General features: G+C 46.4%; 1 long non-coding RNA gene across 1 annotated transcript; it reads right to left on the reverse strand.

Moving 5' to 3' along the window:
* Window positions 1–11,718: 11,718 nt before the first annotated feature.
* On the reverse strand, window positions 11,719–21,239 carry LOC128314548 (uncharacterized). Its single transcript, XR_008296322.1, has 2 exons — window positions 20,812–21,239; window positions 11,719–13,972 (listed from the first exon to the last, which is right to left on the reverse strand). It is a non-coding gene; the product is annotated as an uncharacterized LOC128314548 (long non-coding RNA).
* Between the last annotated feature and the right edge of the window lie 50,698 nt (window positions 21,240–71,937).

The raw sequence follows: 71,937 nt of genomic DNA on the forward strand, positions 1-71,937 counted from the left end.
TGATTAGAATATACGAAAAGGAGGGGTACGTGCGTGGCTTAGGGGGTTGAACGCCAGACGCTTGGTTTCTGCTCAGATCCTGATCTCGAGGTTGGTGAGTCTGAGCCCCAAGTCGGGCTCTGTACTGATGGCACAGAGCCTGCTTGGGATTCTCTCTCTCTCTCTTTCTCTATTTCTCTCTGCCCTCCCCCACTCTCACTTGCGTGCACCCTCTCTCTCTCTCTCTCTCAAAATCAATAAACTTACAAAGAATCTAGAATATACCAAAAGGAAATTTAAAATAATCCTCAGCCTCATTATTACCCATCACTTGAGTTCAATAGCGGAGTTAGCACTTGCGCTGCAGACCAAGTCCTACTTGCTAAATAAATAATGCCTCCAGTCAAAGCTGCTGTGAGACCGGTTTTGCCTGTGGCCCAGGCCGCGGCTGCCTCTTCCAGTGCCAGTTGCACACCATCATTATGTGAAGCTAATTTGACAAGTTCTGGTCCTGATTTTGCACTCATTCTGGCAAAGCCAGTCCCTGTGGCACTTTAATAGTACCATTGTCCATCAGTCTGTCATAGTGACTGCCTTTAGGGCTCTCTGCTGTGCGCCATGTCCCCCAGGCACTGGCAGAACCACCAAAGAATAGAGGCCATTTATGGCTCCATTGAGGGTACATCAAACTCAGAGGAAAGACTCAGGGAGAAGGGCTTCTCACAGCACAGACGCTTTAAACATGCTCTCCTTCAGTTGTAATGAAAAAAAAAAAAAAAGCACTTAGCCTCAAGGCTTTTCCCCCAAAGGAGTGATGCACACTGAAAGATAATACACAGGTCTGAAGAGTGAGTTTTGAGGGGTAAGGGAACTCTCCAGCCCTGTACTTGTCTTTCTGCTGATAATTTGTAGGGTATTGCTGGATGGGGGGAATGGACTTTGAGGTGGGGAGGCGGAGGAGGTGTTGACTTCTTTTACTTCCTCGCACTGCGATTTGAAATGGAACAAATGAGCCGGATCTTTTTTTTTTTTTTTTTTTTTTGCAATGAGGCAAGTATACATTAAAGAAAAAAAAAAAAGGAACCTGGAGTTCTTGAAAACAAGGAAACATTAGAAGGAAATGAGGCAGGGAGAACATAATAGAAAAGTGGTGACACCTTTTCCTTTAGGGTAACCGCGAGGGCCACTGGAAATGCAGATTGTACAGGCAAGGCCGCGTGACTCCGCGTCCGCAATTGACACGTTAAGACACAGACGAGTGCGGGAAGTCAGGGAAGCCGGTAAGTGCATCTATGTGGTTCCTGGACACTTTCATCTTGCCGTCCTCCGCATCCCTGCTCTCTGAAAAAGCCTCTTGACTGTCTGCTCACAGAAAGCAAAAGAGAAGGAGGAGAGGGAGCAGGAGGGGAGGGCCTTCCTTAAATATTGGCTTGTGGTATTGTCCTCCGCTCACCAAGAGAACTCTGCACGAGGGGATCCTATTAGAAGTGAGAACAAGTACCTATTGTTTAGGCTTAAACACCGCTAAGTGTTCCTTCTAGAGATAATTAATTTAATTAAAATGGTCCCTGAAGCCAAACTGAGCTTCGTATTGAGCACGGCACAAATTCCTTCCAAATTCCAGCACAAGGCTCTTCAGAACTGGCAAGCTATCAGCCATGCAATGCGGTGGACGCACTGGGCCTGGTCCCCACAGGCCTCCCTTTTTGACTCTGCTTGGAATGGAGGCCTTAGGACAGGGGCTAGACCCGAGACCCTTCCTGGGCTGAGGGGAGTGCCATTAGTTCTGACGGGTTTAAAGGAAAGATCATCCTTTATCTGTGGATTTAGTTCCAAAAATGATGGTGGCATTTCCCTCCCCCTTCCTGGTAGCTTACTTAAGGAGAAAATCAACAGTCCTCAGTATAGCCTCAGTGTGTTGGTGTCCAATAAATCTACATTGAATGAATGAAAGCATACATGAATGAAAAGCAATCCTTTTGGTTGGCTTTTTGGCCTATTGTCATATTGTCATATGGAGTAAGGAGGTAAATTGAGTAGCATTTGATCTTTGATTGAAAACTACCAACTGTCATGTGCCCCAAGGGGACATAAGAAGGCAGCCCTGGATGGTGGTGTATTTATGGTGGATATAATTCAACATGTTTATTCCAACCCCCCAGGCAGGCACAATGTAGGGAGGGCCACATGCTAGGGCCAGTTAGCAAGCAGACTATGAAGTCAGAAAGACTGGGTTCCCCGCTGCCTTCCTTTCTTGTGGTGTGACCATGGGCACATTTTTAAAACCTCTCTCAGCCTTGTTTCTTCATCTATAAAATAAGCATAAAAGCATATAAAGCATATGAAACCTAACTCACAAGGTTATTGTGAAGTTGAGGTAAAATATTGCATTCATTCAACATGTACTCAACACCTACCATGTGCCCGGCATTGTTCTAGGTGTTTGGGAGACATCAGTGAATGGAATAATGCTCCTTGTCTTTGTGACGCTTGTAGTCTAGCAAGGGTAGAGGGGTGGGAGACAAACAAAAAACCAAAACCACAATAAAATCAATAAATGCTATGTTAGAAGTTCTGTGTGCTAGGGAAACAGTGGTGCAGGGTAAGAGTTCCCAAGGCAGAGTCAGGGGATCTGGGAGGAAGGAGTGGGTCACAAGTCTATGTAGCGCAGAGAAAGGTACATAGCATAAGCCTCACTGAAAAGGTGATGCCTGGGTGGCTCGGTCGGTTGAGCGTCCGACTTCCACTCAGGTCATTATCTCACCGTTTGTGAGTTCGAGCCCCGCGGCAGGCTCTGTGCTGACAGCCTGGAGCCTGCTTCCGATTCTGTGTCTCCCTCTCTCTCTGCCCCTCCCCTGCTCATGCTCTCTCTCTGTCAAAAATAAATAAACATTAAAAAAATTTAAAAAAAGAAAAAGAAAAGGTGATGCTTGAGCAAAGTTTTGAAGTTAGGGAGTAAACCATGTGGATATCAGGAGACAAAACGTTCTGGGCAGAGGGAACAGCCGGTACAAAGGCCAGAGGGTAGGAGTATGCCTGGCACGTTTGAGAGCCTAGAGCCAAGAGCGCCGAAGCTAGTGGCTTGGAGCCGGGAGAAGTCACGGCAGAGCAGGTTGTATAGGACCCGCAGACTAATGTCAGAACCTGGAGTGAAATGGGAAGCCTGTCTGACCAATATTGGGGCCATTTGGGGGAGAGGGTGGCTCTGGGAGGGATAATAGCAAGTTTGCGGGCTGATGATGCAGTCGTATCATGATCCCGTTGAGGGAACACCGCTGATGCAGGAAAGAGGAGAGGTTTGAGTTGCTGGAAGGATGTGCTTGAGTAAGTGGTGAGAGGGACTGGCTCTGGGGGGATGCGCAGCGGGTTCTATGGCAACAGGTAACGGGCAGAGAGGTGGGTGCAGATGCTGGTAGCGGGTAGATGTGGCCACGGGAGTCTGTGGACATTTGCCTCTGGTTCTCTCAAATTTCTTTTTTTTTTTTTTTTAATTTTTTTTGACGTTTTTTTTTTAAATTTATTTTTGAGACAGGGAGAGACAGAGCATGAACAGGGGAGGGTCAGAGAGAGAGGGAGACACAGAATCTGAAGCAGGCTCCAGGCTCTGAGCTGTCAGCACAGAGCCCGACGCCGGGCTCGAACTCACAGACCGCGAGATCATGACCTGAGCCGAAGTTGGACGCTTAACAACTGAGCCACCCAGGCGCCCCATCAAATTTCTTAGGGAAGTAGGAAGCAAAGTAATCAGCTGAGAGGAGGTGGGGAGAAGAAAGTACGAGCTTGCGGTTGAGGAGAACAGGAGAGTAAACGGACTTCGGGAACATACCGCGCACGGCAGGTGACCTACAGGCCCACGGAAGGGTTAATGATCACGAACTCAGAATGAGGCTGGTCAGTGCGCTTTTCAGCCAGACACATCCAGCCATTCTGTACAGGCAGAGGCTTGGGTTCTGCGAGGCTTGTGGCTTTGCCGAAGCCAGGATGACAAAGCGAGCGGGGCGGGGATTTCAGGGGTTCTGAAGTGAGTAATCACAACACGGTGACCGACTAAGGAGTTTAAGCTGGGTAGTGAGAGAAGTTAGGGCCTCGAGTAGAAAAGGGGAAAGATCATGGTTTGGAGGAATTGGAGTACTAGAAAGTGAGCTGGGAAGACTGGGGGTGGGGTCAGCATGGAATCTGTCAAACTAAGATTATGCAAACGCGTCTAAAGTCTTAGGACCGTATCTGGTGCGAAGCAAACGCTCAATGACTGATGGCTATCGCTAGGAGTTTATAACGCCTTATCCAAAACCTTTGAGGCCTGATACGTTTCCTAATCCAGAATTCTTCAGATTGTAGGCCGTATGGTGCGTTTACATCTCCATTGAGGTATTGGAAAGATTTCCGTCATCAAATACACTGGCATTTCTTCAGGGAAATGTATGAATATTCCTATTAAGTGGGATACACAGCCTCCTGAAAGCCTAGGCCAGATTTTGCTACTTGACAAGTTTTAGCACTAAACTTCAAAGCCACTTTTGTTTTCGGGGGCCTTTGAGATCTCAGAGGAGAGAAGGTGAACCTAATAGTGATATTTTACTAAGAGCTGTGAATTTAGGGGGAACCACTTGATTTCTCTAGATAGTAATTAGTTGCTTAGTTGCTGCTGTATAAAAAGAGTGCTTTGGGTTTGAAAAATTTCTGAGCTACTCTCGGACTTGACTGACATTTTATGATTTTTTGATACCCTTTGCCAAACATTAAAAAAGTTGACTTCCTAGTAAATCCTCCATAAGACAATTAGATAAAGAGGCTGGGCCCAAATTTTTAAATTAATAAACATATATTGGGTGACTATTATAGTCCCACTTCAACTGTTTATATCAGAAGAATTTAGACACTTCCCTTTCCATATGCAAGGCTAAGAAAAATGTTAAGTCAGGAATAGGCGAATCGAACATCCATCAAATTTGGTGAAACCTCATGGGTCAGATAGGTTAAAGGTCAGGCTGAATTCACACAGAGTTTTAATAAAAATACTTATGAAATGCTGCATTGCGTAATTACATTCGAGTTTATTTTTATAATGGCTAAGGGTTTCCCAGTAGATGTTCCGCCACGACTTGCTTTGATGATTAGATGAGGCTGATTTTTAATTTAAAGCATAACATCCTTTGCGTATAGTGTACTTAACAAAATCCTGGGGGAAACATGTGCCCTTGAAGTAGATGAAGTATATTCCCTGCTTTCAGTCACTCTATTCTTTAATGTAGCAAATCCTTTCTTTATAGGTGCAGCAAAGGTAGATGTCAGCCCAACGTTGTCCAATTATCACCCATTCCCTGGGGAGGCATTCCAACATGGAATTCGCTTTGTGGAAGTGAGCACAATAGGAAAGACTGTTGCAACACTCCAAACGTTAATAGAATGTCTTGCATTGTTTTCCTTTCTATGTATCGTTCTTTTCTACAAATAATGACCAGATATGCCTGTTTTAAACTAAAAAGTCCCTGGGGGCTGGCTCAAGTGCATTTTCAACCCAGACGGTGCTACAGAGCTTCTCTCCACGTGTCCAGTTGCATCATTACCACGTGGATGTGAGCTGGTAATTCAACAGTTTCTTCAAACATCTTCTATGCAATGGCTATTCTCCTTCAGGATGCTCTTACCATCCTTTCCTTCCTTTTTGCTTAGCTCAGTTACTACTCATTGATTAATACTCACCTCAGGTGACAACTTCTTAGGGACGTCTTTCCTGCCTCCACCACCAGCCCCATTCCCAAGACTAGGCTGGGTGTCCTTCCTGAGTGCCCCTAGGGGAGCATCATATGTTCCGTAGTGTAGTGTCTATCTCTTTAGTGCCCAAGGGCCTGGGTCAGTCTCACACCAGGCCATCGAGATGGAAGGGACTGTGTCTGTTTTCTGTCACATTGCTTCTCCAGGGCCTAAGCAAGACTTCAGGGACACCCGCCTGGGTGGCTCAGTCGGTTGAGCAACCGACTTTGGCTCAGGTCATGACCTCACGGTTGGTGAGTTCGAGCCCTGCGTCAGGCTCTGTGCTGACAGCTCAGAGCCTGGAGCCTGCTTCAGATTCTGTGTCTCCCTCTCTCCCTGCCTCGCCCGCTCACAGTCTGTCTGTCTCTCTCTCTCAAAAATAAATAAGTATTTTTTAAAAATAATGAAGACACATCATTCCTCTACATACAGACAGGTAAACGCTAACAGCATCTTACATTTCAAATGTAACATTTACTCCTCAGCTCAAGTTGCTGTATTACAATGCAATTGCATCGGACAGCACGCTGTTTAAAGCCCACAGGCTTCAGCTAGTTCCGAGGACTGGTGATTTCAGTACAAAATGACATTTGTTTAGGGGGCCCAGGCCCCCCAAAGAGCATGTCCTGGGGTACCCTACCTGGATAGTATCACACAGTGTTTGCAATTGGTGTATGGTAACGACTCATTGTAGTCTGGAATGAATGCCTTGAAAACGGAATCTGTATCTTTCATCCGGTCTCTCTTGTCCTCTATTCCCTGGGTCGTGCATGGCGAGTCCACAGCAGCAAATGACTTCCGATTCCTCTGTAGGAGGAGTGGGGGGGGGGGGGGGTCGGCACGTGCACAGGAGAGGCTCTCTAATTGGCTGAAGAGTCCAGCCCCGCCCCACCCGCTCTCCGCCCGGGCGCTCTTTACGTGAATGGCGGAGCCCTGCTCTTGCTTCCCTCCCGGAGTAAGTCTGGAGCCTTGCTACCCCAAGTACCATCCCCAGACAAACCTGTCAGCATCACCTGGGAGCCTATCTGCAATTCGGAATCTCAGGTCCTACCCCCGAAGCACCAGACCGGAATCTGCAGTTTAAAAAAGCCTCAGTTTTGGGTTTTTTTTTTTTGTTTGTTTGTTTGTTTTTTTTAATGAGTAGAATGTTACGTTAGTTTCAGGTGTACACCATAGTGATCTGACAAGTCGATACATTATGCTGTGCTGGCCACAAGCTACCCTGTGTCCCGTTACACCGCCATTACAGTATGGTCGACTGTATTCCTTACGCGGCGCCTAATCCTCAGAGGAGTTTTAAGCACGCTCCAATCGAAGAAACGCTGGCCTAGAACGTCAAAGGAGGACCAGAACTTAAGCCTCACGTTACCAGGCAGAGAGCTCCAAGAAGCGCAGCCAAGGGCGGTCTTGAAGGGGAGCTGGACCCCAGAGGGAAAGAAGGTAAGTAAGGCAGCCGATCCAAGGGGGCGGTGGGGGTGGGGGGGGCACACGGGAACATTAGAAGTGATGCGTGGGTTATACCAGGCCCGAAGGGGAATTCAGAGAGGAGTCAAAGCAGGACCCAAACCAGTCATGGGCATCCATCAAGTTGGGATTTGGTGGGTCCTGGCTTTGGGCCCAGAAGAGGTTTAGACTCCAACATCCTGGAACTCAAATCCTGGCTCACTCATTCACCGTTGTAGGGCAAACTGCCCTGTGTTTTCGTGGCTTAAAACAGCACCTGTTTCTTTCTTCACTTGGGCGGGGCTCAGATGGGGTGGCTCATCTCTGCCCCACGAGGCGTTGGCCGGGCTCACTCAACGCGTGTGCAGTTGGCCGGCAGGTCCCAGCTGGCCTTGCTGGAACAACTGGGGTAACTGGGCCTCACTCTCCATGAAGCCCCTCAGCCTCGAGGGGAGAACGATTTTGTTCACAAGGCAGCAGTGTTCTACAAAGGCCGGAGCAGAAGCTTCAAGCCTCCTGAGGTCAAAACTCGGAAGTCACTTCTGCTACCTTCTGTCAAAGTCGGTCACAGGCCACCTGGTAGGATGAGCTTTCAAGAGAGTCTGACCAGCTACCACACTCGGTCGTGACCTCGGGCGAGTTACTATCACTTTTCTGAGCCTCGGTTTCCCCATCCTTTAAAATGTGAGCAATGAGGGGCACCTGGCTGGCTCAGTTGGTTGAGCTTCCGACTCTTGATTTCATGTCAGGTCATGATCTCACAGATTGTGCGTGAGAACCCCGAGTCAGGGTCTCCACGGACGGCGGTAGAGCCTGCTTAGGAGTCTGTCTCTTTCTCTCTCTCTTCCCCTACCCCACTTGCACGCACTCTCTCTCTCTCTCTCAAAAGATAAATAAAATAAAACTTAAAAAATTTTAAGCAATGATACCTTTCTCATAGGATTAGATTATATGAGACAAACAGCTCTTGTGACTAGCATGCAATTAGCACACAGTAAATGGTAACTATTATTAGTACATAGCTGAAATGTGTGTCTTTTCTCGAGAAAGCCTTCTTTCCCACTCCGCATAGCAAGTGCTTTTAAAGTGACTAAATTCTACTCCTAAAACCAATACTACAGTGTTTGTTAACTGACTTGAATTTAAATAAATAACTTAAAAAAAACACAAAGTGACTGAAGTATTAGATTCTCACTGGCAGGTTTGAAAAGGGGCCAGGAAAAGACATGATATGTGTATGTGTCCGTGTATGAGGGGAAGAACAGAGAATGAGCTGAGGACTGGTGATTGACAAAAGAGACAGAAGGATTTACTGAGGGGGGATTAGATGTTTCTGTGCCTAATTTAGAGAAACTGCGGGCCAGACTGATCATTCAGCTCAAATACCATCAACTGTCAAACTGTGTATGCAAGGTGTGGTCTGGAGACCTGTGGAACCAGCAACCAGCCCGACCAGAGGTTGTTAGAAATGAAGAGTCCTGGGTCTCAGCCCACACCTGTGTCGGCATCTGCTCACGAATGGGATCCTAGGTCGTTATCACCCGCAAGCTCAAGTCGAAGAGGGTTTTTTGTTGTTACAAAGAGCCCCTTCTCGCCTTGCTGGATCTGCAGTGTCTGAACTTGGGTGGAGCCCCTTGGGGAACAAACAATTTCTATTGGAGGTAGACCTCATGAGAAAAGGAAAAGAGCACATGTCCAGCATCTTGTGAGATGAGGTGGGTCATTTGAAGGGAAGAAGTTTGGCTTGAGGTCATCACTTCGATCAAGCTATAGGCAGAGCCAGGCAAAGACGAGGGAGATATGCAGAATTTTATGAAAATGTCATTTAGATATTTGTAAGAGTCATGGCCTGGTCACACTGGAAGAATAAGAAAACCATTTAGAATAGAATCGGGCATGAATAAGTGATTCTAGTGGTAAGCAAATGGGCAGTCTCTGGATTGCAGATACACCAGGTGATGCTATATCTTAAAACTGGGAGAGACTGGCACCCTCTAAAGGGCAGGGATTTGGAATTGCTTTTGCTATGGCAATCATAGCAAGAGTTCACTATGTTGTTGGCCATTGTCGAGGGGAGAATGAAATCTCATACCTTGACTGAAAGCCGCCTGCCAATATGAATGCACATTTCACTAATGTGACCTTCACTCATTTGGGATGGCGTAACTGCTTTCTTAATGGAATTTTTAATGCCGTTAAGATTTACAGTTAGCTAGAGATATGATGAAGTCGATGAAATCTCAAAAGTGACGATTTTTGCGTAAGGTCAGGAAGAGAATTTCGTAAGCTTGAGTCTGATGTGTGTTGTTTGGTATTTCAAGTATTGGTGAGGAAGCATTTGACCTGTTAGAGAATGGCAATCCCAAGTTAAAGAGTGTAACTACTGACTTTTGGTTGAAACAAGTAAAGAGAACTTTAGGAATGATTTTAGAATACTTAAGAGAACTTGAGATTCACTATGGCTATATTTTGCTACAGTCATGGAAGTACTTGAGAACATTTTGCTTGTTAGCAGCATTTGAAGTGCGAAAAATGATCCAACATATTAAATACATAACGGAGCTTGAATTTCTGGTGGAATTTAACTGAGTTTGTACATGGGACTGTTTAGGAGAATTTAGTTTCTGTGGCTTTAGTTGACAGAGTTTAAATCCCCTCGAAACTGATGGTTAAAGTTTTCTCAATTGATACGTAGACTAATAAGGTTTCTAAATTGAACTTTACGGTGTAAGGAAAACTAGGTTTTAGAATTAGTGAAAATGTGTTCCTTTAAGAAATGTCATACTACTTAAAAAACTCAAGGTGTTCTCAAGCAGTTTTTATTATGCTCTAAAGCTTCTACTAAGAACGCCAAAAACTCACGTTGACGTGAATAATTCAAAATTGTCACCAGCACATGGTGAGGTTAGACATTTTAAAGCCAATGGCATTCTTTATTTATTTTTAATTTTTAAAATTATTATTTTTTGGTGGTGGGGGAGGGGTGAGTATGGAACTCTCCTCTTGCACCAAGACTTTCAAACATACAACCTTCAGGTTCACTGGCGAAATATTCACATATATACCGTCTGCGGATAACTGGCCAGCAGACCACACAAGAGGCCTCCAGGGTGGTTCCTCCACAGTCACTACCACCATCAGGCATGTCTCTAACGCCCCCTCTGCTTCACACCCAGAAACCCATGGCAGGCAGAAGAAGAAAGCCACCCAAGAGACCAAAAGGCTGAAGTTCTACCACGGCCCCATGGGCTGCTGGTCTACACTGTCAGGGTCACGCAGTCTGTTTACTTCCCTGTCTCAAAACACCCAGAGCTCAAGTCTGTATTCCAAATTGCAAATGGTTTGGAAAAATCTGTTTTAAAAATGACGCTTGGCAGGGACACCTGGGCGGCTCAGTCAGTTGAGCGTCTTGACTCTGGATTTCGGCTCAGGTCATGATCTCATGGTTCATGAGATGGAGCCCCGAGTTGGGCTCTGTGCTGACAGCACAGAGCCTGCTGGGGACTGTCTCTCTCTCTCTCTCTCTCTGCCCTTCCCCCATTTGCGTGCTCACTCTGATAGCCCCTAACTGCATTACAGCATTAGAAATGTTTACAGAAAGGAATACCCAAGGGTTGTTCTCTCAGTTTGCTTCAAGTTCTGACTTTTTTTTCCTCCTTTAAATTTTAAGTACGAGGGGCGCCTGGGTGGCTCAGTCGGTTAAGCACCTGACCCTTGACTTCAGCTCAGATCATGATCTCATGTCACGGTTTGTGAGTTCGAGCTCTGCACTGGGCTCTGTGCTGACCGTGCAGAGCCTGCTTGGGATTCTGTCTCCTTCTCTCACTGCCCCTCCCCTGCTTGTTCACTATCCCTCTCTCAAAATAAATAAAAATAAACTTAAAAAAATTAAAAAAATTTTAAGTATAGGGTTAACCCTAATTTCATGGCTATCGTGCATTATTAAATATGTGCATGTTTTATAGGTATGTATGGTTTACCCTTAATTATCTGCACTGGGGAAGAAAGACTCATAGAACTTAGCCACAGTAGGTCTCAAGTTTGTCTAGTTGGCTAATAATAATAATAATAATTATTATTTGCTGTATGTAAGATTGCTAAGGACTATACACACATGGTCTCATTTAATGATTGAAACAGTAAAAGTAGGTATTATTATTATTCTCACTTGACTCACTGAGGAAACCTACTTCAAGAGATTATATAACTTGCCCTGGATGGCAAAGATCATTCAAATATTTTTTTTAATGTTTCTTCATTTCTGAGAGAGAGAGAGCGAGCGAGAGAGAGAGCAAGCATGAGCGGGGGAGGGGCAGAGAGAAGGAGACACAGAATCCGAAGCAGGATCCAGGATCCGAGCTGTCAGCACAGAGCCCGACGCAGGGCTCGAACCCACGAACCGCGAGATCCAGACCTGAGCCGAAGTCAGACGCTCAACCGACTGAGCCACCCCAGGCTGATCATGCAAACATTTTCACATGTGACTTTGATCACAGCACATTTATCTTTCCGACACATTTCATTTAGGAATTCAAGCCAAAATGGAAATCATTTTATATTTTTAGAAAATAGAAATTGATGATGGCGGGAAGTGGATCAGAAGTAGTTGAAGCCCGTGGGAGATGAAATGTAATTTCAGGTTATGCATTTGATCTTTTAAAGAACATTATCGAATGCCCAGTGTGTGCGGCACCCCGTTCAGGCTCTGTGAACGGATGGGGGGAGCTCAAAAGTGATCCAGGGTATGATTCTTTCCCCCAAGGAACTGCGTATCTAATAGTGGGGACATCCCGATTCCGAACAAGAGCAACGCGGGGCGAACGTTATTGAGCCGGGAGGGAAGACAGGCCGGGGGAAACATCGCTTGGCAGCCGGACGCATCAGGGGACTTCAGAGAAAGGGACAGCTTTGAAGGATGCACATTCTGGTTTGGAGGTGATGGGGGGCAGAGGGACAAAGGGGCACCCTCCCAGGGGAGAGAGGAGCTGTAGCAAGTGCAAGCAGGAAACGAGACAGCAAATCCTTCAGCTACCCTTCCTGGAGAACGGAGTTCGTACAGTACGCGGCCAACGGCTTCCCCTGTGCTTCGCGGCCATCACCCCCTTGTCCCTGTCGCCCTTCGCTGCCGCCCTGCCTCTAGCTCACATGCAGGTCCAGGGTAAGAAGAAAAGTCCTCCCTTAATCCCGCATCTCCTTGGGGGTCTTTCTTTCCTATCCTAGTCCTTAAAGTCTGTTGGTGGTCTCCCCGCTCTCACCCTCTGCTCATCTCCCTACAGTCCAGTGCTTCTGCTCGGTGCCCTGGCCTTTCCCTACCAGGCGCCCCACCTCCACCCCCAGAAAGAGGAAGCTCTTGCTTCCTCTCGCTGTGGGTCCTCAGCGGCCTCGGCACTGTCAACTCCAGGAACGTGAGACCTGTCTGGCGGGTGGCACCGTTGCTAAAGTCCTTCATGAAAACCCTACTCTCCGCCAGCTTCTGGACTCTTCTTTGCTGCCTCTTCTTGCCAGCTCTCAAGAGTGGTGTCTTAGTCCGTTTCGGCTGCTGTGACAAAAACGCCATGGCCTGGGCGGCTTAAACAACAAACATTTCTTTCTCATATAGTCCTGGAGGCTGGGAAGTCCAAGGTGAAGGCTCTGGCAGATTCGGCGTCTGGTGAAGGCCTTCCTCCTGGTGCGGAGACGGCTGTCTTCCCACGGTGTCCTCACATGGCAGAGGTGGGGAGGGAGCTCTGTGGGGTCTCCTTCATAAGAGCACGGCTCTCCAGCCTTGTGACTCATCACCTCCCGAAGGCCCCCCCTCTTGGTACCATCACATTGGAGATTAGAATTTTAACATATGAGTTTGGGGAGACAGAGGGGGGACACAAACATTCAGTCCATACCACGTGGGGTTCTTTTCTCTCTGTTTTTAGCCCGAACATGGTCCCGGTCCACGGTCCCCGAGTGATTTCATTACTCCAGTGGATTCAACCACTACCCCCCTTTCACCTAAGTACACAGGAGCTCTACCAAATTGGGTAACTACTGAACCTGAACTTCCGGAGCTCTCTTGGGGCACCGGGTACCTGAGTGCTGATAGTACCCCCCCCCCCCCCCCCCCCCCCCGCCACAGCCATCTCCACGTGGGCGTCCCCACAGTACCCGGAACCCGGCATGCCCCGATGGCACAAATCAACTCTTCCCTCGTTCCCTACTCCAACCTTCTATTGCATTTCCCACCTTTGTTGATGGTACCATTCTTCACCACGTGTACAAGCGGGCCGTCCGGCCCCTTTACCCCACGTCCAGGCGGGTGTCTCGTCAGAGCTCTGTCCTGAAGCTCCGTGTCTCCTCCACACTCACTGCCACGCAGCTTCGGCGTCTCCTCCTTGGACCACCCCGACAGTCTCCTAAGCATTGCCTTTCCGGCTTCTTCAGATCCATGCTGGAGGAGTACCCCGCACAGACGTCACCCACGTTCCATTACTCTTCTCCACCGGCGGGTGGGGGGGAGGACAAAGACCAGGCCCCTTAGAAGGGCGTGCAAGGCCCTCTCTTTTTCTTGCCTTTACTCCTGCGTAGCCACAGTGGAGTTCTGGTTCCGTCTGCCTTCTTGCAGTTGCCTCTCAGACCTTTTGTGTGGTCTTTTTACGGTTGTCTCCACCGGACTGCTGTCCGCCTGGAGAACTAATAGCCCCTGGAAAACCTAAGCGTTTCTGGGACCTCCGGGCAGAGTTGGTGCTCCCAGCCTGTGAGGGGTTTCTACAGGGTCCCCCTTGGTCTCATCCTCCGTTATATCGGCGGTTGGCACGGAGAGGACCTAGGAGACGGCAGAGGAGGAGCGAAGAGTTAACGGTCTCAGGTCTCTTCCCTGATCCTCTAAGCCACCAGCCTCCCAGAAGAGTTCACTTTTTCATTCATTCCCAGATTCCTACTGAAGGGTGGTTTTCACGGCATCTAAGATTCACTTTTTTTCCTCCTGCTAGATTCCTCCCTGGGGCTTGGCAAGAGGGAAATGAGTTTACTCCTGGTGTGAACAAGGAGGCTATTTAGGGCCTCTCTGGGCTCCGGATCTCTGCTGTGCTATGGCTCAAGGAGCTGGCTCCTCCCCGCCCCCTCCGTCCCCCTGCCCCCAACCCCGGCAGTAGAAAAGGAAACTTGGAGGCAAATTATTGACTTTGAAATGTCCTGTCTGTAGGTGATCCTGCCACCTTGCAAAGAGATCACTATTGTTACACAACATCATTAGTGATAGCAGCCTTCCGGAGGATTAAACTGTTATCGATCTTCCATTTTCAAGAACACTTTGGACTTGCAACATAAAATAGCAAATCTCCAACATTACAGAAACCAAATAAAAGATCAGCGCGATTAAATGAAAACCACCACCAATTAATCTCATCTAGGCTAAAAACTGCAAAATGGCTACTAACACTTATCATAATTACAATGACATTAAGGCGCCTTTCGGGGTTGTTTTTGTTTCTTTGTAAATGGGATTTAAGTAACGTACCCTCCGAAGATGATAAATCTAACTGCATGACTACCAGGTGCAAGAATTCTATTTGTGTGGCATGAACAGGGCTGCTAATCCCTCACTCGTTCTTTTCCGTTTGGCAGCTAAACATTTCCTGGTGTGCCCCGTAATAACAGGCAGCTGTCCCGTCAACTCCGCCGAAAAATGAGATAACAAGGCAGGCAAATGATGTCTTTTATATCCCGAATATAACTTCCTGCAGTTTTCTTCTCAAACGCTTTAAGTAACAAGGATCTGGGCAATTTTCACACTGTTTCTTCTTCTAAAAAAGTTTGTCCAAATTCTCGGTGAATGTCATTTCCCTTTGGGCCATTTGGTGGAAAAAAGCAGCCGCCTGCTTCATTGCACCAGGACAGAAGGGCTGAATGGGGCCTGTGGATGGAAATCCCGCCTCAGAAGCCAGTGAGGTGATCAGAGCTGTAATAGTGTCTGGAGGGGTGGGTTGGCTCCCCAAGAAGACAACCACTGTGGACCTTTCTGTAGCCACACTGGGCTAACTGGCCCTTTTAGAAGCAATAGCAAGAGCAGCCTTGAAAAAGGTTCCCCGAGGGCCTCCTCCTGGGTGAGAAAATTCCAGCTGGACGGGTAGGATGGTCTCACTCCGGGGAGCCCCGGGTTGCCTACAAGGTGTGAGCTCTGATGCATCCTGGAGGTCACCTGTATCTCTCCCACATTTGACAAAAAAAGGAAGCTGAGGCTCTATGCCAGAGGGCAGAGATGGAACTTGACCCCCGGGCCTTCTGATGGCCAGCCTGGGCTGCTGGCTTTTCCTGAGATAAGGGAGTGTTTCTTGACCTTCTTTACCATCCACACTGACCCAAGACCATAACGTATTGAATCCTTCTATTTAAATGCTATTAATAACGCAGAAGGCTAATGTTCGGAGAATGTAGATTTTAGAATATGGGTTTTCAGGGACGCACTCAATGATCATTCATTGATCCATTCATTCACCAATCACTCACTGGGGAGGGATGAGAGAGACAAGTAGGCTCTTGCCCAACTTGCTGCCTGCGGTGGGGTTTCAGGAGGCGGCAACAGCCAGAGAAACACATTCTGAAAAATCCTGGACACGAACTGGGTGTTAAATGTGGGAGGGAAGAGCCAACAGTCTGAATGAATCTGTAAACTCCTCTTTATGGCCCGAGAGAAAAATACTTGCTTTGCGCCATCAGTTATTCCAGCTGTAAAGAACTCGGTTTGCCCCTTGGAAGAAGGATCCCCCTCCTACGACAAGACAAAGTTAGATGCCGCTTTCCGGCCCTTTACTGGAACTAGCCTTGAAACAGCCGCAGGGCAGGGACTGCTCCTGGGGCTGGGCCTGCTCTCGGGGCTGGAAACACCGCGCCCACTGTTTGCCTGTGAGGCCTGTGCAGACACCTGATGGGAGGCCCAGGCTGCTGAGCAGGGGCTTTGCCTTGCAGGGCCCCAGGGGGGGTTCAGGCTGGGCCCCGGTCGTGAACCAACCCCTCTGCAGGGGAGGCGCCCTCTGGGGAAAAGAGGAATTCCATAGATGACTGACTGGAGGAGTGTGCTGGTTTCCAGACGGTACTTTTTGCTCACCCCCCTACCTCTGAAAGTCTGTGGTCAAGGTGAGGTCTATGCAGGGGAGAACCTAGCGTGATTTGCTGGCGCGGCTGCCCCCCACCTTTCTTGGCGGAAAAAAGCGCCCTGTTATTCACTCAAAGGTTTTTCTCTCTAGCCTCCCCCTCTCCCCTAATTGGTTTCCCTTCCATTCCTATTCTTAGGAGGGAATTATATAACCCAATATTTATTGAGCACTAATGTGTTCAACAGCTTTACAAGTGTTAACTCCCGGAGCCCTACTAACAACACAATGAGGCATTTCTATTATTACCCTCATTTTATAGATGAGCCAACTGAGGCTCAGAGGGGTTGAGTGCCTTTTCCAAAGTCACACTGCTGATAACCGGAAGGAATTGTGGTTCAAATGGAGGAAGTCTGGCTTCAAAATTTCTTCCCGTAACTCCTCTAGGAGTAGAGGATGGGATGATCCCGAATCTTCTAGAAATGTGATGTCCAATGCAATAGTCACCAGGTACACATAGCTATTTAAATTAGCAGCTCAATTAATTAAAATTAAATAAATCAAACATTTATTCCCTCAGTAGCACTGGTCACATTTCAAGAGCCCGACAGCCACTACAGTGGCCACCATATTGGATGGCACAGATGGAGAACTTTCCATCATGGCCCAAAGGGCTAATGGACAGCACTGCCCCAGAAAATCCCAGGTTTTCTGTAATTTTGTTCTGTTTAGCAAAGGCCAAGGACAATAACAAAAACAAAGGTGATCTGTTAAATATGTGGTAACCGAAATGTAACTGTTGAAGATTTTTCATGTACTATTCATAGACTGAAAAAAATTTCTTCCTGGAAAGACGTTTCTAATTCAGTGACTGAAAAAAAAATCAAAAACTGAAGTACGCAAAGTGGAATATGTTTTTGTTAACACACACACACGCACACGCACACACACACACACACACACTCATAAAGAGACACCTGGAAGGACACACCTCGCTCTGCGAAAGGTCATTATACCTCCTGCGTGCCCAACCCCCAAACACCCCCCCTGCACTTCCTTCCGTCTTTTCTCTTTTCCAAAACGAAAACCCCAACCCCACCACCAAACACACACACACACACACACACACACACACACACACACACACAGATTTTAACATTTGCTAAAAATATTTGCAAATGAATTAAAAAAGAAAAGAAAGCGGTGCCTGCCTGGCTCAGTCAGTAAAGCAAGCGGCAAACTCTTGATTTCGGCTCAGGTCATGATCTCCCGTTTGGTGGGATCGAGCCCCCTGTTGGGCTCTGTGCTGACAGCGTGCAGCCTGCTTGGGACTCTCTCTCTCTCTTTCTTTCTCTCTCTCTCTCTCTGCCCTTCCCCCGTGCATGCTCTCTCTCAAAATAAATAAATAAACATTAAAGAAAGAAGAAAAGAAAGAAGGAAGGAAATCTGCCCTGCGGTGGAGTCCCTGCAGCCCGCCCCGGGTGGCTTTGGGGCCAGGCGTAAGCATGGCCACCCTCCCGGCTCTCCAGTTTCTTCAGAGCTGTGTCTGCGCTGCTGTCTCCCTGTGGACCAGCAGCCGGGGTCTCTGTCTCACGGCAAAAGCCGCAGGAGACTTCTCAGAAGGGCCCCCGGGAGGACGAGAATGCCTCAAACAAGCCGGCCGTCCGCAAACACACAGAGAGGCCGAGGCCTGAGAACAGGCGACAGAGCCGGCCTGCCTGAGTTGACCTGGTCCGGACGACAGCTCCCTGGTGGCAGAGGAAGCTGTCCCCTCCCCTCTCCCCACCAGTGTGGGCAGACTGCCCAAGTGGTCAGCTGAGGGGAAGACCAAAGTGCTGGGCCCTTGCACACCCTCTCAGCATGCAGCACATTTGTGGTTTATGGCGTCTGTCGAGGGATTGAAAGGTCTGAGGTTCAAACTCTCAGCGTCTCAAGGGAAAAGAGAAGGGCTCTTATTAAGAAAACATTCGTAGCAGCTCGTCTCGAAGGACGCTTTCGTCAGGCCCTGACTCTCGACCTTTGTGTGAGAAAGCGTGTCACTGAGTAGGAAACTGGAAAGGCGTCTGACCCCCGTGCCTGGTTACGAATTCCTCCCTGGTCTCAGCCACACGAGAGCGGCTCGGCCGGGAGCTGCTGAGGCCCTGACGGAGGCCCAGCCAGCCCAGAGGGCCCGTGGCTCGGGAAGACTGCACCGAGAGGCCTTTCCTTCCAGGAAAGCCAAACTTTCAGCTAACATCTGAGCTGCTCAAATCCTCACAATACACTTAAAACCATCTTGGGACGTGAATTACCGGGTATCGTTGCTTAAAAGTAACCCCGGGACTCTTGTCTTGGGCTGTGTGCACTAGGGATTAAGAAGCACCTTCTCCAGGCGTCCTTATTAACAGCCATCTCCTGGTGTCGTTTGAATTTATTCTCACCAGTGTTACCAGGCTCTAATTCCAGTCAGGATGGTTCTGGAAAGGGTAGAAACAGTGCAGACTAAGGGCTAAAAAGGAAGATTTCCCTCTGTTGGTGACTAAAGTAAACCCTCTACCATCTGCTAGAACAGGAGTAAGGACTTCCCTGTAAACCTCTGCCCACCCAACTCTGCCCCAGACCAAGCTTGCTGCTGAGGACTTCACGGAGACAAACTCTGCGTGAGCACTAATTAATGAAATTAGTAGTCACTTAGGAGGCCCTTTTGGTTTTATGTTCATCAGGAATCTGTTCAAGGAGGAGAAATCCCCTAAAGCTAAAGTTGGAAAAAAATTCGGGTAGAATTGCTACAGAACTTCTTTTTTGTCTTAGTTTCTGGAACGTCACATCCAATCCTAAATGGGCCACCAAATTCAAGGCTTGTCAATGAGAATTTTTGGCCATGTCTATACAAAGGTTAAGGGGCAAAGATCTTGGGGGGCACCTGGGTGGCTCAGTCAGTTAGGTGTCCGACCCTTGACTTCACCTCATGTCACGATCTCACACTTCGTGGGTTTGAGCCCTGCATGGGACTCTGCACTGACAGCACGGAGCCTGTTTGGGATTCTGTGTCCCTCTCTTTCCCTCCCCTGCGACATATAATTCATTATAATTCTTATAACTCATTTGCAAGAATGAATTCGTTATAATTCTTTGCAAGAATCACGCAGGAGGCCCCTGCAAGCATTTCCTAGTAACAGTGTTAGCATGAGGAAGTGTTTGGTAGACCAAGTACCAGGGACATCCCATGCTCATTATTGGAGGTAGTTACGTTTTAGAAAGTCCCCGTAAGCAATGCTTCGCAAATACCCAAGTATTTCTCCTGGGGAAATACAGAGTTAGTATCCTTCGAGCTTTGGGCACAGTATCTTCATCTCTCAATCAACACGTAACCTTGTATCATGCATTTTTTTTTCATTTAAGAGCACCTTCCTTAGTAGATAGTGTTGATTCGTTCACCTTGAACCCATGGCCAACAGCACTATAACTCATGCCTGAAGGAAGCTTATCTAGCACACGTGTTTTCTCCCTAAGGCGCTTGCACTTAGGAACATTAGACGGCACATCATGAGCACCATGTTTGGGGGCCATTAAACAGTGAAATCACTAACAAAAAGCACGCACGATGTGGAACTACATAGACCAGGAAAAGGACACTTGTTTCTGAGAGCTGAAGCAAGAAGGCAGAGGGTCGCCGTGTTCAACCTCCCCTGGGAACCTGTATGTTGAGTGGCTCGAGATTTTCTCCCCCCCTGCGCACGTCCGGGAGTGACCGCACAATTCCTGCCACGTGCCGATTTGGGGGTTATGAGTGAATTTTAGTGGTTAGACAAACTCACAAATACAGCCCCTGTGAGTGATGAAGATTGACCGTATACCCTTCAGGGTAAGAGTTCATTAACCTCGTTCTTCTTCCACAGTATTCCCCTGATATCCTAAATTCATCATTGTTAGTTTGCCTGTAAAAAGGCAACAGCTTCTGGGAAGGGAGATGACTTGTGTTATTTCAGTCATTTGGATCTTATGAATTTGTTTGTCAGCTTCCTTGTTGGGAGGGACCTGAGAGCAGATTAGAAAGGGTCATGCTTGGGGCGCCTGGGTGGCTCAGTCGGTTAAGCGGCCGACTTCGGCTCAGGTCATGATCTCATGGTCCGTGGGTTCGAGTCCTGCCTTGGGCTCCGTGCTGCCAGCTCAGAGCCTGGAGCCTGCTTCTGTTGCTGTGTCTCCCTCTCTCTCTGCCCCTCCCCCATTCGCGCTCTGTCTCTCTCTGCCTTTCAAAAACGAATACATGTTAAAAAAAAAATTAAAAAAAAAAAAAAGAAAGGGTCATGCTTAGGGAGTTGATATGGGCAGAGGGGGGTGGAAAAGAACCATAAGCAGGAGGATAGCAAACGATGAAGGCACACACCATGTGAGAGCGGGTCTTCGCTCTCCCTGCCACACGGTGGGACCCCAGAAGCCTACCCTTGCATGGCTGGAGCACACCCCACCCAGCTCTCCTCCCACCCGCACCCCTCCACCCCGCTCCACAATCTGCCAGAATTCAACTGCACCTCGTCTTGTTCTCCTTCAGCGACAACCATTCTCCCCAGATGCAGTTGATTGGCTCACTTACCAAAACACTGCCTGTCACTGGGGCTGGAAACATCTGTTCCAAGACGAGGTATGCTCTGTTGTGACCCCCGAGGTTTTCACTCATTCAAGGCAAACGGATGCCACGACCATTTCGGAGCTTGCACACCGTGCGGGGTGCCGAGTTGGCCGAACGTGAGCAAGCAAGGCGAGCGTGGATGAGGACCTCATCTTACCTCACAACGTGGACTCTGAATTCTCTGTCCTCACTGCTGAGGCCTGTCTGCCTTCCTCACCCTCGCTGGGACCACAGCTTTCTGAACCTCCTCGGCCTCAGGCTAGACTTCTTGGCTCCCCTCCCTGACTTGTGACTGGCCTCTGCCCTCAGACTTCTCCCTCGTCCTGTCCTGATTTTCCAGTTTCCTGACCTTTTGCTTGGCTTGGTCCCTACTAGTCACGGGCTTTGCGCCCCCCAGCTCGTCTCCCCGGCAGCTTCCTAATGAAGCCAGATCCTGCTGGTGTCACACCCTCCCGGCCATCAGTGTGGTGCTCCAGTGGTTCAGGTCCCTCTCCGGGGAGGGTCTGGATCCCAGGCCCCCCACAGAGCATTCTGCCAAATGGGTTGGACCAGGGAAGAGCCAAGACTTGGGAACTAGAAATAGCCTTGCTAGTTTCAGGTGTGTAGTTGGCTTCCTGTGAACTGCTGAGCGGGCCATCTGCATCCTGGGTGTTTCATATTCTTCTGGGCTGATGATACTCATGAAATGTTAGCGCCAAAAGGGACCCTGTAATCCCTCATGTCAAATATTCAACAACCACCACCATAACCACAACCACAAAACTTGAGACGTGGGAGGGTAAAGGAACTTGCCCAGGGTATGCAGCTATTAAATAACAGGGATGGGACTAGAACCCAGGCCACTGATCCAAATTCATTGTCCTATGTGGCTTCTCTTATTCAGCTGAAGGGGGCACATGAGAAAAGGAAGATTAATTACGTGGCTTATAATGATCCAAGTTCTGGGGCGCCTGGGTGGCTCACTCGGTTAAGTGTCTGACTTCGGCTTAGGTCGTGATCTTGCAGTCCATGGGTTCGAGCCCCGCATCGGGCTGTATGCTGACAGCTCAGAGCCTGGAGCCTGCTTCGGATTCTGTGTCTCCCTCGCTCTCTGCCCTTCCCCCGCTCATGCTCTGTCTCTTTCCTTCAAAAATAAATAAACATTAAAAATAAAATAAAAATAAAATAAAAATTAATTAAAAAAATGATCCAAGTTCAAGTGCAGATAATGGAAATTACTTTAGCTGGTTTAAGAAGAAAGGGATTTCATAAGGGAATTGGGTGCTTATCGCATTTTGCTGGAAGGGCTAAAGGGGAGGCCAGAGACTGGCTTCTGGGAACGGCTCCAAGAAGAGTACTGTAGACGTGGCTTGTGGAAGGAAATAACTTCTCTGCCTCGATCTAGAGATTCAAGAAGTTGCTGTCCCAGCCAGGGGGGCCAGGATCCCCTGCTTCCACTGCGATCTGGGGATTGGGAAGCCAGGCACCCAACTGTAGGCATCTGAACCACAAGGATCTGCAAAACACAGCCTTGCCTTCTGCCTCTCTCCATTTCAAAATCCAGTCACTGGCCATTGCAGCTGATGGATGAAAGCTAAGTCAAATCCAGAATCTTACATGTGAGGGAGACCAGGAAGTGTGGACTTGGGCTTCTAGGAAGGAGGCTATACCACAAGGAAACTGGACCAGGTGCTGAGTGAGCTAACCTCCAGAGCTCCCAACCCACCACATCTCCATTTCCTCATCTAGAAAATGGGAATCGCGGTTTTCCCTACTTGGTAGAGCTGTTATAAGCAATTACTAGGCTATAGTGTAAGTAAAACACGTATTCCCAGGACACGGTAAATCCTCAATAAGTAGTCCATGAACTTCATGCAGGTTTACAGTCTACTTATCATGAACTATTTTGAGTTCACTAAACTTTCATCCTTCTTCAGCCTTGTCAAATTATGGCATGTGGTTGACTCCGTAAAATTGTTTGACTAAAAAAAATAGAGGTTTCGTTAAAGCAGGGCTTCAATTATTAACAACTGGAAGTAAATTTTAGAATTTTATCCTTTTCCATTTTACAGGGGGTGGGAAACTGAGGGCCGGGGAAATAAAAGGACCTGCCCCAAATGAAACCATCAACTGGATTCAAAGCCCGACCTGGAACTGTCTAATGTTTTTTCCCCACACAAATAACCGAAAAGAGAGCTGATGAGGGTTGAGTCTTCAATTTTGCAAAATATTACCAAAAAACATAGTGAGTTCCAGTGTCTTTTTAATCAACTCTGCTTTATAAATATATACAGATTGGGGGGGGGGTGTGGAAAACCTCTCATTATTGTAAAAGAAAGAAAAAACATGATAAAGGCTGTCTCGAACAGCTGTTGACACTGTAAAAAGTGCAATACTGAAGGCACTCCACTTAAGAACAGGGATAAGGTGAGGGGCGCCTGGGTGGCTCAGTTGGTTGAGCATCTGACTTCAGTTCAGGTCATGATCTCTCGGTTCGTGAGCTCGAGCCCTGCGTCGGGCTCTGTGCTGACAGCTCAGAGCCTGGAGCCTGCTTCTGATTCTGTGTGTCCCTCTCTCTCTGTTCCCCGCTGCTCATTCTCTCTCTCTCTCTCTCTCCTTCAAAAATAAATAAAAACATTAAAAAAAATTAACAAAAAACAGAACAGGGATAAGGTGAAGATACCTTACTGAATATAATATAATGGACATCACTAAAATAATTTAACATTGTTCTGGAAGTCCTAGCTAACTCACTGAGTAAGGAAAAAAAAAATGGAGCGTGACCATCATAAGAAACAGACCAAATGATCATTATTTTCAGATTTCTAGTATTACATATACCGTGTGAATATGTGCCAAGAAGACACAAAAGAATCAGTTGAAAAACTACAGTATTAAATATGATAAGAATAGTGAAATGGCCAGTTACCGAGTAAATATTTAAAAAATTAACTTCTTCCTTTTATATTAGTAAGAATGAATTAGCCATTATAATATGAAAATAAATCCTATTTGCAATGTCAACACAAATCACGAGTTACCTGGAAATAATAAGAAATTTGCTATATGGACAAGAAGGAAAATAGACACTTTATGAAAGGACTTGATAGAAGTTTGAATGAATGGAAAACATACTTTGTCCCTAGAGGGAAAAACTAATAACGTGAAGACGCCAATTCTCTCCAAAGTAATAAATCCCCTTAATGCGTCTCCAATAAAACCCCCAAAAAAGGAGTCTACAGAGATTTAGACAAGATCATTCTAGAATTCACCTGGAAGAATAAATAAGTGAAGACCCACAAAACAACATGGCATTTTCCTATGGGTAGATACAAATTAAGTTGAAGTTTTAAAATGTGAACCGGAAGGTTCCATGTCAAGTTCATGTTCATTTGGTGGGTGGGAAGCAGGGGAGTGGGCCAGGGACTTTGAATCAATCTGCTACATTTTATACCTTTTCCTAAGACAAATGTCTGAAGCATCTATGCTAAAATACAAATCTTTGTTTACAATATGTGGTAGGTGGTGTTATATTATTCTCTGCAATTTTCTGTTTTTATTTTTTCCAAAATAAAAAAAAAAAAAAGAATGAGGAAGATATGGAGTCTGCGCCAGACATCTGCAAAATTATCTGCAAGATAATTTGAATTCTCAATAACTGAAAGAGTATAGTTTTTGCCCACAAATAAATCAATGGCACTGAAAAGAAACAGATCCAAGTGGAGGAGATATCTCAAATACAAACTGTGAGGGAGCCAACAGAGGTTCTTAGCGATGTTCACACCATCATGCATCAAATTTGTTTTCCAGAGAGGTTTTTTTTAATTTTTTTATTTTTAATTTTTTTTAATTAAAAAAAAATTTTTTTAACGTTTATTTTTGAGACAGAGAGAGATAGAGCATGAACAGGGGAGGGTCAGAGAGAGAGGGAGACACAGAATCTGAAACAGGCTCCAGGCTCTGAGCCGTCAGCACAGAGCCCGACGCGGGGCTCGAACCCACGAACTGCGAGATCGTGACCTGAGCTGTGAAGTCGGACGCTTAGCCGACTGAGCCACCCAGGCACCCCTCCAGAGAGGTTTAAAAAAAGTAAAAATGCGGGGCACCCATCTGGCTAAGCAGAGCATGCTGCTCTTGATCTCTGGGTTGTGAGTTTCAGCCCTGTGTCAGGTATAGAGATTATTTAAAAATAAAAATCTTGGGGGCAGTGGTGCCTGGGTGGCTCAAAGTGTCCGACTTCGGCTCAGGTCGTGATCTCACGATTCGTGAGTTCAAGCCCCGCATCGGGCTCTGTGCTGACAGCTCAGAGCCTGGAGCCTGCTTTGGATTCTGTGTCTCCCTCGCTCTCTGCCTCTACCCCGCTCACACTCTCTTTCTTTCTGAAAAGAATAAACATTAAAAAAAAAATCTTGGAGAGAAAAAGTTAAAAAACTACAAAAGAGTAAGAAGAAAGTACTATTACCTATTTCTCTAATTTCAGGAGAGACAAGATCGAAATCTCCTCCTTATGACTTTTGCCCACCACTGGGCCTTTGCACAGACTGTTTCCTATGCCTGGAAACCTCTTTCCTCTTCTCTTCACTCTCGTATCCGCTACCCAGAAAGCCTTCCCCGTCCTCCCTCATTAGCTGACACTTGCATTATGGCTGTCTTGGCACTGTGAACCTCTCCTTTGTGTCACTTGTCACTTTTGCAGTTTTGCATTTGTTTGTATGACTATTTGACAAATAATCTGTCTGCCAGTAGAAATCCAGCTTCACGAAGATATGCCTTGCCTGTTTTGCTTGTTCAAAAGTAGAATGCTTAGCCTACAGTGTGTGACGCATTGTAGGGGTTTGATAAATACTGGTTGAATGAAAGAATGAATGAATGAGTTGTAGCCAAGAAAAGCTACTTCTTCCTGCTGATTTTTATGCATGTCATACACGTGAAGATCTTTGTAATCTGTCATTTTGGACCCCACATTTTCCTCGTGTTTAGTGTATCCATGGTCTCGCTGATTTGTGTGGCTGCACGTTGAGGACAAGAAGCAAATGACTTCTCAGCCTACCTGTATAGACGTCCGATTCTAGACGAAACAACCTTCAGAACCAGCGAGAAGTCAATTTTGCCCTAGCTTCTCGAAGAGGGAACCAGCTCACGTGTGGGACTGTGACCGAGTCCTTCCTACTGGTGGGGATGTTGTCCCCGGAGATGGTGAAGTTAAAGTCACATATGCAGAGAGGACCACAGTCTCTCTCCAGATGGATCTCCCTGGGCTTTGGGACCATGGCCAGAACCACAGTCCTGGCCATTTGGTCTCACAACATCTTTCCTGTGTAAGTGATCAGATGTCCCACCCTCCAACTTATGCTTGTGTGTGGTCTCCGTAGGTTTTCTAATCTTTTTGGCAAATGCGTTCAGAAATCAGGTTTTGAGAACGAGATAATAATTCTTAGTCATGTCTTTATACTGGAGTATATACTGGAGCTGAGCAAGTGACTGATGTTTATGGTGGCGCAGCCCCTCAAGAGGAGGTGGCCGAGGGAAGTCTCTGGTGAGTGCACACCTCCCTGGGCGGGGCTGCATTGTCGGAGGAAGCTCGAGAAGGAAGTACAGCCATTTCAAGCTCCCAAGGACAAAAAGTACATATGGGACTGAGTATGTGCGTGGTTTCAAGCATTCACTAGGGGTCTTGGAAGGAATCTCGTGCAAATAGAAGGAGACTACTGGGTGTGTACATCTTGAGGGCCAACTTTAGAGAAGCTTTTTAGTTTCATATGTTTTCTTCGTGCTTATGTCAAGGGTTTAACGCTCCATAATCGTTGTCATTTTTGAAGGGGGTCTCAATTTTCTGAGGTACACGGAAGCTGTTTGCTAACACCAAAAAGTGCAGGGAGTCATTGATCTAGATGCCACGACTTAAAGGGCCCAACCTTCTTTCCCACTGTCTATCAGAACTAATGAAACTGAGTCCATTCCTGCAGGGAGAGGACACCAACCGGTCTTGGGATGTAATAACAAACGAGCCACCATGACTGAGCGCGCCACGTCCCAGGCAGCGGGCTGTACATAAATGATCCTATTTAACCTCCACGACAATGCTGTGAGGTGGTAGCATTCATTTTACAGATGGAAAAACAGGTCATGCTGTTAGCAGTTGATGGGTCTGGGATATTATAACTCTAAATATCACATTTCTTTTTATTTTTTAATTTTTTTTAACGTTTATTTATTTTTGAGACAGAGAGAGACAGAGCATGAACACGGGAGGAGCAGAGAGAGAGGGAGACACAGAATCTGAAACAGGCTCCAGGCTCTGAGCTGTCAGCACAGAGCCCGACGCGGGGCTCGAACCCACGGACCGCGAGATCATGACCTGAGCCGAAGTCGGACGCTTAACCGACCAAGCCACCCAGGCGCCCCTCTAAATATCACATTTCTAATCGCGCCATCTCATTCAATCCACAGGCACAGTGCGTGGCACTCCTTAAAAGTGGAGTTGCTGGGTCAAAGAATATGCACCTTTTCATCTTGAGTAGGAGTGGCTCAAGCCTCAGGAAGAGCCAGCCTTTGGGTTGGAGTCTGAAGATAGAAAAAAAGCCAATGTCCTAGTTCAAAGACCATCAGGCGGGAGGAATTCTCTCTTACTTGTGTGAGAGTCAGCCTTTCTGTTCTATTTAGGCCTTGAACTGATTGAATAAAACCCTCATTTTGATCTTTCATTAGTACTTGTTAGGGCTGACCACCAGATGTGAGGTTTCTGCTTTTTGGGCACATAGCAAGATTGTAATTCTTGGCTCCCACCCACCCCCTGGGGTTGGTTGGGGCCATGTGACCAGTTCAAGGTCAAGCTTTTAATTGCTGTTTTGAGATCCTCCAGAGCTCTTTTTTTTTTTCCCTCTCCCACCCTTCCAGATAGTAGGGGCATCAGCCTCTACCTTCTAAGAGAATTCATCGCAGATATGGTACCCATGATACTTATACACATACATAGGGTACAGGCGAGAAGCAGACCTTTGCCATTTAAAACACTGGACTCTTGGTTTATTTGTTATTGCAAAATAACATTGACTATCCTGACCCATGCATTCCATTTGGAGAGCGCAGCTGGGGACACTGCTTTCCAGAAAGGCTCCTGGCCCCTTCTGGGAGAGCCAGCATGTGTGTGTGCACATAAACTCTGTCCTATCCCCACTTCATGTCATTTTCCGGAAGTACTTATGGAGACAGTCTACCTCACTCTTTCTGTTTTTCAAATAGCCAATTCGAAGTCAGAATCTTGCAAACGAAGTTTTGAACCACAAGTTTTAACGACCCAGTTCCGTGAAACATTTAAGATTGTTCTCGAAAATCCAACCGCACCTAATCCAGAATGACATTTGCTCACATGGCTGCTGCACTAGTTACCAAACAGGAAAAAAAAAAAAATTTTGAATCATGAGACATCTCTGAACAGTTATTAAATAGTAGCTAGTCTCTAATGGCGAATTCATTTTCATTTAATAACAAGTTATTGTGAGGTATAATGAAAAATAGAGTGGCATGCAAAATAAGCTGGCCTCTGTTTTCTTTGACATCGTGCCAGTTTCTTGGGTGCAGTGTTACAATACTATCCATCTTCATAAAGCACTCCTTGGAAAGCATTATTGAACAGCGGGAAGGATCAGTGGATGACGGCTTCATTAGTCATGACTAGGTAATCCTGGCCAATTTCTCCTGGGAATTATTTACACATTCTTAAACGCTCTTTGGTCGATGGCATCCAAAGAAGAAGAGGAGGAGATCGGTTCTAAGATCTTGGATGGTCTCCAACTCTGGCCATAAGTGACCCAAAGAAGGTCACAGAACACTTGCTCTTCCCCAGAGCTTTCTGGAATGCTTCTGAGAAATGGGACCTTCATAGCCGGTGTGGAGGAGACCTTAAAGCGCTTGCCCATTGTCGAAGACCTAGCGGAGAGGGAATATTGGCGTGTTGTCCGCTTGGTTGGCAAATCTCGGCTGTCTTATTTGGTAAATAGATGGCTTGGCCCCAAATTTATTCTTGCCTCTGGCTAAAAACTAGGACTTCCAAGGGGGCGTCTTCAGGAGACCGGTAAATGCACAGTAAACACCAGCATCCAACAAGTTCCTGTGAATCCTGGCAACCAGGTATCCTACACTTGCCCAAGATTACCTAATCTCCCTGGAGCTTGATCACTTTGCCCGGAGGCTTGAAAGGCAAGGTGGCTTCTGCCAGTCAAGATTTCCCGTGTTTTTGTGACTTCCCTAGTGACACTGCCTTTTCAGTTTCTTGGTGAGTCAGCTGGGTGGGGTTCCGAGGGGTGCTAGCAGGAAAGTGGTTTCTTCTGCAGGTCCACAGAGTTCACCCGTGGTGAAAACTCTGGGCTGATGCTGTTTCTCAAGCTCTCTGGCTGCTTCATGGTGTCGCGCAAGGGCTTATGGGTTGGGAGGAGACCAGAGCTCCAACCCCTGCCCTGCCACTTACTAGCTGTGAGACCTTGGGCAACTTAATGATGCCTCTCAGGCTTAGTTTCCTCATCTGTAAACTAGGGCTAATGATGTCTGTCTCATAGGGTTTGTAAGGATTAACTGACACAATTAGCTAAGCACTTGCCAAAATGCATTGGTTAAGTATTTCTTCCATTGCATGCATATATATAAGCCATGTCCTCCTTAAAAACAAAAAGAGAAATAATCAGGGAAGGGAAAATCAGTATGAGTTGTTCATATTATCCTGCCCACTGCCCCCAGCTAAATGATAAGCTCTTGTTTTCATTTACTTTTAGAAGAAAAGCAGGAGCACCTGGGTGGCTCAGTCGGTTAAGTGTCCGACTTCAGCTCAGGACATGATCTCACGGTCCGTGGGTTTGAGCCCCAGGTCGAGCTCCGTGCTGACAGCTCGGAGCCTGGAGCCTGCTTCAGATTCTGTGTCTCCCTCGCTCTCTGCCCCTCCCTCACTCACGGTCTGTCTCTCTCTCTCTCTCTCTCTCAAAAATAAATACACATTAAAAAAATTTTTTTTAATAAAATAAATAAAAAAAATAAAAGCAATGATGGCCAAAAAGTAATGACTAATATGTGTAGGTCATCATACCCTTGCAGTCAAATGCTCTACCACTGAGCTATATCTTCTCATCATACCCTTGTTTAATTTTTACATCATCTCTATTGTCATCTGCCTTCACCAGATGAGGAAACCAAGGCACAGAAAAGTAAGTTGCCCAAAGTCACACAGGGAGTGTGTTTTGGAGCTGGGTTTGGAAATAAGATAATGTACCTGCAGACCCTGTGTCCTTAACCTTCACTGCTATGTCCATGAACCTTCATTGGATTGGACTGAATCTAGTACAGACTCCTATTGGAACAGCAAGCTTCCTAAGGTCACGTAAGTGTTTATAAATTGCTATCCTGGGATGTACCCCCAGCCACTCTCTGTGAAGCCAAAGCCCATCCATACTCAAGCTGTGGATCCTTCTGGAAGTCTCCCTGGATCCATTCTTTCTGCTCTCTCAACGGCGCCGGCCTGAGCCTTTCTACCGCCCTCTCTGAGAACAACTCGTTCATTAAGGGCTCCCGAGACGATGAGAGACAGACAGGCAGAGACAATAGCAAGTCAAAGAAGAGAAAAAGCTGGGGAGAAAAAGAAAAGAACAAGACAGGGGCGCCTGGGTGGCGCAGTCGGTTAAGCGTCTGACTTCAGCCAGGTCACGATCTCGCGGTCCGTGAGTTCGAGCCCCACGTCGGGCTCTGGGCTGATGGCTCAGAGCCTGGAGCCTGTTTCCAATTCTGTGTCTCCCTCTCTCTCTGCCCCTCCCCCGTTCATGCTCTGTCTCTCTCTGTCCCAAAAATAAATAAACGTTGAAAAAAAATTAAAAAAAAAAAAAGAAAAGAACAAGACAAGCGAGAACTGAGATGTGGTCACAACCTCAAGGTGGATTTTATTTTCAAGTGGCCTGTATCATAAAGCCGGACAATTTTTTGTCTGAACTTTTCTCCCTGCTGCTTCTGGCTTTCATGAAACAGAGTGATGTGTCATTTGCTTTAGCCAGCACGGAAAAATCTTGTTTTTAGTGATTCCTGACACTAGCTGAATTCGTAGCAGTGATAATTGTTGAAATTGAATTGTTTTTTTATTTTTTTTATTTTTTAAGGATTTTATTTATTTATTTAGAGGGGGGGAGGGGCAGACACACATCCATGCTGAGCAAGGAGCCCAACATGGGGCTGGATCTCAGAACTGTGAGATCATGGCCTGAGCTGAAATCAAGAGTCGGACATTTAACTGCCAAAACTACCCAGGTACCTCTGAATTGAAAAATTTAAATATCTTTTTGTGTTTTCTTTAAAATTGAGTGAAGGGTGGGGCGCCTGGGTGGCTCAGTCAGTTAAGCAACTGACTTCGGCTCAGGTCATGATCTCACAGTTCGGGGGTTCAAGCCCTGCCTCGGGCTCTGTACTGACAGCTCAGAGCCTGGAGCCTGCTTCAGATTCTGTGTCTCCCTCTCTCTCTGTTCCTCCCCTGCTCGTTCTCTGTCTCTCTCTGTCTGTCAAAAATAAATAAACGTTAAAAAAAATTTAAAAAAAATACAATCAAGTGTAGGGTGTTTTTGTTGTTGTTTGTTTGACAGCATTTGAAGGCTGTTCCAATTATCTGTTTTCTGTAAAAAAAAAAAAACAAAAACAACAACAAAAAAAACAAAACTGAAAACTTAACTCCAACTGGAATTTAGAGCCAGTTATGATCAGTTTGGTAAATACTTAGAAAGTACTTACTATGTGCTTGGTACCGTACAAGGTCCTGGACACAGAACCAAATAGAATATCTCCTGTGCCTTGTAAAGCCTCTAGTCTAGTGGGGACTCCCGGGACTTGGGGGGGAGCCTGTAGGAAGTTGCCTGCCTGGGTCCCACTCTGGGACAGCCTGACTCAGTCGGTGATTCTTTCTAATGCATCCCAATGCTTAAGACACACTGGTCAGGAGCAAGTGTTATTTGTACCAATCACAAAACCCAGCTTTAGAGAGTTAGGACTTTGAGGGATCCAGAGACTCCCATGCGTGCGGTTCCTCAAAGTCCAGGCAGGCTCCATCCTAACTGGGGTGACATGAATGAACTGGGTTAGAGAGAGATTGGTCTCATATCATGGCTGATGAAGTGCCACGCATTCCTGTTAAAAATTCTGGAAGCCCAGAATTAACCTTGGGTCACTGGAAAACATCTTAACTTTAGAGTTTTGTTTTTTAAAAAAAATTTTTTTTAATGTTTATTTATTTTTGACAGAGAGAGAGGAGAGACAGAGCGTGAGCGGGGGAGGGGCAGAGAGCAAGGGAGACAGAATCTGAGCTGTCAGCATAGAGCCCGACGCCGGGCCTGAACTGACAGGCCCGAGATGATGACCTGAGCCCAAGTCGGACGCTCAACCAGCTGAGCCACCCAGGTGCCCCTTAACTTTAGAGTTTTTAAAGTCAGAAAGATTTGATTGGAAAACAACTTTGTAATTATTATTAGTATTATTATTATTTGCCCATCTTGCCTCCTGATTTGTGTAAGGATGAGGCCAAGTCTTGTCTTCTTCTTTTGTTTAGTGTTTGTTTATTTTTGAGAGGGAGTGCGAGTGGGAGAGGGGCAGAGAGATCGAGAGAGAGAGAGAGAGAGAGAGAGAGAGAGAGAGAGAGAGGATCTGAAGTGGGTTCTGCGCTGTCATGAACCATAGGATCATGACCTGAGCCAAAGTCAGGTGCTTGACTGAGTGAGTTACCCAGGCGTCCCTGAGTTTTGTCTTCTTAAATCAACCTTTTACATCTCTGGAAATGCCAAATATAAGTTCATAAGTGATCTGATGGTACAGAATACATTCCTGTACTTCTAAAGCAGCAAAGTGCCGGGGCACCCGGGTGGCTCAGTCGGTTAAGCGTCCGACTTCGGCTCAGGTCACGATCTCGCGGTCTGTGAGTTCGAGCCCCGCGTCGGGCTCTGTGCTGACAGCTCAGAGCCTGGAGCCTGCTTCAGATTCTGTGTGTCTCTCTGTCTCTCTGCCCCTTCCCCATTCATGCTCTGTCTCTCTCTGTCTCAAAAATAAATAAACGTTAAAAAAAAAAAAAAAACTGAAGCAGCAAAGTGCCAATGGAGAAATAGTCCCTAAATTCCAGTTGTTTCCCCCTCTGTGGCTTCAAATTTCTATAAACTGTTTATCTGACAACATTCCTTTTCCAGCTTATTTTTCCCCCTCTAGAATGAAACAAAACAATGATTCAAATAACTAGCTTTCTATCTCTAAATAAGTTGGGTGAAGTCATCCCACTGAGTTTTACTTTACACAACTTACATTGGGCCAATCTGAAAGACAAGAGCAAGATTATGCAACAGTAGAGATTCATGGGAATTAGGATGATTGGAGCCGTTTTTATAGAGTAGTGAGTAATTCATAGAGAAGCTGGTTGATGGTACTTTCGCACTGTGTCTGAACTTATTATTTCAATCGAGCACTGACTGTGAGCCCTTCACTTATCTCGGGGGCATAAATATTGTATTCCTATAGAGAATACAAGCTCCTCAGAAAAGAGGGGGAAGGGAGGTGGGGTTTGGGAGAAATGGATTGAGCCCTCCAGGTTCCAACGCTGTGCTTTCAGCAGGATAAAGATGCAGTGCAACGAAGCTGGCTAGAGACTTGGGCATAGATCTAAAGGTACATGATAATGAAATATAGAATGATGTGTGAGCGTCTCAAAGGGAAAGCAAGGCTCATTCAATAAATGGATTCAAATGAGAGAAAAAGCGCTTTGGATTTGTACTTGAAACCATATCCTGGGGCACCTGGGTGGCTCCGTAGGGTGAGTGTCTGACTTCTGCGCAGGTCATGATCTTCCGGTTTGTGAGTTTCAGCCCCACCCGGGGCTCTCTGCTGTCAGGGTGGAGCTTACTTCGAATCCTCTGTCTGCCTCCCCCGCCCTTCCTCCTCGATGTCTCTCTCAAAAATACAAAATAAACATTTACTTTTAAAGTTTATTTATTTTTGAGAGAGAGAGAAAAAGCATGAGTGGGGGAGGCGTAGAGAGAGAGAGACTCCAAGCAGCCTCCTCTGTTAGCGCGGAGCCCCATGCGGGCTTGAACCCACAAACCCGTGAGATCATGACGGAAGCTGAAGTCAGACGCTTAACCGACCGAGCTACCCAAGTGCCCCTAAAAAATAAGCATTAAAAAAACTGAACCAGGGGCATCTGGGTGGCTCAGTCGGTTAAGCGTCTGATTTGGGCTCAGGTCATGATCGCACAGTTTGTGGGTTCAAGCCCCACATCGGGCTCTGTGCTGACAGCTCAGAGCCTGGAGCCTGCTTCCGATTCTGTGTCTCCCTCCCTCTCTGCCCCTCCCCTGCTCATGCTCTGTCTCTGTCTCTCTCTTTCTCCAAAAAACAAATGTACATTTAAAAAAAAAACCCAAAAACCCTTGGGGCGCCTGGGTGGCTCAGTTGATTAAGCATCCGACTTCGGCTCAGGTCATGATCTCACGTGAGTTCCAGCCCGACGTCCGGCTTTGGCCTGACAGCTCAGAGCCTGGAGCCTGCTTCCGATTCAGTGTCTCCCTCTCTCTCTGCCCCTCCCCCATCTTCAGTCTGTCTCTCAAAAATAAATAAATGTTAAAAAAATTAAAAAAAAAAAACACCCCAAACCCAACTATATCCTGAAATGAATTTAACCTAGCCTTTGTTAATTGTTCCCTAACCTCCTCTCTTTCCACGTGCCAATGTTCAGAATCCCGCCCAGGCTCTGGGCTGAGCTAGTTGGTCTGCAGGGAGGCTGCTTTATTACTAGCGAAACGGCGCCAGAGCCGCAGCTCCGAGGTGGCGCGGAGGCTGACCTGGGAGCAAACCCAGCTGACTTCTAGCGGCCACGTGCTATTTGGGTGAAGGACAAATTGCAATTTACTAGACCTCCACTTACGGGAAACCAAAAGAGGGTAGTCAGGCTTGTGATCTGAAAGGAGACTGGGAATTCGGGAACCCTGTAGTTTCGAAGAGAGTAGCTGGCACGCGGTGGAGGCTGAAGAAATGTCTGCGGATGAGATGCTTTTCTGGGCAGATCTGAGTGCTGACGGTTGAGGCGAACGTTGCGGGAGCCCAGAGCTCCTTAAAGTCTGAAGACTCTTTAACCTCAGGGTACCTGGGTGGCTCAGTCGGTTAAGCGTCAGACTCCTGTTTTCAAAGCTCAGGTCATGATCTCCTGGTTCGTGGGTTCAAGCCCCACATCGGGCTCTGCAGTGACAGTCGGAAGCCTGCTCGGGATTCTCTCTCTCTCTCTGCCACTTTCCTATTTGTGCTCTCTCTCCCAAGATAAATAGATAAATAAACTTAAAAAACGTCTTTACACTCAAGGTCTTCCTGGGAGCATTTCATCTGTATTCCAGAGTAGAACCTGGATCAAGGGGAACAACACTGAGGGGCACCTGGATGGCTTAGTCGGTTGAGCCTCCGACTTCAGCTCAGGCCATGATCTCGCAGTTCAAGAGTTCAAGTCCCACATTGGGCTCGCCTCTGTCCTGGTCTCTCTCTCTCTCCGTCTCTTTCTCTCCCTGCCCCACTTGTGCTCTTTCTCTCTCTCTCAAAAATAAATAAACATTTAAAAAATTTTAAAAAATAGAGGAACAAAATAAGATTAAACACGGCATATTAAAGACACAGGCGAAAGACCATGGCTCAGATCAACTCTCCGGCTTCCAGATGGCTGGCTGGCTGCTGCCTCTGGCAGGAAACAGTTTCCTTTTCTCTGGGGGTGTCATGGCACAAAAGATCCTGAAAAGAAAGAGGAGTTAGAGTTGGGAATGGACCTTCGTTCCTCACACTGGTTGATCAGGCATTCGCCGGGTTCTGCTTTCTGTGTCGACCCAGAAAACTTGGTTTCTAGCCAGTTCCCCTTTGCTCCCCTCCCCCTTGCCTGGAGCGCAAACCCTGTGTTCTTGGATCCTTGTGTTGGAGAGAGGTGGATGGTGGACACATGTGCGCCAAATGCCTGAAGCTTTGGTTGATCCTGGCTTGGGAGTCATTATTTGCTGGTTGGAAGGGGGAGAGGGGGCTGAAAAGAGAGTTCAATTCTCATTCTTTAGTGATGTGCAAATGTATTGCCATTGGCTCCTACTATGTAGCTCTAAGCCAGTGATGAATAAATGTTTTCATTGGCAGGGGAATACATTTTACATCCACATATATGCGTGGCGGCTTTTGGCAGACTGCAGAAACTTGTGGCTTATCTGCTTCCTATTCCTGTGTCTGTTGAATCCTACCGATGGCTCAAGGCCTAGCTCAGTGCCTGCCTCCTACACGAAGTTTTGACAACCCCAGTCCATACGGATTCATCCACGATCTCCACCCTTGTTGCAGTCGTCGCCCTCACCACAGTCAGGGCAGACTTCCCGTCAAGCAAGGGAAGCTTAGGCTTCAGGACTTGTTAGTTGTAAGGGCAACTTCCAATCATGGGTTCACATGGTCACGTGCTTTGGTTGAAATTGCAAAAGTGAGATATTTTAACTGCAACAGGCTAAGGATGTGGTCTCTTCCCACTTGGCTTCCCCCTTCATCAGTTTTTCCTTGAGTTGTGTGTCGGTGGAGAGACCCTGAGCATTTGGGGGACTCTAGCTAAGGAGACGTTGAGTTGGACATTGATTTGTTTGGGCTCAGTGGATCTATTCATGTGGTTCACACTTACTTCTCTGTTGGCTATTCTAGGGTAAGAATGACTTCTAGGAGTATTCCTGAGGTCCTCAGAGCATACTCATCTGGGTCTTATTGCAATATAAATGTGTCCCGCTATGCTTGACACTGGAAGTGTGTGGGTAGTGAGAAGAAAAAAGAGTCAAAATGTGCAGAAACAGAAGCTAGCGTGAGGAATGTTCTTTTCATCACCAGATGCACAAAATTATAAGTGGAATGTTTGGGTCTCGTTGATGTCTAGTCAAGACAGAAACTACCTTCAGGAAAATAATAATCCATATCCAATTAAAAAAATTTTTTTTAATGTTAATTTATTTCTGAGACAGAGAGAGACAGAGCATGAGTGGGGGCGGAACAGAGAGAGGGAGACACAGAATCCGAAGCAGGCTCTAGGCTCTGAGCTGTCAGCACAGAGCCTGACGCGGGGCTCGAACTCACGAACCGTGAGATCATGACCTGAGCCGAAGTTGGTTGCTCAACCGACTGAGCCACCCAGGCACCCCTCCATATGCAATTATAATGCACCATACTACCATGCTTTTAAAATGAGAATCAATGCAAAATAGAATTGACCAGAGTTCTCGTGTCAGTAGGGCACAAAACTGTAGCAATACTATGAACTGTGAAGCAGCATTTTTATGCATGCCAAATTGTGTTTTTATGCCTCCCAAGATATTGGATTAGTCTTAGCATCTGAGACAACTTGGCCTGATGAAGCCTGGCAATTATGGAAAGAAATGACACTCAAAAGCACACACACACACACACACACACACACATACACACACACGCACTAAAATCACAGAAAAGCAACCTAGTGCTCCTGTGATAAAACTCCCACACATATTCATCCATGAGTTATTGTATGTAGTTTAAGGATGACTCGATTAAACAATTATGGGGCTCAATTCAATATAATGACATTTTAAGATGTATTTAAATTACTTTCTCTTCTCTCCATGAAAATGATACTTACAGAATTGTTGTCATATGAAGAGATGATTATACAAAGAGTCTGCAACCAAAAAAAAAAAAAACAACAGGAAAAAGTGTAATAGAGGGTTAGTATATAATTTTTCATGGTTTTGTTATGTTTGTGGTATTTGTCACCTTCTAAAAATTTGTAATTTGTTGTGATTTCTTTTTTTTAATTGAAATACCTGAATCTGGGGCACCTGGGTGGTTCAGTCAGTTAAGCATCTAACTTTGGCTCAGGTCACGATCTCACAGTTGGTGAGTTCGAGTCCCACCTTGGCCTCCGTGCTGACAGCTCAGAGCCTGGAGCCTGCTTCGGATTCTGTGTCTCCCTCTCTCTCTGCCCCTCCCTTGCTCACTCTCTCTCTCTCTCTCTCTCTTTCTCAAAAATAAACATTAAAAAAAAAAAAAAAAGAAATACCTGAATCTGCCCTTGACCACAGTTGAACAATTCCTTATACTCTTATATTATACCTATAAAAATTATTGAATTTTAAAAGTAACCATAATAGTTTATGCATGAGAAAAAATAATTTTTGACAATACAGAACTTTGTATCAAAAGTATATAATGTGGTCCCCAACACTCCTTGCTCCCCAGAGCTAACCACAATTAATTTGACATCCATTTTCAAATACCTTTCTCTTGAGCCAGTTCATGGTGTTTAAGTATGGGCTTTGGAGCAAGCTGCCTGGGTCTGACTTCTACCTCTGTCCCTGTGACTTTGGGAAAATTACAAATCTCTTAGTGCCTCACCTGTAAAGGGAGGGTTTGGTCATACTGTACCTGTCTCTTTGGGTTGCTGGGGGAAGAGTTTAGGGCTCAGAACAGCATCTGACATGCTGTATTCATTATATATCAATTTTATCTGGAAAACGAATAGATGACAATATTTTTTCAGTTATTTCATGTGCTCTAGCTTATTGCTCTCCCATCCCCCAAGACTGTAAGCTTCTTAAGTTTGGGTACTAAGAGAAAACATCTTGGGGCGCCTGGAGGGTTCAGTTGGTTAAGCAGCCAGCTCTTGATTTTGGCTCAGGTCATGATCTCAAGGTTTGGGGGACAGAGCCCCATGTTGGGCTCTGTGCTGATAGTGCCGGGCCTGCTTGGGATTTCTGTCTCTTTCTGTCTCTGCCCCTCCCCCACTCTCTCTCTCATTCTCTTTCAAAATAAATAAACATTAAAAAAGAAAGAAAACATCTTTCACATCTAATTCTTCAGAAATGTGAGGACGTGAGCGCCCTCTAGCTGCGTTATCTGTGGTTCCAGCCACCACCAGGCGCAGTTCAGCTGATCTGGCTATTCTGGTTCAACAAATGTTATTAGATTGGTCAGAAATCCGGCGGGCGGCCGTGGTGTGACAGAAATTCAGAATCAGCACATCAGGAGGCACCTCTGAGAAGCTGGAGATCAGTCCGAAATGGCGATTCCCTCTGAAATCTGATGAAATGGTATCCCTGGGAAAATAAGATAGTGTTGGGATTTATACAAAGCTTTGAAGGCCACAGAGTAAATGCTGTCTTGGCATTCCATTGAAACAGCAGCCGGACGAGTTGCTAACAGGGTCTTCAACGAAGTCCTGCTGATAATGGGGAAGAGGGAGTGGGTCTCCCCAAGATAGCACAGCACCACATTACCTGTAAGAGGAGCTTCAGAAAAAAGGCAAGATAATAAAAGATCAAAGGATGAAGAGATATTTCAAGGAAGATTGTTTGGGTGTGCACCTTATTATCCTAAAAGATTCTCCCTGGGAAACAAATACTGATAGATTAATCAATCCCAGGCTGTGGAACAGAGTAAACAACAGTCACTCAGCCCTCCTCTTGAATTCACAATCTGCTATTGAGTGAAAAAAAAAAAAAAAAGGGCTGTTTCAGAAGAGTATGAATCCAATTTTGTTAAAACAAAAAAAAAGTTTAAGTGCATAAGACTAGAATGATAGTCAAATATAAACTATTTGGGAAAATGCAACTATGAGAAAAGCTTTTGTTCCCTTTTGTGCTATTATGGAATCCTTCCCCCCCCAGTTATAATAAATCTGCATTATTTCTGTGATTAGAAAAATACCTATTTAAAAACAATCAGATACTCACTTTTAATTGAACGTAGTTCTTTGCATTCTTGTGCTATAATAAAAAAAATTATTTGATTTAGTATTAAACTGTAATTACAGGAATTTAAAAACAACTTGCTTCACACAAGTATTTATACGCTCCCAAAATGCAATATAACGCTCCACATATACTAGAATCGACTCCTGTAAATCAAAACTCTTGACTGGCCTGTTAACTCACAAATAACGAATCTTTCTAACATATGAAAACCAAAACCCACAAAAGATATGATAGGTAAAATTTAACAATATGAAAATTTAAACTCCCGGGGCACCTGGCTGGGTCAGTTGGTTAAGCATCAGACTCTTGATCTCAGCTCAGGCCTTGACCTCACGGTTTGTGGAGATCGAGCCCTGCATCAGGCTGTCCAGTACAGAGCCTGCTTGGGATTCTGTCTCTCCCTCTCCTTCTGCCCCTCCCCTGCTTGCTCTAAATTAATTAATTAATTAATTAATTAATTAAAAAAATTTTAACTCCTGGTCAAGAAAGCCTGCCCTAAAGGAGGTTGCAAAATACTCAAATGGGGAAAAATATTTGCAACACATGTGACAAAGGAATTGAGGCCCTTTACTTATAAAAAGCTTCAACAAATTAATGAGAAACCTTTTCCTAAAAGGTACACAAGTATAGAACAGGCAATTCGCTACAGAAGAAATTCGTGTAGCTATTGACCATATGAAAATTACCAATCATGAAAGTAATTTAAAAATGAAAATTTAAAAAACACGATGTAAGCTTTTATCTAGCAGATTGGCAAAGTGTAAACAAGAGTGATATTATTGACTAAGATGCAGGGAAATCTATATCTCATACATTGCTGGTGAACATATAAATTGTCGTGATTTTTTTGTTGTTGAGAGCAATTTGGTAACAACCTTTAAATTTGTAATGGACATTTGATTCATCGATTTCTTACAGAATTTCTTATAGAAATTCTTGAACACATACCCCAAGGTATAGGTAAAAAGATGTAATAGTTTGGCTTGTTAGAGCAAAAAATAAGTAAATAAAAGGAAACTAAAAGTCTACCAGCAGCGTGGAATTGCTTTATCTCTAGTGTCTGTCATGTTTTTTGGTACATAGCAGGTACACAAATATTTGCTGCATGGTTAAGATAATTTTTCAGATGTTAAACAGAAAGGGATACTAATTGGAGAAATATCTGAAAGAGGAAAAAAGATCAGGGGAAAAGTCAAATCTCTATGTACTTTGTCTGTCTGTCCAGCTGACATGTCTATTAACGACGGAAGGATTGTCCAGTTTTCATAGTAGCTGTTACTGAAGGTGGGAGGAAATACTGAGCACTACCAATGTCTGTTTTATAGGCTTCTATTTTATTTGATTTTTTTTTTACAAATATATGCTACTTTTGTAGTTACAAAAAAAAAATTATTTCATAAAAAAAAAACAAACTCCTGTACCAGGCCCTGCAAAACTTTCCTACCAGTCCAGTCCCCTCCCCATCAGAATATTCATCTAATTACATCAACTGCCTTTATTTAAAATAAATAAAAATAACAATAAAATGTTTAATGTTTATTTTTGAGAGAGAGAGAGAGAGAGAGAGAGCGCGCGCGCGCGCGCGCAAGCGGGGGAGGGGAAGAGAGAGAGGGAGACACAGAATCCGAAGCAGGCTCCGGACTCAGTTGACTGAGCCACCCAGGTGCCCCACATCAACTGTCTTTAAACTCCTCACCTGGAGTATATTTTCCTTTTCCCAGTCTGTTTTAGCACAGACTTTGGGATCGGACCGCCTTGGATTTAAACGTAACTTCATCAGTCACAGCAGCTGGGTGGCCATGAAATAAAGGGCTGCTCCCAGTCCCGACTCACAAGAGAAAGTGTCGTAAGGATCCCCACCTCACAACTGCCAAACAGCAAGAGTCTGTGACTTTCTTTCCTTTCTCCTCCCTCATGCAGCAGTTCCCCCGTGGGGCAAGGCAAAAATCCACGGCCAAGACCTCGTGGTTTCAGGTGACAGCTTGGCCAGAGCCAGGGCAGAATCTGATAACTGCCACGGGGTCATCAAGTGGAGATGATTTCCAGCCGGGCTGGGGGCTCAATGAGCGTGCTCAGTGCAGGTGAGAGAGTGGGGAGGTGTTTCTGGCACTGGCGGGATCTGCGGTAAGGCCAAGGCCAGCAGGAACGCAGTCTTGCCCCCACTTATACCGCCCCCACTTATACCACACCTGCTTGCTGTGCTGGCCCGAGGGTCCCCCGTTGGCCTTTGCCCCTGGACTCTCATCCCAGGATATCTGGTCTCAACAGAGGCTGACCTACCTTCCCTCGCCACCCCAGAGGCCGTGACTTTCTGCACCAACCTCAGGTACCAGAGGCTTTTCGTTGTTTTTCTAGCTGATCCTTAGTTAATTCATTCGGCTGTTGTTCGAAATAATTCCCTGGAGTTTCAGAAACCTGCACTCCTCTAAAATAACAAACTCCCGGTCACTGCCTGACAGCCAGCTGATTCTCTTCCTAACCTTGGGTCTTGGACAAATCAAGCACCCACTCTGGGTCTGTTTCCCCCTCTCTGATGATAATGGCGGTAGCCATGATTATGTGGATCAGGCTCTCGAGAAACAGGGCCTGCTGTGAGGATTCTTGTATAAGTGATTTTTTGGGGGAGGGTGTGCCCTCAGGAGAAAGGGTTGTGGAATTAGGACAAAGGGAGACAGAATATGCTCAGTTGGATCCCAGCTGAGTCTGCTCCTATGGGGAGTTCTGGAACAGAGACCGTAGCTTGAAGTCTATCCTACCTTCAGGTAGGGTGCAAGACTTCATACCCCGTGTCAATCAGGCATTGATGATGAATTGCAGAGGAACAGCTCAGACACGGTCCCCATGGGGTAACCATCTAGGTGAGGTTGCTCCCTTTGGCTGTGGACAAGTCTCCAAAGAAAAGGTGCAGGTAGGGCCATTCATAGCCAGCCCTCAAAGCGGTGGGGACAGGGGGTGGGGTGGGGTGGAGCAGGTGCAGGGCAGGACGTTGGTGACGTCACCGCAGTGATACTGATAAACTATGATATTGATAGAGCACTTACTATATGCCAGGCACTGTTCTAAGTACCTTATATACCCTATGAAATAGATATTTCACTCCATTATCTGAATTTATAGATCAAAAATTTGAGTCACAGGGAAGTTAAGTAGCTTAGCTAAGGAGTAGAGCTGGGTTGGGAAAAATGATCTCCACAGTCTTGCTGTGATTCTACAGAAGAGTAACTTTAGTTACAATTTGAGACTGGTGTCCTTTATGCAGTTACCCATTCATTCCACATTTACTGAGAGCCACCCACGTACCAGAAATCACTAAAATCAGCTCAGCCCATGTCCAGCCCTCCAGGAACTCACGCTATTGGGAGACACGCCATGTGCACGTACATAAGAGGGGACTGTGCACTGAGCGCCCCCGGAGAGGGAGGTACAGAGGTTGAAGGGAGCCGTTGCTCTGCCCTGGGGCATGAGGAAAGGTGCAAGAAATAGATGAGGCTCCAGCATGGTCTGGAAGGATCAGCAGACACTGAAGTTTGAAGGAAGGAGATGGGCCTTTCTGGCAGAGGGAATGCCACGGGCAAAGGCAAGAAGGGACGAAGTCATGGGAGGTGGCTGGGCAGAGGGTGACGCGTGTCTGGAGACAGGGTGGGAGGCCCTGCAGGATCCGTCAGACCGCACTGTCCACTAGGCCAGCCTGTGGTCGCTCTTCAACTCAGGCTGGCTCAGTGGAGGGAGGTGGCAAAGCGGGGCTGTCTCATTCGTCCCTGAACATCTCACGACCTGGGCACGGATGAGCAGATACTCTCCCCGCCCTCAGTTCAGCCTGGTCCCAGCCATCTCTCTGAGCCAGATGTAGGCTGGGAAAGTTCCGCTGAGCGAGGTCCACAGGCAGGGAGGGGTTAAGTTCCAGAGACTATGGTCCCATGGAAATCTTTCGGATTGGCTTGATAAGAAAACTGAATTTTATAACCACAAAAGGCATTATGGTACAGATACACTGTCATGTGCCTCTCTCTGGCTATCTTGGATGCCTCTTTAAAAAGAAAACACCAACCAAGGAGCCCATTGCATTGCTCTTATCTCTCTACTCATCCTATCCAGATCCTAACTGTGATCTCCGCAGGTCTAGTGCCCTCCCACCTTTATCAAAGCATTTGCTTGCTGCTAGATTACCACCCCTTGGGGGAGGGGGGCTGGTGGCCAAGCCAGTGAAATTCACAGTTTACTCCCAGTTAACTGGGTGATGCGGTCATGATTCAGCTCTTTAGGATGTAACCCGGACCAAGGGAGAACATTGCCAAGAACTAGGACGCCTTCATTTCATCATTAAAGGGTTGATAGAATTAGTTAAATTTTCGAAGGGGGTGTGTGACCCTACAATTTCTAAGAACCACTAAGAATGCAGGAACTTTCTCGAACTTTCCATCGTGTCTTCAGTGCCTTATGTATCTGGCAGACGGTAGGGGCTTAATGTTTATTGCTCCTTTTGAAAACATGAGTTTTTGTTTTTCCCTGTGTCTCCTTCTAATGATTATACAAAACATTGGGACGCATCCTGGCATCTCGGGGTTTCACAAGATCCCATAAGATTTTCAGGTCTACCCTAGGCCTAAGATGTAATCGTTAATATTTACGGAGCGTCTACTGTGTGCCAGGCTCTTGCGAAAGCTATAACAAGAACAATAGCAATTATGAAATTATACATAATACTTATGAAAAGTACTATTGTCAGTACTTGGCATATGATAGGTCATTGAATCCTTACGAGAACTCTCTGAAGTAGGTATTACTATCCTCATTTTACCAACGAGGCTCATGGAGGTTGTGTGACTTTCCCAACGTAACTTAACCTGGGACTCGAACCCATGTTTCCACATCTATAGTGTGAAAGAAAATGGTTTAGGCTCGTCCCGGATACAGCTCACTCCCTGGGGGCGGGATCACAAAGGTTCCTAGCTCATGGTTTGATGTCTGGCCTCCATGAAACCCTGAGCAGTCTTCAGGTGTGGGACAGATATGAAAAGCACTCCCCTTAGACATCCTGGTACCACTGGGGTCATTACTCTGGCTCCAGGAGGAGGAACTGCACCTTGAATCATTTCCTGGGATGGCCTGCCTAATGGCCTCGAGCCTCTTTGTGTTTCCTTTTGGGGGTGACCATTTAAAAAGGCTTCTCTGGGGCGCCTAGGTGGCGCAGTCGGTTAAGCGTCCGACTTCAGCCAGGTCACGATCTCGCGGTCCGTGAGTTCGAGCCCCGCGTCGGGCTCTGGGCTGATGGCTCGGAGCCTGGAGCCTGTTTCCGATTCTGTGTCTCCCTCTCTCTCTGCCCCTCCCCCGTTCATGCTCTGTCTCTCTCTGTCCCAAAAATAAATAAACGTTAAAAAAAAATTAAAAAAAAATAAATAAAAAGGCTTCTCAGGGGATTCCTGGGGGCAGCTTAAATGATCTCTCTTCTCCTCCCCAACCCACTGTGCTATGTATAGACTCTAGGCAACCCGAAGACGAGGATTGTGGCAGGTTCAGCTGCGCCTCCCTCTCCCTTCCCCCCTACCTCCTCCCCCCTGCCCGTAGACAGAGCTCACAATAGAGACCTGGGCATTGAGCCCTGCGTCGGAATTCCTGTCTGGTTGCCTTTCTTTTCACTTTATGCCATTAAATGTTTGTTTTATCCTTAAATTTCTTTGTTTGGCATTTTTGCAAAATCTTTTTAGACTCCTTTAAGTGAATTGCCCTTTGGTGCTTCATTGTGTTTGGGGGAAAGTTTGCAAAGTTTGTGAAGTTGGGAGACTTTAGAAAGTTCAGGTGAGGGGCGCCTGGGTGGCGTAGTCGGTTAAGCGTCCGACTTCAGCCAGGTCACGATCTCGCGGTCCGTGAGTTCGAGCCCCGCGTCGGGCTCTGGGCTGATGGCTCGGAGCCTGGAGCCTGTTTCCAATTCTGTGTCTCCCTCTCTCTCTCTGCCCTTCCCCCGTTCATGCTCTGTCTCTCTCTGTCCCAAAAAAAATAAATGTTGAGAAAGTTCAGGTGAAAGCTGATATGGGTGTTGAGCACTTGGTGGTCTCCCCATAATCATTTATTGATTGAATGAATGAAGAGATATTGTAATGAATTAACTGAGTCCCCACAAGGGTTGAAATATGAGTTGAATATCATGCTTGAATCAATGCTTTTCTGTAACAGTGACAGCTAAAATTTATGTGTAAAAAGGGGTGAGGAAAAGGGCCAAATCAAAGCAAACTCTTAGGTTTGGGGCCTGAGCTGCTTAAGAGCGATGGTGCCTTTTACAGAGGCAGACTGCAGGGTGATGGATTTGGGACAGAGAAATCAAGAGTTGTGTTTTCAGTTTCCCAGCCTTGGCCCAATTGATCTTTGGGGCCAGTTAATTCTTGGTTGTGGGGGCTGTTCTGTGCGTAGCAGGTCGTCTGGCAGCCTGTTTGGCCTTTGCCCTCTAGCTGCCTGTAACACATCCCCAACCCCCAGTTGTGACTCCAAAAATATCTTGAGACACAGCAAAACGTCCCCGGGGGGCAAGACTCCCCTGGTTGAGAACCAGGAACAACTCACGAGGTCACCGTGGCTGGGAGGGGTGTCCGGTAGGCAGGGAGAGGCCCAAGAGAGGCATCAATGGTAGCAGATGAGATTTATAGTAGATACGGAGAAGAATTTTCTGTCAGATGATATGATCCTGGAATGTATTGCTTCTGGTCTCAGAAGTAATAGCGAGAAGGACCAAGAGCTGGTTGGACACCCCGTGGACTGGAAGGAAAACTGACTCTGGAGCCAGAGGGGTCTAGTTCAAACCAGCCTCAGGCACTTCGTGGCACTTAGCAACCCTGGTTCCCTCTGTTTCCCTGCCGGCCTCCTGAAGCTGATAAGATAATTATGATATATATGATTATATCTGATACCTGACACGGTGCCTGGCATAGAACAGGGCACTCAATACAGTGGTAGTAATTGCTGTTCCTGTGATTATTACCAAGTTTTATGTCGGTGTCTTCTCCTGGGGCTTGGGAACTAACGGGAGGCCACCTAGGGCTTTTTTGAACCTACCATCCTAACTGAAGTCTGTGCGAACCTTCCTGGGGCAGTACTTGGAACGAGAAATGCAACTGTCCAGAAACCGTCACAGAAGAGGTTGGAATGACACCGCGGATATTTTTGTATTTCAGCCCAAATATACGTGAACAGGTTACCCTATTCAGTGTGGGTAATACGTGTTTAACAGCCGATAGGGCCTGCTTAGGTAGGCATTTAGAGGGGAAAACCTTTCTGCATAGAAATGCTTCATTTACTATTTATTTATTTATTAAAAAAAAAAATTTTTTTTTTCAACGTTTACTTATTTTTGGGACAGAGAGAGACAGAGCATGAACGGGGGAGGGGCAGAGAGAGAGGGAGACACAGAATCGGAAACAGGCTCCAGGCTCTGAGCCATCAGCCCAGAGCCCGACGCGGGGCTCGAACTCACGGACCGCGAGATCGTGACCTGGCTGAAGTCGGACGCTTAACCGACTGCGCCACCCAGGCGCCCCTCATTTACTATTAAAAAAAATTTTTTTAAAACAATGGACGTGTGAAGTATGTCGCAAGCCCTTTGGTGGCTGTGTGCCAGACCAGCTACAGTCCCGCGTGCATGGTGTAGACAGCATTCAGAGCAGTCAGGTTAAGTGCCAAGTAGTAGTATCCCCTTTTTACTAAGGAAAAAATTGGGACACAAAAAGGTCAGGTACTTGGCAAAAGTCGCATGGCTAATACGTGGTTGAGTAGGGATTTGAACCTGGATATTCTATCTTCAAAGCCTGAAATTTTAACCACTACACTGTATAGCTCACTCAAAGGTTAAAGGGAGAACTTCTGGGGACATTAACAATAATCTAGAGAACTATTCTGTCATTTATTACCCACTTGTCCACATTCCCTATTATAGTTTCTTCCACATATATCTGTTGGCATTCCATTTAATTTTGAGTCCTTTCATCTTTTTTTTTCTAGACATAGTTTACTTATATTTCAATACTGTATTTAAAACATCAGGGACAAGTGAGCCCTTCAAAAGAAAAAGCACAGAGAATGTCTGAAGACAATGCTTATACAATAGTCTTTATCTCATGCAGCTGAATATAATCCCCTCCCCACCCCCCACCTCCCCCAGCCAAGTGACTTTAGTAATTTAGTCAATTAATCCTTAGTGAGTCAAAACCAATTAACACCACCAAGATCTGAGCTAACCAAGAGGACCTGTAAACCTGGCATCTGATAAATTTGTAAACAGCCTCTTTGACCCGTTTGATCTTCACCAACAACCTCACTAATCAACCTGATTGAGGAATATACAACTGGGTCCTTTGCATATTCAAATCTTCCAGCCTCCTCTTCCAGGGTGTGAATGAGTGGGACAGCTGAGCGACCTAAGAGACTCAGCTGGGTTGGTCCTTTCCTGGGGCAAACATGGAGGACTGGGTCAACACCGTTGGCACTTGAATGGAGGCTTGACTGAGTGTCCATCCTGCCATTGCTGCTTTGGTCTGTTTGGAGCATAAAGGGAGGCATGTTGCTTGCTTCCTGTAAGGGTCTTTAACAACTTTGTGGACTGGAGCCTCACGGTTTTTCAAAAGACGAAGCCACTCCCTAGGCAGGGTCCCAGGAGAAGAATCTGCCAGGCTTGTGATTGTGGGGCTCCTCTTTCTAAAGGTCGGTTCCGCTTGGTAGGAGGGGCGGGTTGAGTCCCTGCTCATCTCCAGTCATACCTTGTCCCTTCTTCATGAAAGTCACCAATACTCGCTTCTGTTCTACACATTGATCTTTTGCGCTTTTAGGAAATTACGGTTGAAGTCTTTGGTTATGGCACCAAGATAGGGTCTCCGAGGATCTTCTGCCTTCTCTGTCCTCCCCACCCCCACAGCTCTAAACAAACTCACATCGAATCCTCAAGAGCTCTAGCCCTGGCTGGGGTCCGGCCCCCTGGAACCAGGCCTCATCACAATCCTAAGGTGGCCAATGTCTCCCCAACGGGAGGTGCTAACAAGCTTTGAAGAGGAAACAAACAGGAGAAGCTCAAAAAAGTGCAGAAATGGTCAAAGTGGATTTTTTTTTTTTTTCTGAAGCCTCCCACCGGAAGCTTATCTCTGGTGTTCACGAAGGGCTGTTAAACTTTTTAAATGTTGAAATCATTAGGCCCATTACTGTGGGCCCATTCTGCCACACTCACTTTCATTTTTCCATCCCACCTGCTCACCAGCCGCCTCCGCCCCTCCCCACAAGCTGAATGACACCACGTTCAAATCTGAGACGGAGCTCCCTCAGATATGCTTTTCTTCTAGATATGTTTACATTCAAGTCGCCCAGGTGCCCTGTTACTGAGTCAAAGACGTCAGACATCTTAAGGAAGAGGGATAGAGGCATTGCTAACAGGGCCTTTGGTCTAGTGTTCTGTGATATGTTTCTAATTCTTCATTCCACCCCTGCCCCTGCCCCCATCTCACCTCTTATCCATGGTTCTCGACTCTTCCCTGATGCAAGGAGCTCAGCCACACCACAGGACCAAACTAGCAGGAGCCAAAAGGTTCAGGACTCGGAGCTCTGCTGGTATTAAGTTGGGATCCTAGAGACCCCAGAGCCTTTCCGCTTTGACCTTTTCTCTGCCCCAGTGCTTCTTACCTTGGCACTTCCCCAATTAGCCGTGTGTTCTCCCAGTGTCCACACCAGACTCTGAGGGGCCGAGGGGCCAGTGGCTCGGGTGAGCCAAGGCTTTGGAGTCAACCAGACCCTGACTTCAGGTCTAATGTCAGTATGACCTTGACCAGTTCCCTTACCCTCTCTAGGCTTAATTTTCTCATGAGAAGAATAGTATTAGTATCTAATTTATAGGGTTTTTAAAAATATATATATAAGGACTACAGGAACAGATTTATGCACATGCTTTTTGTTTTCATAAAACGTTGAGATGAAATTTATATAGTATAAAATTAACCATTTAAAGTGAATAATTCAGTAATATTTAGTACATTCACAATGTTGTACAATCACTACCTTTATCTCTATTTGAAAACATTTTCCTCCAAAGTAAAATACTGTACTCTTTGAGCGGTCACTTGTCCTAGCCCCTGGCAACCACCAATATGCTTTCTATCGCTGTGGATTGACAGACATTTCCTATAAGTGGGACCATACAATATGTGACCTTATTGTCTGCTTTCTTGCACGCAGCATGCTGTGTTTGAGGTACATCCATGCTGCAGCATGGATCATGACTTCAAGGGTGAATGATATCCCTTTGTGTACCCGCCCCACAATGTGTTTACCCCTTCATCTGTTCATGGACATTGGGGTTGTTTCTACATTTGGCTCTTGTAAATAGTGCTATTGTAAATTTTTGTGTGCATGTGCCTTCTTTAGAATGCAGTTAAGTACTTAATAAATGTCAAGGGAGCAAACCAAAGTCCAAGGTTTTGTACTGATGACCAGAAGATTCCTTGCCTTCCCAGGACCCCACACAGAAGTTACTCATAGCTTTAGTTTTCATGAATGGCACAGCTTTTCAAATCTGTCTCATCCAATATCTGATCTGTCCTCACTGACACATTGCAAGAGGGTGTGAGTTTGAGAAAAGCATGCTGGGTCTTGCTCAGGATACTTGTTTGGCTGGAGGACCTAAACAGGCCAGTGCAAGGCTCATTTTTCTAAGGCACTGGAAAAATTAGTCTCACTAGGCCTCACTAATCCTTAGTCTCTCACCAAGCCCCAGTTTTCTTTTCTGTAAAATGGGGTGATAGTGGAGATGATCGGTTGTCCTGGTTTGCCTGGGAAACTAGTCCTCAATCCAGGATAGGACCTTGGACACAGACTTCCTCTTCCTCACTTCCTACTAAAAACAAGTAAACAGCAAAACAATAGTTTCCTTGTGAAAGAAAACTAAGATGCTCTTTAATTTGTTGCAGCATATAGTTTTTGAGCTCCTAATAATATGCCAGGGACTGTTCTAAGCTCTGGGGATACAATAGTGAACAAAGCAGACAAAACTCTTGTCCTAATGAAGTGTATATTTTAGTGGGAGGGGACAGACAATATGTGAAAATGAATTAAAAAGATGTTAGTCTATTAGAGTGTAGTAGGTACCATGGAGAAAAATAAAGCTGGTGGGAGGGAAAGGGTCTTTTGGCAAGAAGGGAAATGTAGAGTTCTGCAGTTTTCTAGAGTGGTGTGGCCAGGGCGAATTTCCTTGAAAAGGCGACATCTGGCCAAAGAGTTGAAGGAAGTGAAGGGAGAGGCAGGCGAATGTCTGGGGAAGAGCAGGCCGTGCGGAGAGAATGGCGAGAACATGCGTCCTGGGGCAGGAGCAGGACTGGAGGTATTGGGACGTGGCAAGAGATCACCAGTGAGCAAGCAGGAGCCCTGGTGGGGAAATCAGAGAGGCAGTGGGGGCCAGGTGGTGTATGTAGGGTCACGCAGGAGGGACTATGTCTGTTGGATGGAGAGAGCTGGCAGGACTTGGATAAGGGGTGGCAAAGTCCTGCTGAGACTCTCCAGCTCATCGGGAGGAACGCCAAGTCTTTACGATGGCTGCCAATAACTTCCGTTACATAGTGATCAGAACTTGTGGCCCAACCCCAGCCCAAACATGTCCCTTTTTTCCCCATGTCCCATCTTCTTTCTCCCAGTGGGTGATGTTACCACCCGCCCAGCTGCTCAAGGCAAACACTTCAGGCTTCTGTCTGGATCATGCTCATTCTTGCACGCCTTCGTCTATTTGATCGGTATGTTTCACCAACCCTACCTCCCAAACAGATCCGAAAACTACTTCTCTGTCCCACTGAGAAGTGTAATAATACACAGTATACACAATAATACACTTGTGAGCTGGGTATGGCCTTCCTTCCAGTAAAAAACTACATTTCCCAGCCTCCCCTGCAGCGAAAAGTAGCCATGTGACTTAGGCCTGCCCAATGGGATATGAACTGAAGTGAAACAGGCAATTTCAAGGTCCTACCCTTAGAGAGAGGGATGTGTCCTTTTCCCAAGTCACCAGCTCTCTGACCTGGTATGCTGTTCCACTGATGTTCTCTCAGTCCACCTGCCACAGAGTAGCCAGAAGGATTTCATTCTTTCATTCTTTTGTCCTCCCTCCCTTCCTAATGTTTTATTTATTTTTCAGAGAGGGAGGGAGGGAGGGAGAGAGAGCAAGAAAGAGCGAGCTCCACACTGACAGCAGTGAGCCTGATGCAGGGCTAGAAACTCACCAACCGTGAAATCGTGGCCTGAGCCCAAGTCAGACCCCAACAGACTGAGCCGCCCAGGCACCCCCGTGGGGTCATGTAAAACATGAATCTGACCATGCCACTCCCTCCTCTTACACTCCTCTAGTGGCTCCCAAACACACTCAGAAAAATTGGAACTCCTCATTGCGGTTGACAAGGCCACGTGTCTGGCCAGGCGCCCCCTCTGACATCGTCTACATACTCAGTGAATTACTCTAGCCACCTTGACCTTCGTCCCACATCAGGGCCTCTGCACCAGCACTGGCCTTTGCCCTCCATACAAAATGTTCTTCTCCCAGTTTCTGCGGCCCCAGCTTCAACCTCCCTGGGGTTCCAAGGATCACACAGTCTAAAGTAGGCATCCACCTCAACAAACCTGTTACAGTTTATTAAGTATCCCATTTTGTGGTTTCTATAGCACTTCACACTCTTAGAAGTTATTTATTAGACATAAAAATGATTTATTTGCTGATAAGGCATGTAAGCTACTTGAGAGGTAGGACCCTGTCTGTCTTGCCTACTATCGTGCTCCCCAAATCTAGATCAGTGCCTAGTCCGTCATAGGTGTCCAACAAGCCTGCGAACGAACGAAGTGTAGTGAGTTGTAGAGCTTACTAAGCATGCGTGCTTTCCTCTGGGGTTCCATGGCACCCCGACTTCCCCTCATAAGAGCTCTAACCACCTTCTGTTGCAATGACTTGTGTATGCCAGGTTTCCCCCTTAAGGGACGGAACTATTTTTGCATCTGCCTCAGCACTCAATATTTGCCTGCACACAGTCGGTACTCAGTAAATTCTTTTGTATCAATGGATGAGTGAGGATATACCCAAAATAACAGTGGCTTCAAAAATGTTATTTCTCTCTCACGTAAGTATATTGCCTTTGCTATACGAAGTGTTCCAGAGCCCAGTTTGTGTCCTGCTATGCAGGGCCTGAAATAGCTCACTACCTTCTCTACTTCCCAGCGCTCGGGAAGGGAAAAGGGGAAGAGGGCACATCCCTCTCTCTAAGGGCGGGACCTTGAAATCGCCTGTATCACTTCAGCTCATATCCCATTGGGCAGACCTAAGTCACATGGCCACTTTTAGCTGCAGGGGAGGCTGGGAAATGTAGTTTTTTACTGGAAGGAAGACCGTACCCGGCTCACAAGTGTATTATTATGGAAAAAGGGAGACTGGCCATTGGGGGCAGATTCAGTCTTTCTGCCACACATATCCATTACTTCATATGCCCCTCATCACAACCCTATTATACTAGCAGTGTGCACATTATGATCTCCATTTTGCTGATGAAAGAAATGACACTTGGAGAGGTTTGATGTTGTTGTTTCCCATCTAGGTCAATAGTTTGCACTTGTTTATTTATTAGTTATTTGTTTCAAGTTTTTATTTGTTTTTTATTTTTTTTAAGTTTTTTTTAAATGTTTAGTTTTAAAAAAAATTTTTTTAACGTTTATTTTTGAGACAGAGAGAGACAGAGCATGAACGGGGGAGGGGCAGAGAGAGGGAGACACAGAATCTGAAACAGGCTCCAGGCTCTGAGCTGTCAGCACAGAGCCCGATGCGGGGCTGGAACTCACGGACTGCGAGATCATGACCTGAGCCGAAGTCGGCCACTTAACCGACTGAGCCACCCAGGCGCCCCTAAATGTTTAGTTTTGAGAGAGACACAGAGCACAGACAGGAGTGGGCAGAGAGAGAGAGAGAGAGAGAGGGAGACACTGAATCTCAAACAGGCTCTAGGCTCTGAGCTGTCAACGCGGAGCCCGACGTGGGACTCGAATCCACAAACCGCCAGATCATGACCTGAGCTGAAGTCAGACACTTACCCGACTGACCCACCCAGGTGTCCCTCAAGTTTTTCTTTAAATTTTAGTCAGTTAACACATAGTGCAATATTGGTTTCAGGAGTAGAATTTAGTGACTCATCACTTACATACAGCACCCAGCGCTCATCGCCACAGATGCCCTCCTTAATGCCCATCACCCATTTAACCCATCTCCCTGCCCCACACTCGGAGAGGTTAAGTGGCTGAGATGGCAAAAAATGAGAGGGGCAGACTGGGAACTCGAAACCAGGCCTTCCGATACCACGCCGGAGAGCGAACCGTCTTGTTTGGTGTTTGGCCAGCAGCTTGGCTCAGCAACAGGAGGATGTGGCCGACTGAATACCTCCAACGTCCACTGAACACCTCCCCCAAGCCAAGGCCGCCTGGGTGGCTCAGTGGGTTAAGCGTCCGACTTCAGCTCAGCTCATGATCTCACGGTTCATGAGTTCGAGCCCTGCATCAGGCTCTCTGATGTCAGCACGGAGCCTGCTTTGGATCCTCTGTCCCCCTGTCTCTCTCCCCCTCCCCTGCTGGTTCGTTCTCTCTCTCTCTTTCTCTCTCTCTCTCTCAAAAATAAATAAATAAACTTGAAAAATTAACAAAAAAGAGTTAGAGTATGTTAGATGCTGTGGGGAATACAAAACAGGGGTGGGGAATGTGCTAAGAGGAGGAGCATCCCAATTTTAAATATGGAAGTAGGTGAAGACCCCACTGAAAGATGGCATTAGAGCAGAGACTGGAATGAAGTGAGGGAGCAAGGCAGATAACATATAGGGGATGAGACTCCCAGACAGCGGGGGCAGAAAGTGCAAAGGTTCTGAGGCAGAAGCTTGCTTGGGGTATTCAGAGAACTTCAAGTGCAGTGGGATCAGAGAGGGTGAGGAGAAGGGTAATATGAGATGAAGGAAGAAGTGATGTGGCCATGTTGGGAGATTGTGAGTAGCACCGCGGGGTACAACTGCGCAGGTTGTTTACTGCACAAGGATGCTGAACTCGCCAAGCTTTGTGAACTGAGGCAAAACTACTACATCTGCCTGGAGGAAGGAGCGTGTTTTGGGGCTGGCAACAAGCTTTCTTTTTAATAACTATGGCTTATTCTGCAAGTGACTGATACCCATTGTAGGATTTGGTGTAGAGGAATGATATAATCTGATTTATTCTTTGGACACTGTGTTTGGAGGCTCAGTAGCAAAACCCCCAGACAATTAAATTGAAAAATGGGCAAGATATCAGAATAAACATTTTTCTAGAGAAGACATACAGATGGCCAACAGGGACATTATTAATCACCAAGGAAATGCAAATTAGAACCATGGCAATACGGCACCTCACGTGTGTCAGAAGGGCTAGTATCAAAAAGACAAGAAATAACAAGTATTGGCAATGTTGGTGGAAATGTAAATTGGTGCAGCCACTATGCAAAACTGTATGGAGGTTCCTCAGAAACTTAAAATGAGAACTGCCATATGATCCAGCAATTCCATTTGGATTCTCTTTACCTAAAGAAAACAAAAACACTAACCTGAAGAGATATGTTCACCCCATGTTTACTGCAGTACTATTTGCCAATAGCCAAGCTATGGAAGCAACTTCAAAAAAATTTTCTTTAAACGTTTATTTTTGAGACAGAGACAGAGCATGAACGGGGGAGGGTCAGAGAGAGAGGGAGACACAGAATCTGAAACGGGCTCCAGGCTCTGAGCGGTCAGCACAGAGCCCGACGCGGGGCTCGAACTCACGGACCGCGAGATCATGACCTGAGCCAAAGTTGGACCCTCAACCGACCGAGCCACCCAGGCGCCCCTGGAAGCAACTTTAGTTTCCATCGGTGGATGAATAGATAAAGAAGATGTGGGGGGTGTGTGTGTGTGTGTGCACGCACTCCTGTGTGTGTATGTATGTATGAGTGTGTATGCAATGGAGTGTTACTCAGCCATGAGAAAGAAGGAAGTCCTGCGATTTGTGACAACATAGATAAAGCCTGAGGCCAGTGGGCCTGGGCGGCTCAGTTGGTTAAGCACCTGACTTCAGCCCAGGTCATGATCTCGCGGTTCATGAGTTCGAGCCCTGCATTGGGCTCTCTGCTGTCAGCACAGAGCCCACTTCGGATCCTCTGTCTCCCTCTCTCTTTGCCCCTCCTTGTTCTCTCTCTCTGTCTCTCTTGAGAATAATAAATAAAAACATTAAAAAAAAAGCTTGAGGGCATTATGCTAGGTCAAACAAGTCAGACAGAGAAAGACTTATGTGTGGAATCTGAAAAAAACAAAAACCAAAAAACAAAACCGGGAGCCGAGCTCCCAGACACAGAGAACAGATTGGTGACTGCCAAAAGTTGGGATGAGAATGGGGGAGATGGGTGAAGGGGATCAAAAAAAAAAGTTGCCCTGAAGCCCCATTTTGCCCGTGTAGACATAGCCTCGTGTCTGCATGAGGAGATTTAAATCCGGACATACATTCGTCAAGAGTCAATGGCAAGGTGGAGACTGGAGAAAGAAGATAAAGGGGAGGCAACACAAAAATATCACTGAGAAGGAAAATGAAGAGCAAAGCCGTAAAGGACAAACAGAATGAAATCCACTTAAAACAGCAAAATTCAGGGGTGCCTGGGTGGCTCAGTCGGTTGAGCGTCCGACTTCGGCTCAGGTCATGGGCTCAGGTCATGATCTCACAGTTCGTGGGTTCGAGCCCCGCGTCGGGCTCTGTGCTGTCAGCTCAGAGCCTGGAGCCTGCTTCAGATTCTGTGTCCCCCTCTTTCTCCGCCCCTTCCCCACTCACGTTCTGTCTCTTTCTCTCTCTCAAAAATAAATACACATTAAAAGAAAAAAAACAGCAAAATTCAGCTTAAGCGATGTGACGTTTCTGTCACAGAAGCGGTGAGGCCCAAGAACTGCGTGGACATGATCTAGTCCCGCGCGTGTTTTGGTGCCGAAGGATGTCTTCAAGATGCCTCCCCTGGGAGTTAGAAAGCATGGGGACAGGACAGAAAGCACAATAAAGAAAATGAATCAACTCTGCACTCTGAAACTTGCTATGTGCACGGCTGAGTTAGAAGTCTGAAAACAAAATAAAACAAAAAGAGACCTAACCTCATTATTAATCACAGACAAGCAAATTAAGACCATAATGAATTATTAGTTCATATCCACCGGCTTGGCCAGAATTTTAAAGCTGGATAATAAAACCATGCTGTGTTAGCTGCTATAGCTGAATATGCAAATACCATGTATCCTGGTAATTAAGCTCCGGGAAGCCTATGCCTTAGATAAACTGGCTGTGCCCAACACGCAGCTCTGTTCATAAGATTGAAAGCTTCAAAATAGTAAATAAATTGTGAATGTAAAAATACTACATGTAAGCGGAAGTGAATAAACTGTAAGTTCCCACCAATCATGCGGTTGCATCGTAGAAGAAAAACGAGGAAACAAAAGAAAAAAAAACACACACAAGAAAAAAGACAGAAGGGGATAAAGATGGAAACAGGAGACGAGGTGGATGCTTTTGCAAAGGATGCTGACTTGGCCGCTTGACAGCCTTAGTTAGCATCCAGCTACCAGCCTAGAGGCAGGTGGCCTGGTCCACCGTTTAGCTGTCACAAGCCTGGCTCAGATTTTTCTGGAACCCTGTGGTAGCAGATTGCAGCTCCCTTTAGGACAGTCTGCGAAGGCTTGGCCTGCGTGGCCACACCCCTCCCACACTCATGGAGGAGTATTTGCTCTTGCCCTGTTATATGACCTAAATCACCGTTGGTTGAGCACCTACTATGCGTCAAGCCCTGTGGTAAGCATGTACACGCCCATCTCCTTTAGGCCTCACGCAAAGAGTCTTCTAATGAAGCTGTGATTGAGAGCTGAGTAACTCCCCCAAGGTTGCACCAGGGTAAGTGGCCCAGTGGGTATGTAAAGCTGATCTTATCAAGGCCTGGGCTCTTCGCCGCTGCGTGTGTGTGTGTGTGTGTGTGTGTGTGTGTGTTTAATGTTTATTTTCTGAGACAGCGAACTAGACCATGAGTGGGGGAGGAGCAGAGAGAGAGGGAGACACAGAATCTGAAGCAGGCTCTAGGGTCCAAGCTGTTAGCACAGAGCCCAGCGTGGGGCCGAACCCACGAACCACCATGAGATCATGACCTGAGTCCCGTGATTCACTGCCCTCCCTGGAAGGCACTGTGGTCGGGGGGAGGATGGAACTTCTCGGCTCTGCTCTGAGCTGTTAGTCAAATTGCAAAGAACAGGCCTCCCCCGCACTGGATATGAATCTCTCCCAGGCCTTTGCTCTCTTGTCCTCTGGATAAGTTAGCTAGATAGGCAGCTGATTAAGAGACTATCCTATTTTTAAAGAGAAGAACATTCCATAATTTCCTTCAGTAACTCAGTTGCTTCTGGTAAACAGTGACTCTACTAACTGTCCCCTAATGGGGGTAGGGCCGGGTCTTTTCATCTAATGCCTAATAGGATGCTGACTCAATTAGTATTTGCTAAACAGATAAATGGAAATCATGAGGTTATCAGAGAATTGGATTGAAGGTGAGTGAGCCCCTCCGAGTGGATAAGCTCAGGAGGGAGAGAGGGTAAACCTTAGACTGATCCCAATACACAAATTTCCTGTAGAACCTGACCTTTAATCTTCTGGAGGTGGGGGGCGGGGGTCGAGCAGGGAGAAAGGAGGAGAGGAATAAGCAGGGCAGAGGTAGCCCTAACAGAAAAATACTCTATAAATGACGGGAACTAACAGGCCTTTATTGTGCTTTCTCTTGATCCAATTGTGTGTGGTTGTGTTTTCGGAGAGTCCTGGGTGTAAGCTCAGGCACAGTCATTTAAGGCATGTAACGTTGAGCCCGGGGCCTGACCTTTCCGAGCCTTCATTTTCTCATTGGAGGGTGTGGGTATTAAGGCACTTTTAGAGCCCTTCCTGTGACAGGTCCCGGTCTAGGAGCTTTCTCAACTGTATTATCTTCCTTACACTCCATGATAATTATTGTGCAACTTTACTTCTATTGGCTCTGTCTTGCAGAGGTAGTTTCGAGGCACAGAGACCCTAAGTGCCTGTCCAGGGTCACGGGGCTATTGAGTAGCAGGATGGGGACTTGAACCCATTCAGTCTGTGCTCTCAACTGCCTCATTAGTTTCTCACAGCCTCACTGTGGGGTTCAAAGGGGTGCTGGCCACCCATCTGGTTTTTGCAGTCATAGTGCCTTCAGTGGTCTCCCCCTCTTTCGCCCCCCCCCCCTTGACTCTGCTCTCCTTCTCCATGTCAGAGTTTTTAAATTTCCTGCAAGTAGCTTCAGTCATGGTCTTGCCTGCCTCAAAAATGGTTTCCTGTTACTGACTTTTGGAATGAGCTCCACCAGCCTGATGCCAAAGCTCTCTGCGATGTGGCTTTACCTACCTTCTCCAGCCTTTTCTTTCATCTCCTCCCTTGGCAAGTGTAAGCCATGGGTTGTCGGCTGTTCTTCAACTAGACCCATGCTCTCCTACGTCTTTGCCTTTCCTCAGGCCTGGGATTCTCTTCCCTGACCACCTGTCTGCTTTTGGAAACCTCTCTGTTCTTCAGGCCCAATGCAAAGGCTTTCCTTAAGGAAGTTCGCTTTCGTTCCCCGCTCCAGATGAATACAATCTGACCTGTTGCTATTTGTTGGTAGTTTTCTTCTAAGTGGACTCCATGCTGCCTTGTATTATGGTTATTTCTGGCCCCGATTCTTCTCGATGCTTCGTCTCTTAAAGGCTAGGGCAGTGTCCTCCCCGCCTTCGTGTGTTTAACACAGAGGCTTATACGTAGCAGGAACTCAAAAATATGTACAGAAAGAAGAAGGGATTAACCCGGAATTAAAGAATCCCTCCCTAGCAAGAGAAACCAGTAGGTGTATGTAACTAAGGATAGGTAGATATGTTGGCAAAATGTGCACCTTTTCAGTGCTCAGGTTATAATCCTTTATTGGCTAAAATGACACGTGTGTGGAAACTCTTCCCCAAAAAGAGTGTGAATCAAGTCCATCCTGCCCAGCCAGTACGATGACATCCCGGGCAGGAGACAAGAGTCCTTTATTAGGATCTAATTTTTTTTTTTTTTAATGCAGAGGGCATACATGCATTTTATTTTGAAATGACTGAAAAGTCTCTATCTCCAAGAGGAAAATCTGACTCCCCTTTCCCACATGCTGATAATAAAATCGGAGCCCAAGGAGAAGCGGATGATAGCCGTGCAAGCCGGCTCTGCGTCCGCAAAATGAAGGGTTTGAACTCAGCGAGCAATTTGATATGTGATATATAGTTGGAAAAAAACGTACATCTTCCTTTATAGTCTTTGAGAGGTTTGGTCAATCTGCCAAAAAAAAAAAAAAAAAAAAAAAAGAACCTGACAACCCCCAGACGCCCCACTGGCCGGGCTTTCGTAGAGGGGAAAAAGTGACTTTTACACACACACTGCTTATTTTGTGGTGAGCGCAGAGCTCGGTATCTCCTCGCTTTCCCCACTTCCTGTGTTATGAAATGCTGGGCATAGTTTTCCCTTGGCTCAGCGGCGTTTTGATAAAGAGCCGGGAGCTGGATGAAAGACGCAGTGAACACTGCCCTCTCTTGTCCACGCTGCGTTGCTGCGGGTTCTCCTCGAGGCGTGCGGCTGGGCCGGGCGAGAGTTAAAATCGTGCTACGTGAACCTGGGCTTGGAATTCCTAGTTACTTGTTCTAGGCGTGTGTCTGTGGCGTTTTAGCCCCGTGGAGCATGTTTACTTTGCGTCGCAAACATTTCAGCTTACTCAAGACTGCCCCTTCGCACCGGCAATGTTGGCTGTTCCAGGCCGACCCCAAAAAAGTAGGTGTAAAACAGAAAAGAGGCCCTATTGTTTGAGACTCCCCTGCTCCGTTTGGAGCTGAAGATACACCCGAGGCAGAAAGCGACTGTCAGCAGGAATGGAGCAAGATTACCGGTTCACGTTGAGTAACCCCTCATCTGGAAGAGAAGGCTTTTGTCCTAGCGACGGGAGACCTTCTCAAATTAATTGGTTATGACGTTCTTGTGTGTTGCGTGAGATACAAAGGAAGGGACTTTGGGGAGTGAGTGTCTTGTCCTTGTGCTTGAGTTGCTTCAAGCAATTCTGGCAGGAGAAGGGCATTTCTGTTTGGGGGACAACTTATACATGTTTTATAGGCATAGCTAGAAATTAAACATTCATACGACTTCCTTTCGTGGTTGACCTGAATGGCCCTTTCCAGTGGTTTTCTTCTTGTGAAAGCACATATGTGTTTGGAGTGGCTGCAGGGAGCACGGGGCGTGTGTGTGTGTGTGTGTGTGTGTGTGTGTGTGTCTGGGGGGGGGGGGTGGGTAAAGAGGTAGTGCCGGGGTATGTGGCTTAGGAATACAGTGTCCTCTTGGCTCTGTGCCCAAATGCAAATTATTTAATTTGGGTTGAAAGCTTCCCAAGTCATCGTGATGAGGATTCAGTGCGTCAGTAACTCATCACGGGCGCGTGCATCTGCTGTGGACCCAGCCGGGCATCAAGGTGCCCGTGACAACGGTAAAGATGTGTTCTGGTTGGAAAGGGGGAAGCCTCATTGCTGATTTTAATTCAAGGAAATAGAGTTTGTAGTCTGCATCACATCATTTTATTCTTGAATTTTAGCCCGAGTTATAGTCGTGTTGTGTCCTTTATTCCCCAGGACAGTCCGGGGATTGGGTGTTTAACTCCATCCTGCCCCTAAAGGAAGTTGTACTTTTCAGGCCGTGTGCTTTGATTGGCGGTTTGGAAAACATGGTAAGATAAAGTCGTAATCAGCCCAAATGGAGCAGTCAGGGAATGGGGCCCAGAGAACGTTTTCCATTCCCATTAGTCTCTGAAAAGCCCTGAAAAGATGCTATTGCAAATTTCTGCCTCATCAAGCCAGGAGTACCACCTTTCCCAAATGGATGTCAAGACACTCCTAACCCATGATACCCTCGAACCAACGGTCGACCTCCAAATTACCAGGGGTAAAGTGTATTTCAGAGTAAGACAATATCCATCAGAGAACAAAGTCAGGAAAGAGATCTGTTTCATTGTTTTCTTTCTGCTAAGTGCCCTTGCTGGAGCATTGGCCTTGGCTTACGCTCCTGTGTCTAGAAGCTAGAATCCCCCAGATAAAAGGGGGGAATCTTCAGCCAGGTGGTGGTCAGAATGCGCCATCTCGCTGACGGCCTCCGTTCAGACACGCGGAGGTGAAATCTGACGCTCAGGGCCCTGTCCCATCTTTCGTGCCTTTCTTGTACAGTAGCTGCGCAGTAGTAGGAACAGTTAGTGTCTTGACCTGTTCTTCAAGTACTAACACCAGTAAGGCTTTATTCTGAAAAAATTGTTATCCCCCGCAGAAAACAAAAGGAAACGCATTACAGAAAATTCTGTAGTCCCTGGGGATTGATTGTAGAGCACATCGTTTAGATGACTTACTTAAGAGGAAAGCGGCGCTGGGTTGATAGGCTTTCCTTAGAAAAGAAATATGAAGTCTCCGTCCTTACGTCCAACACAGGCAGGCCAGGGGGAAGGAAATGTCTGTTTATTAACAAGAAAATGCACATTTGCTTCAAAAGCTAAGGTGATCTCCTTTTTACAATAGCCTCGTGAGTTTATTGGCAATGTGAATGGACGAGGGCATACTCATTTTTTGCACTTAGAGAGTACTCAGCAAGGATCTTTCTCGTGGGGCCACTCACTGGGCGGTAGAGAGGAGATGAGGATTGGGAGACAAGCCACTTTACAATGTTGGTTGATGAGGCAAACTGGGAACAAACGAAAGAATGTTCTTTTCCCGCATTTGAGTAACGGACTTGGTGTTTGGCAGACCATCCTGGGAGGCGTTCAAGTGAAGAGTATGAAGTGAAGGGGATGAAAACAGAGACGTGACCACAGTTTGAACACATTTCAGTCACCAGCAGCTCCGGCAGGGCCAGCCTGTCACACGCTTGCTAATGGTGTCCCCAAGGCTGCATCTCAGGGGCTCTGCGCTGAAGTCTTACTGCCCACGGCGAGTTACCGTATTCCCCCTACTAACGCCGCCCTAAACACCGGAGCAGCAGGGCTGGGCTGCCTGCTGCTACTAAGTGCAGGCACTGGTGGTACCACACTTCCCGGCCTTTGCTTGACGGTCCGAAATAATATAAGGCAGACAGGTGCCTAGTAAGTGTCACGGCTGTTTAGTCGGCCTTAGCCTGGGAATTATGGAAGCAGCTCATTTAGAACTATTCTGGGAAGCCCTCCTCGCCTTGAGGTCCCAGTGTCCAAGGACGTTTTTTACAGACGGGCTTAAGCGTTTGCAGCATTAAATAAATAAATGAAAGCCCAAAGCTGCTGATGTCTCTGGAAGACAGCAGGTTCTTCTGTGCAGTGGGGGAAATGCAGTGAGCTGGGCGCGGAGCCTCTCTGAACCATCAGCAGTGAGCTTCCCATCTGACAAAACAGATCTGCTAGTTTGACTTTGAACTTAAGTCAACAAAGACAGAAAAAGTGTGGGGAATGCAGTCATTTAAAGGGAGGGCCCAGTGACTATTTTGCTAGCTAAGGAAGGCTCTTTCAAAGTCTTTTTTTTAAAAAAAAATTTTTTTAACATTTATTTATTTTTGAGACAGAGAGAGACAGAGCATGAACGTGGGAGGGGCAGAGAGAGAGGGAGACACAGAATCAGAAACAGGCTCCAGGCTCTGAGCCATCAGCCCAGAGCCCGATGAGGGGCTTGAACTCACGGACCGCGAGATCGTGACCTGAGCTGAAGTCGGACGCCTAACCGACTGAGCCACCCAGGCGCCCCAGGAAGGCTCTTTATATAAGGGTATTAGTCGTTTATTTGTCAGAGCCCTTCCAGAAGACAGTGGGTATGAAAGTGCTTTTATAAACCATCGAATCCTTCAGAGAGCAACTCTGAAGGCAATTACTATGTTGATACGTTTCTAAACTCATCAGAGTGCAGGTCCTGGGAGCATCAAGGTGAGAGTGGACAGAAGCCCAAAAGAGACATCCAGGGCTTTCTAGGCGCATAGGACACCTTGTTCATTCTCAGGGATCTTATTAAAGAGAGTAAAGAAGCTGTGGTAATTTTGAATACGGTCTACCCTGCAGAGGCCCACGCAAAATTATGGAAGATACATGAGGGGACCTTAGTGTTTTAGACAGTCTCCCATACCTTCCTCTTTATACATCCTCTCTTTTCTTGGGCAGACCAACCATTCTTTGGAATGGGAAAAAATAGTCCTGCTCAGCCCGGGGGAGCCTGGCAGGTCCCCCCCCCCCCCCCCCAGTGTCACTGTCCAGGCTCACCTGATGTCCTTAGATTTGTTTGCTCAGGTTTAAGAAGCTGGCCAAGGAAGGGTGGCCCGTTGTAGCTTGGGGGAGAGGGTAGTTATGGTGTGCAAGGCTGTGTCTCCCTCATCAGTCATTAAGCTTGTCACCAGCTGCTGGCATCTAAAGCTGAAAGGAGGGATGTTATGGCACCATAAAATGTACAAGCCAATAAACCCCTACTTGCTGATTGGTCATGCTTCTGGCTATCCTGCCTGGCCTTAGCCCATTTTTCTCACCCAGGCTCATGGCAGGTCTCCACTCACAGGGCTTGTCTACAACAAAGGCTCATTAGTTCCAGACATAAGCATTGCCCCTGTAGCAGCCTCTACCCTCCCTTAAGCAAGAAGCCCAAGGGAGGAAAAAACCATAACGGCAACAATAACGGCAAGACACTTTAGGACTGGACGCTCACAGCAACACCTTCCTCTGGGGAGAGCTGGTGGGGGACGAGTTGTGCGCGCGTTCCTGGGAAGGAGTGTTTTGCGTTGGCTTTGCAGTTGTTGGAGAGAGCGCGTGGAGCATTCCCTTGGGGCCCCGTGTTCCATCCGTTGCAGAACGTTCAAGCCCCGTGTCGAAGGAGCATAGGGCTCAGAAGCAGCAGCTTGGGAGACCCATAGCCAGGTCCCAGCCTTTCTGGAGAGCAGCCCACATATATCTGGCTCAGAGCGGCGTTGCCCTGGTCGGAGAGGAGAAACCGTGCTGTGACATCGTGGCACGTTATAATTTATAGCGCGCTCCCACATGATCTGCGAGACCTCCTCTTAAGGTTGGTGTTTCCCTTACCGGCCACAAACGTGACTTCAAATCATAAAGCCTCGCATCTGGTCCCAACCCTGACACTTTATAGGCACGTGCAACCCTGAGCCAAACACAACGGAGAATACCAAGGCCCGAGAAGATGAAGTGACTTGCTTCTTCCAGGGAGAAGGGACAGCAAATGCAAAGATCCTGAGGTAGGAATAGACAAGGTCTGTTGGACCCTATTCTAAGAATAAATCAGTGGGAGGGCTGCTGCTTCTCTTTATTTAGATTTCTCCGATGCTCTGTCCTATCTCCAGACTTAGTTTCTTCAGAACACTTGTTTCCCTCAGAGATTATTTGCTTCCTCGTGATTGCGTCGCTGGCTGGAAATTCAACTCCATGAAAGTGACGACCTTGACTGTATTCCATCCACCACTGTGTTCTTAGCACCCGAAACCGGGCCAGATACACATCTAAGCAGATATATGTTCTAGACTCCTTACCTGAAGGCTGTGGGGTCCAAGTGTTTTTGGGAATTCAGAATTTTCAGATTTTAGAAAGGTCAAGGGATGCATCTCACTAAGTTACGTAACACCCCAAAGAGTCTGGGGCAGCATCCTATAATCAGACACATTTGCCCATCTGCCATGAATCATGCAGCATTTGTGAATATCCACAGTAAGGGAGATCACTAAAGACTTCAAATAGCCTCACATCTGTTTAGGTCAGGAGTCCTTGTCCAATGAGCTTGCTGTCAACTTATAGAAAATCTTTTGGTTTTCAGGGCTCTTTGGAGTTCTGAGTTAGAAACAAAGGATTGCCGATGTGCATTCAATGAGTATATATTGGATGCAAAATTAACAAATAGGATCGCATGCCTCCTGTGTGCCCAGGTCCTGTGGTGGGGCGGGCTCTAGAGCAATTAAATAAAACAGGTAGGATCTCTTTCCTCCCAGTCCTGCCGAGAGAGCAGGCGGTTAGACAACGGATTAACACGCCCCTTCAGATGAGATGCTTTCCCACGGAGAGCAAACCTGTCGTTTTACAGCCATCACAGAAGTCATCAAAGTTGATTAGCCCTTCCCTCCCTCCTACGAATTGATCCCATCTCAGATCCGTGCAAAATCAGGCTTTTGGAGTCTGATCGTAACGTGTAGCCCTTAGCGTGATAAAGGAGCCAGAGGTAGGAGAGGGGAGTTCTCACCCCACATTCCGTTGTTGCCCCGTCCCTCTCCGTCCCTCTCCGCCCCCCTCCGCCCCCCTCCGCCCCCCTCCATCCCTCTCTGCCTGCTCCTAGCGGCCTCCCCAGCAGGTCACAGTGTCAACCAGGGGCCGGACCTCCTTTAGAGACCACTAATGGTGGGTAGCGATGCTGACAGTGCCGAGAGGTGTGGTAGAACACTTCCTTGTCAGGGAAAGGCATGTGGGGCTCCCTGGGTGTCAGTAGCATTTGTCACAGAGGGAGGAAGCTGATTTCCTGATTCCGTGGTGCCAAAGTCCTCCATAGCATAAAGGACTGTTGGCCTTTCTTTCTTTGATGGTCTTCAGAGAAGCCTTCCTTCCCTCCCTCTTCCCCCCTCCTCCCACCCCCAACACCTGTTTATTGAACACCTGCTCTGTGTCTGGCCCTGCCTTGGATATAATGATAATCTGGCTAAAATTCCAGCATGTAGATTGTCGGAAAAGAACGTCACTGATTTGACTGCCCCTTCCTCAAAAGGCAGAGTGACTTGCCAAGTGACTTTGTATTCTGGAGATGGGGCAGTGTGGAAGGCACAGCAGTTATGTGACTTTAGTCAGGCGGTCCTGGGTCCAAACACAGATCCGCCTCTTTCTAGCAAGTTTTCAAACCTGAATTTACTAAGCCGCTTTCTCAGCTGAAAATGGGGACTACAGTCCAACTTCACAGGACTGTGATGATTATATGACAAAGATCACGAATAGGGAAGTGACTAGCACGGGGTCAGGTACATAATCCATATGTATCTGTGCATTAGCCGAACACCTACTCTGTGCCAGCTTCTGCACTGCATGCTGCAGATACAGAAGTCAGATAAACTCCCCGTCTTCCAGAACCCGTGAGAACCTACACTAGTTACATTTCCTAAGTATTTAATTTTATTTTTTTTAATGTTCATTTATTTTTGAGAGAGAGGGTGTGTGAGCAGGGGAAGGGCAGAGAGAAAGGGAGATTCAGAATCCAAAGCAGGCTCCAGGCTCTGAGCTGTCAGCACAGAGCCTGACGCGGGGCTCGAACTCACGAACTGTGAGATCGTGACCTGAGCCCAAATCGAAGGCTTAACTGACTGAGCCACCCAGGCGCCCCTATTTCCTAAGTATTTAAAATGGAGTATGACTTCAGGTAGACTGGTGTTTTCTTTTCAAAAAGTAAATGCTGTTAGGATTATCATAAATGAAATACATGCTCATTAAAAAAAAACTGGAAGATGGGCGCCAGGGTGGCTCAGTTGGTTTAGCATCCGGCTCTTGATTTTGGTTCAGGTCAGGATCTCAAGGGTTGTGAGTTCTAGTCCTGCATAGGGCTCCACACTGACAGCAGATTGGGATTCTCTCTCTCTGCACCCCTCACCCCCCGCCCTGCTCTCTCTCTCTTCCAAGATAAAAAATAAATGTTAAAAGAATTGGAGGGAATGTAGAAGTAGAAAAGCACAGTGGTTATGTATTCATGTTTAATTCACTTAACAAATATTTGTTGAGCACCTACTGTGAGCCAGCACTGTTCCAGATGCTGGGGACACCACAGTAGAAAACCAGACAAGACCTCTGCTCTTATGACACTTACATTTTGGTGGGAAGGGAGACAGTAAACAAATCAGATAATTCCTGGTGGTGATAAATGCCATAAAGAAAGAGGGTGATGTGCTTAACAGGAGGGTATGGGGTTGAGTGTCCGAGAAAGCAACTCTGGGGAAATGATAATAGCACAGAGACGAGAATGACAAGGGATCAGTGTGTGAAGGTCTGGGAGAAGCCTCGTTAGCCAACGTGAGCTTTTCCAGTGCTTTCTCTATCCAAGCATCCAGCTGTTTCTCATCTAGTCCCAGAGGAAAATGACGTAGAGAAAACTGGCCAGAGATTTATAATTTAACCCTTCTAGTTCCAGAGCCAGATTCTTCCACTAGCAAAGAAACACCTTTAACTCTTTAGTTCCTTGCGCTCTTTAGAACTTAAAGATTCCTTTAAGAGAGGATCAGGCAGGTTTGGGCTCTTGACCAAAATGGAGATGGTGATTTACATTAATAGGAACATGACATGAGGGCCTCAGGAAATGATCTTTCTCCAGACTTGGCATCTGCCAGGATATTCTCCAAATGTTACGGTCACGGCTGGTCTCTGGACAGATTGGGCCACGTCCAGCAGAACGCGGCCCTCTCTGTATAAAGATAAAATTGAAGGGTGTCCTCAAATATATTGAGATTTATGAAAAGCATGATACTGAGCGCCTTCGCTGAGTCAAGAGGGTTTGCGCTCCAGGGAGGATTTGCCTAGACAGCTGGTCATTCTTTATTTTGGCTGTCCAGCGCAGTTCGGATTTCACGTAAGTTAATTCTTTTCAATAAAAGTCATTTATTTATTACATGCATAAAGAAGTGCGATTTGACTCGTGTGCCTTTTTGCAAGAGCTTTCGAAAATCCTTTGTTGTAGAAGGTGTCTCCATATTAGATTCTAAATAGATGGTCACTGTGGCTGAGAGCACTCTAAGGTGGGTTCAACTTTGGAATACAACACTTAAGGCAGTTATTTGATACTGATAAAGAGAAATGGTTATTTAAAAATAGGTAGAAAAACACCTTCCTTCACCTTAATGGGGGCGATATAGCGCTGCCTTGATGTGAGGAGATGCAGTTTGAGATGAAATCACACACCCTACCACTTTAATATTAATTTATGGCAAAAGCAACACTGAAAACAAAATCCCCAAGATTGCTGACAATATCGTATAATCAAAACAGTGTTTCGGGGGCCTGTTTTATTCTCTATCACGTATATCTTGATGCCCACTTAATATGTGCATCTCTGCAGAAATATTATAGACAGAATTTTTAAATGATAAAAACATTCATTTAGCACCTCTATGTGCCAGGCTGTGTCCCAAGTCCTCTAAAAACACTAATTCAGGGGCACCTGGGTGGCCCAGACAGTTAAGCGTCTGACTCTTGATTTTGGCCCAGGTCATGATCTCGCGGTTTATGAGATGAACCCCCCCCCCCCCCATCGGGCTCTGTGAGGACACTGGGGACTCTGCTTCGGATTCTCTCTCCCTCTCTCTCTGCCCCTCCCACGTACTGTCTTTCAAAATAAATAAATACACTTTAAAAAACCCGCTAATTAAGTAATTAATTAATTATTTTTAAGTAGGCTTCATGCCCAGTGTGGAGCCCAACGTGGGGCTTGAGCTCAACATCTGAGCTGAGATCGAATGGGATGGTCAACCAACTGAGCCACCCAGACACGCCTAACTCATTTTAGCCTTACCATAGCCCTGTGAGATGGTATTATTCCTATATCAACTTTGCACATGAGGAAATTGGAATATTTTCCATTATCTAGTTTAAATTTTGGCTTTAGATTATAATTTTTTTTCAGTTTTTCACTTTACCTAATCTTTTTTCCCTTTCTCCTCTTATTCCTTTCTCCTCATCCTATGTCCATTTTTTACAGCTTGTTTTTTTTTTTAAATTTTTTAACGTTTATTTATTTTTGAGAGAGAGACGGAGCATGAGTGGGGGAGGGGTAGAGAGAGAGGGAGATAAAGCAGGCTGGAGGCTCTGAGCTGTCAGCACAGAGCCCGACACGGGGCTCAAACTCATGAGCCTTGAGATCATGACCTGAGCCGAAGTCAGACGCTTAACCGACTGAGCCACCCAGGCGCCCCAGACAGCTTGTTTTTCTCATTTAATAAATGCATTGTGGACATTTTTCTAGATCAATAAATGTGGACTTCTCTCATCTCTCATTCTTCTTGAAATGTTGCTTTATATTCCATAGCATAGGTGTCACACATTCATCCTTACATATGGTGTAACTTCATTTTTTAGAGGATGGATTTCCAGAAGTAGAAATGCTAGATGAGAGAAAATGTAAGTTTTAAATTTTAAAAGATACAGCCAGGTTCATTTTCAAAATGGTGCCACAATTCATGTTCAAGTTCCCCTTAACAGTGTGTGTGTGTGTGTGTGTGTGTGTGTCTTCTTGTATCATTGTCAGTAGTGGGTATTCTCTGTTCAGTTCAACTTTTTGATATTCAAATGGGTTAGATGGTCTTGAGATGACAAAGCAGGTCTTGCCTGCTTTAAAACACTATGGTTTTATAATTTTTTGTTGGTTTTCTCAGAGAAGTCAATGTAAGGCTTGTTACGGTATGATTGAATCACCGAGGTAACAGAAATTAAAGAGTAAGTGTGGGAAGATTTTCTGACAGTTCTTGGTCCCGTAAACTGAATGGCCGATGTGATCCCTTGGGATTCGGCCTAGGTCTCCAAACTGCTCAGGCGTATGACAAAGGACTTCCCGAGTAGATAGAGTTCCATTGGCCAGTGACTGTTCTCTCCTCCGGCTGGGCTCTGGCCTTTTCTCCTCCTGAGGAATCGCTTGCTCTCTGAGAGCTAAGTTCAGGGAAGCTTTGCTTCTTCACCTCAATGAGGTGAAACTTGGTATCTTTGACTTTCATTTCTCTTTACTTTTTTATCTTCCCAGCGACACCAATAGTACAAGGCAAAAAAGGTTTTTTTTTTTTTTAATTTTTTTTTAACATTTTTTATTTATTTTTGAGACAGAGAGAGACAGAGCATGAACGGGGGAGGGGCAGAGAGAGAGGGAGACACAGAATCGGAAGCAGGCTCCAGGCTCTGAGCCATCAGCCCAGAGCCCGACACGGGGCTCGAACTCACGGACCGCGAGATCGTGACCTGAGCTGAAGTCGGATGCTTAACCGACTGAGCCACCCAGGCGCCCCAAAAGTTTTTTTTTTTTTTTTTTAATGGAACCGATGGACAAGTGGAGTTTTTTTGGAAGACGCTTCAGTGAGGAAGAAACAGGATTTGGAGACAACACCGTAGTGCCTTGCGCATGCCTTCAACCTGACAAGTTGTTAAAATACACACAGACACACGTGCGCGGGTGCACACGCCAACGTCTTGTGTATGGGCCTTCCCCCTATTCTAGGTTTTGGAAAGATAGACGGATATTAGCGAACCAGTGACTCATTGCCTGTAAAGCACTCAGTTTACAGATGGGATGGGAAAACATTTTCACCACGCACTCGGTGCGTCTTGTCTTCGCTTACATCCCTGTTCATGGGCATCTTAGCTGTATAAAACTAGCTGCAAGGTATGTATTAAGATCCTGGACTCGAGAGTCAGACAGACCTAGGTTCAAATCCCAGCTCTGCCTTTTCCTGCATGATTTTGATGTTATCTAACTCCTGTGTGCCTCCGTTTTCTCAGCTGTAAATGGGATAACTGTAGAATGTTAGATGGTTGTTTCAATGATTTAAATGAGTGATTTTTGTAACGCGCTTAGAATGTGCCTTAAAACCTCATATTCTTTAATGGTACAATAGGTGACATTTTTTTGATATTGATTTAGAATCTTTTTTCCAATGACAAAAAGGAAATCACGTATAACATGTGGTATATCCAGACAGAAATAATCTTAAAAAAATTTTTTTGGGGGGTGCCTGGGTGGCTCAGTCGGTTAAGTGTCTGACTCTTGGTTTCGGCTCAGGTCATGATTTCACGATTCATGAGTTCGAGCCCCACATCGGGCTCCATGCTGATAGCGCAGAGCCTGCTTGGGATTCCCTTTCTTCTCCCCCTCTCTCTGCCCCTCCCCCACTCACATTGTCTTTGTCTCTCTCAAAATAAATAAACCTAAAAAAAATTTTTTTAAATAAGTTTTAAATTTTTTTTTTTAATTTTAGAGACAGAGAGCACAAGTGGGGGTTGGGGGAACACAGGCAAAGGGAAAGAGAGAAGGAATCCCAAGTAGGCTTCATGCTCAGCACAGAGCCTGATGTAGGGCTCGATCCCGTGACCCTGGGACCACTACCTGAGTGGACATCAAGAGTCTGACGCTCAACTGACTCAGGCACCCCCAGACAGAAATAATCTTAAAACTAAACATTATGAGGGGTTACAGATTTTAAAATTCCTTATAGCATAGTTTAGTGGTTAAACTATGGGGTCACAGAGATTTGAACCCAA

This window comes from Acinonyx jubatus, chromosome B1 (assembly GCF_027475565.1).
Source record: "Acinonyx jubatus isolate Ajub_Pintada_27869175 chromosome B1, VMU_Ajub_asm_v1.0, whole genome shotgun sequence".
Taxonomy (NCBI): Eukaryota; Metazoa; Chordata; class Mammalia; order Carnivora; family Felidae; genus Acinonyx; species Acinonyx jubatus.